The 72,089-nt window shown below is 41.4% G+C and overlaps 1 protein-coding gene across 5 annotated transcripts; it reads left to right on the top strand.

Annotated features, from left to right (window-relative positions):
- The first annotated feature begins 28,821 nt into the window (after positions 1 to 28,821).
- On the top strand, positions 28,822 to 70,365 carry ZNF507 (zinc finger protein 507). Of its 5 annotated transcripts, XM_020873194.2 has the most exons (8): positions 28,822 to 28,990; positions 30,461 to 30,554; positions 33,798 to 33,874; positions 37,324 to 39,458; positions 40,914 to 41,031; positions 44,604 to 44,718; positions 66,260 to 66,394; positions 66,522 to 70,365. In XM_020873194.2, exons 3-8 carry the CDS (start codon positions 33,862 to 33,864, stop codon positions 66,889 to 66,891), a joined length of 2,886 nt encoding a protein of 961 aa, XP_020728853.2. In that variant the 5' UTR covers positions 28,822 to 28,990; positions 30,461 to 30,554; positions 33,798 to 33,861; the 3' UTR covers positions 66,892 to 70,365. The 5 variants fall into 5 exon arrangements, with proteins under 5 accessions (XP_020728853.2, XP_070307114.1, XP_020728854.2 ...); XM_070451013.1 differs by lacking the exon at positions 30,461 to 30,554; XM_020873195.2 differs by lacking the exon at positions 33,798 to 33,874.
- Positions 70,366 to 72,089: the final 1,724 nt, after the last annotated feature.

The raw sequence follows: 72,089 nt of genomic DNA, 5'->3' as shown, positions 1-72,089 counted from the left end.
CTCACTCACACATTCGTCTGGGAGCGGTGCTCTGGCAGCAGCCCATGCCTCAGAGACTGCCAGGAGGACTCCAGTGGCTGGTGGAGGCCTCAGATTCCTTGCAGTCTGAGCCCGAGCGCAGAGACGCGTGATCCCGACCATAAGCGCTGCCTTCACAGGCTGTCGGGGAGTGTGAACCTGGGACAGAAGAGCTGGCAGGCAGCCCTGCAGTAGCCACTTCCTCCTCCACCCGCAGTGATGCAAACACGCAGAAAGATCGATAGCTGTGGCTTCAGAACGTCCCTCTTCTCGACGCTGCGAACACATGCGCAGCCACACATGGTGTACATGGACGTAGACATGTCAACACACACTTCTGTCCGTATGGATCTTCATGGTCAACTCAATATCTTTAAATGATGCAACTCAGCATTCAGGAGAGCCAACCTGGACCTGGCTGAAGACTGATGCCCACTGGTTCTCAAGGGGTCCAGGCTCCAATCAAGGTCGACCAAGGCTTCAGGGACTGTGGTCTGGGGGCCTGACAATCATGCAGGACGTTTGTGCCTTCCTCAAGCCTGAATCACCTGTGAGAGGACATGTGTCCAGGGTCTGAATGCTAGACCTTGTATCAGAAAGCACAAAAGTGGTGTCCAGAGGGGCAGCACCTTGAGGCGTAGACCCCAGAGCTGGCACTAGTCCTCCTGGGGTACCCACGTTTTCTCCCACAATTCATCTTTCAATAAGAGCCACAGTACGACCTCTTAACAGATGGCAGCTCTGAACAGCTTGGTTCCAAATTGTCTGTGTCTGTCTGTTTTTAAAAGAAGAGGAAGAGCTGTCTTTCCTGGGGACTCAGTCACTGAGAGTCACATGAGTTGCTATGGAAAGAGCGCGCCCTCGGCAGCAAGCAGCCTTGGATGCAGTCCTTGGCTCTGTCCTCAGGGGCTGGGTGACCTCCAGCCAGTTTCAGAACCTCTTGCATCTTTGCTTTCTTCATCATTCAAACAGGGATGATAGCATTCACTCCCTGGAGTTCATTGTTGAGGATTAAACATAAGATATAGGAAATGCTTTGCACCCCATGGGAGCGGTGGCATATGGAGGGGAGGTGGGCACTGGGGTTACTTCCTGAGGATGAAAACTCAAACAATTTGTGGTCTTTCCTCTGCTTTGGGGTAACCTTCCCCAGGACCTTCCAGGACACAGAGATCAGACCAGCACCCTCCTATAAAGGGGTCATAGCTGTGGGATTGACCACAGAAAACAAGAGTTGGAGATGTTTGGAGTAGGAGTGGGTGATAAAGTGGCATGTGGGCAGGAAGCAGAGGCCTGGCTTAAGAGAAAAAGGAGGAAAACCTTGTGCTAAGGGGGCCCTTCCACAGCCCTGATAGAACAGAGAAGAGCTGATGGGTGACTGCCGGAGGAGCGCTACTGAAGCACCTAGGAAACTCACCCGAGTCTTCACCAGCAGGTCCCAACCCCGTGATCTTTTACATTTATTTATTTATTTATATATCTATTTATGTGACTGTTTTGGGTCTTATTGTGTGGCACACGGAATCTTCGACCTTCCTTGCAACCTGCGGGATCTTTAGATGTGATGTACGAACACTCAGTTGCGTCCTGTGGGTTCTAGTTCCCTGACCAGGGATTGAACTGGAGTCCCCTGCATTGGGAGCATGGGGACTTAGCCACTGGACCACCAGGGAAGTCCCCCCACCCCATGATCTTACATCTTATCTTTGATATATATTATCTTTAATCCTCAACAGTGAACACCAGGGAGCGAATGCTATCATCCCTATTTTAAAGATGAAGAAAGCAAAGATCATGCCCACATGATGGGCCTTCAGTAGCAGACCCCACGCACATACATAGTCATCCAAAGCAAGGGGACATGCCCTATGCAAGTCACCAGTCAGCCCCACTTAAAGAACAACTCCCTGCAGGATCATCTAAGACTCCTGTAAAGTCAAAAAGGACCCCTTGGGCACCTAGCAGGGTCATAGGGAGGACCCCCTCCCTCCTGTGCATGGGGATGAACTGAGAGGACTTTGGCATCCCACCGTGGGGCAGTCACACCTCGTCACAAAGGAAGTACAGAATGTGGTTCATCCTTCCATCATTCTCGTCCAGGAAGTCAGATACACAACTGGGAGGTTGCCAATAACGTTCCCTGAGCAGCAGAGAGAGACTGAAAGAGGCCCCTGGGAAGCCACTTTAGGAGTCTACACGATGTGCTGAGACTATAGGAGAAGGGGGAAATATTTCATTTCAGACTTCTTCCTGGAGACAAGCTATATCTGTTTGGAGGAAATACCCTGATAAGCTGCCTGTGGTTTGGGGGTAAGACTCCAGGAGAAGTTTCAAGTAATAAAGATGGCAAGCACACTGCCTGCTAAAGAGGGCCCTGTGTAATCATCTATATGTACAGTGAACAAAAAACAAGGTCCTACTTTATAGCACAGAGAACTATATTCAATATCCTATGACAAACCATAATGGGAAAGAGTGTTTTTAAAAAGAATGTATATATATATATATATATATATATATACATACCTATCACTGAATAACTGCTGTGTAGCAGAAATTAACACACTGTAAATCAACTATTCTTCAATAAAAAAAATTGATAAAGAGTATCTTATCCACTGGAGGATGTTTTGTTTCATTGGTTTGGAGTTTGAGTTTGAGGGTAGGACTGAAGAAAGAGCTGAGCAGTTTGGCATAAAGAGGAGAGAGATTTTGGATCCTGATATGATGAAGAGCCAGGTGCTGACAGTTGGGAATGCTCAAGAGTGGTCATCGGTAACCAGAACTTCCTACTGAGGATGCTGTGCTGAGATGCGCTGTGCTTAGTCGCTTAGTCATGTCAGACTCTTTGCGACCCCATGGACTGTAGCCCGCCAGGCTCCTCTGTCCATGGGGATTCTCTAGGCAAGAACACTGGAGTGGGTTGCCACGCCCTCCTTGAAGGGATCTTTCCAACCCAGGGATCAAACCCAGGTCTCCCACATGGCAAGCAGATACTTTACTGCCTGAGCCACCAGGGAAGCCCAGGAATACTGGAGTGGGCAGCCTATCCCTTCTCCAGGGGATCCTCCAGACCCAGGAATTGAACCAGGGTCTCCTGCATTGCAGGCAGATTCTTTACCAGGGAAGCCCACTGAAGACGCTAGAAGGTCATCATGCTGACTCTCTCTGCCATCCCAGGGCTCATGAGTGCCCTCGGGAGTAAGGACTTGCAGAGTGCAAAGGCAATGTCTAAGCCGATACGTGCCACAACACAAGCAGCTTGCCTGGACACAGAGGCCAGGAGATGAGGGCGACTTGGCATCAGGACTGGAGAGAAAACACAGGGTAGGAGAAAGAAGCTTGGGTACAGGCCCAGCTCTACCGTTAATGATTTTTGAGACCCAAGAAAAGCTCCTTTCCCCTCTGGGCTTTATTTACCCAACCCTAAAATGGACTCAGGGCCTTCCGGCCTTAACATTCTACAACTCTGATTTCAGATCAACCCTCTCCACAATACAGCGTGGGATAGTGCTGACTATTAGCAGAGCATTTGTGCATTTATATGGAATGTGTTTGCTGCCACTACAACATAATGAATTTTCTCACAAATTACATGTGCAAAGAACTGCTCAGATTGAACTGTAAGATCACTTCAGATGCACTATTGATTTTCATTATTTTCGTTTTCTCCATCCCTGAATTCCCTGCCACCATCCCCCAATTTGATTTTTACCCAGCAGAAAAATCTCTGCCATCTCTAATAATCAGTTCATGAAGTCACAGAACTTGGGAGTCTGAGGAAGTAGGCTGGTCTGGATAGAATTTTACCCTTCCAGAGGGATGATGGTTTCTGACCTCCTGGGGCCAGAAGGAGTTTCTCTGGCTAGAGCAGTAGGTGTCCTTCACTGGCAATGTGAAGGACCAATCATGCAAGCATACCCAGTCTTCTCATATAATAAAGAAAAGCAACTTATGCTGTGAAAAATTATCCTGCTAAAGCACAAGTGCTTTTTTGCCCCTACCATGCGGGCTCAATCCCTGGGTCAGTAAGATCCCCTAGAGGAGGGCATGGCAACCCGCTCCAGAATTCTTGCCTGGAGAATCCTATGGTCAGAGGAGTCTGGCAGGCAATGGTCCATAGCATCAAAGAGTCGGACACAATTAAAGTGACTTAGCATGCATATGCACGCTGTCCATCTGGGAGTGCCATACAGCTCTCCCCCATGGAAGCTCTTCCAGGGCCCAACTTCCCACACTTTTCACCTTGTTTCTTTGCACTGACTGGGCTTCTAGACAGCATCAGTTTCCCAGAACGACAAGCAAGCTTGTTTCCAGCCTCTCCTAACTGCAAGGGCCATCCAGGGGACTGAGATCCCTTGAGTGTTCATTCCAGTATTTCCCCTCTGATTCACTGTCTTCCCAGGACAGGTTAGGTCTGCATACAAACCCTGGGATACTAACACTGGACACTGCTCTGCTTCTGATATCGAGGAACAGTCATGGATGACTGCTTGGAATGACTGACTTCAATGTCAGAGCAACAAGATCTGCAACTCCAAAGATATTTTTTGTAAAGAATAGAAAGTAAAACTAGAAGGACTGGCTCACCTAAAAACTTCAGGAAAGTGGGAAATAAGTCAAGGGACCGTTATAGAGGAAAACACCACAAAGAAAGAGGACTCATCAGGTGTTTAAAGGCTCAGGCACTGTCCTAGGTGCTGAATTTCTACAGAGCCAAGAACAGTCAACAAGATCCCTGCTCCTTAGGCACTTATATTCTAGTAAGGGAAGACCAACAATTAATTTGTAAACATATCATAGACAATTCAGGAAATGCTATGAGGAAACAAAACAGGATGGAGTGACTGAGAGACACTGGTAAGTCAGAAAGGCCTCTAGTATAGTCTGAGTGTTTAGTGAATGCCTCTCTGTAGAGGTGACATTTAATACAGACCAGCAGGCTGAGACCAAGCCAGCATGCAAAGATCAGAAAAAGAGCATGCTGAGCATCCATAACAGCCCATGTGAAGGTCCATCAGTGACTTTCGGTCCATCAGAAGAGAAGTCTGCATGGCTAAAACACAGGGGGAGAAGGGTACCAGGTGAAATTGGTAAGAGGAAGGAGCCCTGGTGAAAATTTTGGATTTTATTCTAAGGGCATCAGGAAACCCCAAAGGTTTTTAAGCGGAGCAGTTAAACAATCTGCTTTTTGCTCTTTAAAGACGACTCTGGCCACCGTCTGGAAAGACAATTCTAGGGGGCAGGTGTGGTAGCAGGGAGACTAAAGACGAGGGTCTCACAGTACCAGGTAAGTGATGATGGTGACCTGGGATGATGGCAGCGGAGGTGGAAAGAAGCAGTTGGAGTCGGGTTATTTTTTTAAGATGGAGCCAACAAGACCTGCTAATGGGTTAAGCGGGAGGCGTTGTTGTTGTTCAGTTGCTAAGTCATGTCTGAATCTTTGCGACCCCATGGACTGCAGCACACCTTGCTTCCTTGTCCTTCATCATCTCCTGGAGTTTTTTCAAACTCATGTCCATTGAGTCGGTGATGCCATCCAACCATCTCATCCTCTGTTGCCCCCTTCTCCTCCTGCCCTCTAAGTGGGAAGTATAGAAACAAATTCAGGGTGACTTCTGGAGTTTTTTGGCTTAAACAGCTCTTGATGGAAATGAGTTATTTGTGTGTCAGCATCAATGATAAAATCTGTCCCAGGATTCTTGGGAGAGAGGCAAAGGGGTTTTTTGTTTGTTTTTATTATTTTGGGAGTTTAGGAGCCAACTCATAAGAAATATAAGTGCCAGTAGCACTCGACTCTGCAACATGAGATATGCTTTAGCTTTTGTTTGCATATGATGATTTTTCCCCTACTTTTTCAGAAAAACAAATGCTGAGAAGAGGTTAAGAAACAATCTTGGCATACATGTAAACATTTGCTCTGTGGAGACTCATCCAAAGGTAGGTCCTTTCTCTGCCAGAAATGTGTTTGTTTCTAATCTGCAAAGGGCAGGAGAGGCCTTAACTCAATCGTTTGGTGGGGGATTCAGACTTTACAATTATCCTAGGGGGTCTTGAAGCCAACTTCATGGAGTGTCTTTGTTGAGGATTCTAGTGATTTGGTAGATGCGAATGAGCAAAAGCAAACTGAGGGTTCTGGGGAGGAATGAGGTTTTAAAAGAGGCAAAATACCTAAGAAGAGAAACTGTCAACAGATTTGAGGGAATTGATTGGCTGCCCAATAACAAAATCACTTCTGTGATTTCTGTGAAGGAATCATGTGACTATTTTCAAGTGCCTTAGCTTGCTGTGTGGATGGCCTCTAATGAGACACAGTTTCTAGCCAGTTGGATTTCACGTTGCTCAGTGCCAGCCTGGTGATTTGTTTTGCATGAAACATTGCAGGCTGTTAACCTGGTGAGTTACAGGGCTGGGTGGACAGCTCAAATCCCTCACAGCACTTAAATGCTTTTTTCTTAAAATAAAATAAAATAAAAGATGGTCATGGTGATGATGATGATGATGATGATGATGATAAAGAAAATGAGTTCAGTCGGGTTACCATCTTGAAATCTTGAACCCATTCAGCTAAAATGACCCAGATAATGGGTCTTTTTTTTTTTTAATCTTTTCTGGATCATTCCAAGGAAAAGCTCAATCCATTTTTCAACCTTTCTCTGTCCTCTGCTCTTGTTGAGAAAACTAGGCCTGTCCATTTCCTTCCTTTCAGGTTCAAGATAATTTAGAGCCCTGAAAGAAGCAGAACACTTTGGGAGCTTGGCCTGGGGCAGACTGAGCCTGAGCAGGTGGTGTTGGGGGAGGGGGGGGGTAAGAATTTAGAAGCAAAAGCAACAGACTTCATTCATCTCAACTGTAAATGGAAAAGTCCTCCTGTGTATGACACCACCAGGAAAGCAGGTATTTTCTTCTTTAGGGGACTGAAAAAGAAATGTCCCCAGCAGGAGTCTGTGCCTGGACTCTCTTGTTGATTCAAAAGTACTTAAAACCTTGGGCTGAGCGGAGTCTGACCTCTGAGCATGCTCACTGAGCTACAGAGTCTGCCACTGACCTTGAAAAGTCTGTGGTTACCCTCTCCACCTTCTTTCTCCTCTTTGCAGAACAGAAGGGAAAGGGGCATACTAGCTTTGATACCAGGAAGTGTTCAGAAACGCATGCCCCTGCTCCCTTTACAAGGGGACGCTTGATGGGTTAAATAGCTGGCTTCCACACTTCCTTCACACAAGGTCAGGGCAAGACAACGGTGGTGGTTACAGTCTCAGCGGAGGGTGAAGCTTGGTTTGCTGAGTTTTAGCTGCAACTGCCACTTCAATGAGAAAAGCTAATCAGAACACTGGGCTGCTGACAGGAGATGATGAAAGCTACCCTCCATCAATGCATGACACTTAAATGACAATTATAAAAAGGTTTGGGTGGCAATAACATGGTTTTGACTTATGATGGAAATGAAAGTTCTTCTTTGCTTGGAGAAGTCAGGAAGGAATGTGAGGGTATGCATATGCACATGCGTTTGTGAGTATTATGCACATAAGTGCACACGAGTGTGTGTGTGAGTATATTTGTGGATGCAAGAAACATTCCCTCAAAGTATTAGAAGCCAAACTGACCACTGATTTTCTGACAAGCTGTACAGTCCCTTTCAACTACCAGAACCAGAAAGATGACCACAAGCAGACAAATACTGTTAGGAGGTTCAGGACGTACACAGCAGACCACCCCAAGCACCTGATTCAACTCACACTGGCAACTGATCACAAATGGAACTTGTGTGCTCACAGCCCTGTGTCCCTGTGGGCCAGGCCCGGAAGTTGGGGGGCTCATTGGTTTAATGCCAACACGGGCACATTGAACAGTTATGCCCTGGAGAACCACAAATTGCTTTTATGTGTTTTGTGATCTAATCTTTGTGGTTGAATATTTCAAGCAAATACAGTCATGTTCCCCAAAAAGGGTATTTGTCTTGTGCCTCTCTCAAAGAACCCAGTGAAACAAAGCCATGTGGGACTTGTATTTTGTTTGGTGATGTGTTTGTGAGATGGTTCCATAACAAGTATGTGTGTTAGTCACTCAAATGTGTCCGACTCTGCAACCCCATGAACTGTAGCCCGCCAGGCTCCCCTGTCCGTGGAATTCTGCAGGCAAGAATACTGCAGTGGCTAGCCATTCCCTTCTCCAGGGGATCCTCCTGGACCAGGGATCACACCCAGTCTCCTGCTCTGTGGGCAGATTCCTTACCATCTGAGCCACCAGGGAAGCCCCCCATAAAAAGTAAATAAGCTTTATCAAGGCAATATGTGACAAGGTAGACAAGAGTTGTTCTAGAATCCAATACAGAGAGGGCCTGATCAGGGTCAGTCCTCTGGGTTATGCTCAAACTCAGCTCCAAGAGTTTGAAACACATGTCAGCACACAAAGGAGCAGTCAGGAGGCAGGTCCATTCTGAACTACATAAATACATGCAGTTGTTTGTGCAGTTCAAGAACTTGTCTTGTTAGACCATTTTACGCAAGCCTTGCCAAACATATTCAATCAGCCCCCTCAAACTGACACTGTCACCAAAATTCAATCAATACTTCTTGTGAGATGAGAATAAGTATTTTATCTAATAGTCAACTTCTCTGTGATTCACAGTGCTGGTTGCTATTACCAAAAGGCATTTCTAGATTATTTACATTTAACTATACATTACTTTGATCTTTGTATCAGTTGCATTGAGATAAAATATGAGCTCCTAATTTAATTTTGTTTCAGATTTCCTTTGACATGTCTATTGATGCCAACTTCCCAGGAGGAAAAGATCATCAAGAATAAGAACAGTTATGGAAAATACTTATTGAGCACTTTTACCATGCAGACTCTGGGTTCAAACCATCACCAGGATTGTCTAATCTTCAGGCAAGTCTACAAGGAAGTCGTGATCGGTATTCCCATTTTAGGGCTGACAACCCAGGGCTGAGACATTATGTGTCTCATTCCTGGGATTTGACCCAGGCAGTCTGTCTTGAGACAGACTTAGGCCTGCTCCTAACCACTGCATGGCTCTACTTCTTAGTGGGCTGAGTCATTCCAAAAGGAGATGTCCAAGATTCCTTTCTACTGTGAGTAATAGCCAATAATCAGAGAGCCACACAGATGCCACACGGCTAACAGATGACACAGGCCCTGAGTAAGGCCCAAGTCACTTGTTTACTGTTCTCTGTGCTGTGGTTTTCTTCTAAAGTATTTGCCCCTTCCCTAGGAGTGTCATACAAGAGATGGAGCAACAGTCCATTACATTCTTTAGACAAAGGGCATTTTCTGAGTAAGAATAAAAGGGGAGGAAAGGAACATGTGGATATGTACAGCATGTGGATGAAGAGTGCCTGTGCAAAAATCCCAGCCCATCATCTGTTAACTGATAAAGGTCCTGATAAGGGTCAAGTCTCTGTACCTCTGTTTTTAATTTGTAATATGGGGATCAGAATACCAATCACAAAGAACTGACTCATCGGAAAAGACCCTGATGCTGGAAAAGATTGAAGGCAGGAAGAGAAGGGGACGACAGAGGATAAGATGGTTGGATGGCATCACCAACTCAATGGACATGAGTTTGAGCAAGCTTCAGGAGTTGGTGATGGACAGAGAAGGCTGGCGTATTGCAACCCATGGGATCGCAAAGAGTCGAACATGACTGAGTGACTAAACTGAACTGATATACGGGGATGGTCATCATTCCTCTGAAATATGAGGTTAGGGAGAAGGTTATAAGAAACAGTGCATGTTAGGACTTCCCTGGTGGTCCAGTGGCTAAGATTCCACGCTCCCAATGCAGGGGGCCCATGTTCAATCTCTGGTCAGGGAACTAGATCCCACATGCTGCAACTAAAAGTTCACATGCCTAAAAGACCTTGCGTGCCACAATGAAGACCTGGAGCAGACAAATAAATACATAATTTGTTAATAAATATTTTTTTAAAGTGCATGTGAAGCACTTGCCACATGCCTGGTACAGAGTATGTGTTCAGTTCTGTTATATGAGTCATGATCACCTGCCAGGACCCACACCACTACACCCTGCGTGGCACCTGCTCTGAGACTTTGTTTATACACAACTTCCTTCTCCACTGCATGGATTCCCTCATGCTCTGGGTTGTCTTCATTCATCTCAGGACCCCTAGCCTTCAACAGAGTTTCCAGCCCAAGGCTGGCACTCATGGGTGTCTGCTGAGCGAGTGAATGATTGCATACATGCACTTCTTCCAAGGCCAGTTCACTGAAAAGACAAAAGAACCAAACGAAGCTCACAGTTGCCAAGCTACTAACTGAGGCCAGAGAACTGGATGGTGGCAGAGCTGAAAGAGGGATCCACGTTTCCTGACTTCCAGTCCAACATCTGCACACCACAGTAGAGAGTCTTAACTTTGCATTTTCTTAAAAAGACCAGGGCCAGGGACTTCCCTGGTTGGCCAGTGGCTAATGCTCCCAATGAAGGGGGCCTGGATTCAAATCCTGATTGGAGAACTAGACCCCACAAGCTGCAATTAAATATTTTGCATGCCACAATGAAGACTGAAGATCCTGCGTGCCACAATTAAGACTTGGTGCAGCCAAATAAAAAAATTAATGTGCAAATAAATAAATATTTTTTGTTTAAAAGACCAAGATCAAAGTGATCACCAGAACATCATTACTATTATCAAACTAGGGACACGTTCAGAATCTACTTTTCCAACTTCCTATAACTTACATGTCAGCAATCCATCACACAAAATTAAAAAAAAAAAACATTTGTAAAAATATAGGTCTAAACACTTTTTGTATCTTGCATCTTAAGTAATTACACAGCAATACTATGATAATCTAATAGCAATTGACAAGACAAATATGCATAGTAATCATGTATTGTACCTGACACAAGCAATATTACATCACCTAATATCCTGCCTTTTACACAACTATTTCATTACTTGGAAGCTCCCTAGTAATGAATATGCTATTAAGCAGGGTTTTTTAAATTTGCATGTTTCTCTTATAGTGATTCTTCAATAAATTTTTCTGACTTCCTTCATAAATATGTTTCATTATTCCTCATTATAAAAGAAAACAACCACATTCTCCTTTTCTGAAAGGATACCATATATTAGATGACCCTCCTATATAAAATCATAAGTGTAAAAGGGCCAGATAACTTGCCGGAAAATAAGTAATCAGACAATAGGGCACTAAATACAGTTGGGCAGATTATAAGGCATTATGGTATAGTTAAAAGTCTGCAAAAAGAATATTTTACAAAGCAAAGAATCAAAAGAGAATCTAGTTTTACTACAGCGCGAGACAAACGTCAGCTTTTGCACAATTTATCACCAATTTCTTCATTTTGTTGCTTGAAACATGCTTTTAAGACAAACTGGCTAACTAGTAAAAATTGTATACAATGCAAATGACATTTCAGATAAGTTTTATTGACTTAATGCTCTGATAATAAAATTATAACAATCAGTATTATTCTGATTTATTGCAATTTTTACTTTCACTTGGTAATGGACTCGGTGCCTCAATAGAATTGAATGTAATGTTGCTGCCACCTCAAGGTCACTCACTGAAAATGAGATGGCTCACTTCCGTCTAATGCACTAAAGCGCTTGAGTAACTGAGGGCTTCATGGATGAAAATATCACATTTGCGGTCACGTCACAGTCAATCTAAACTTTTACTTGCAGTGAAACAATGGGTTTTATATGCGACTGGCAATGAAAACATACTCCAGTAATGCTAGGACGGCATGGTGAGTGCCAGGTCTGCAAGAAGAAAGGCTCTTATTATCACAGTCCAGGGGAGGAAATGTCAATTCATCAAGCTGAAGAGCCATCTGCGCCTAACTGGCATATTGACAGGGCATAATCCAGATACAGTGGTTTCTTTAGGAGAAGAAATAGCCCTTGAGTTTATTTTTCTTCCATAAAGCTCACTTGGCTCTTTTCCTCCCCTTCTTAAATCTTTCCCAGTTGGTGACCTCTCTGAACCTGACTCTCTTCCAAATGGATTTATCAAAACTACCCTTAACATGAACGAACAGTTTACAGAAGAGGAAATGCCAAGGCGCCGACTCACTCAGAGAGATGCATGTTTTGCCTAACAGATTGTCAAAGATCAACTTTTGATCCCACTGGTTTGGCAAGGTGGTACTGTAAATTAGAAAAGAGGGAAATGTGGTGATATTTTTCAAATTTTAAAATGCATATACCCTCTGACCAACAATCCCATTTCTAAAGATTTGTTTTTCAGATATATACATACATGTGCACCAAGATGTCTGTACAAGGAAATTTATTACAGCCAAAGATTGGAAACAAACTAAATGTCCATCAACAGAAGACTTGTAAAGTAAATTACAGTAAATGCATAAAGTGGAATACTGTGCAGCCTTTGAAATCAACAAGGCAGCTCTCTACGTACCAATATGGCACAATTTTCAAGATCATGTGGGGAAGTAGGAAAAAAAAAAAGCAATGTGCAAAAGAATGTATATAGTATGCTTTGTATGTATGTATTTGCATAGAATCTCTTTGCAAAAAAAAAAAAACACAATAAATTTAACAATGGTTCCTTTGTAGAAGAACTGGGGGACTAGTAACAGATGTGGAGGAGACAGTTTTCCCTGTATACCCTTTTTGTCTTGAATTTTATACTGTATGTATGTGTTAACTACTTGAAGTATATAAATAAAAATAAAACATTAGGCTGTAATTCGAGGTGAAAGCCAAAATTATGAAGAGGAGATAAAGAAGGGCCTGAAGGGAAGAGGGAGCAAGGACAGAGGAAGGAGTAGGGTTAAGGGAAGGTGTGCTGGGGTCAGGGCCTGCTGCAGGTACCGCCTTCCCCTGGACCCTTCCTCTGCTCTGATCCAACCTGAACTGGCATTTCTTTTCTTTGTTGTTTTTGTTGTTTAGTTGCTAAGTCATGTCCCACTCTTTTGTGATCCCATGAACAGTAGCCTGCCAGACTCCTCCATCCATGGGATTTCCCAGGCAAGAATACTGAAGTGGGTTGCCATTTCCTTCTCTAGGGGATCTTCCCAACCCAGGGATCAAAGCTGCATCTCCTGTATTGGCAGGCAGATTCTTCACCACCAGGGAAGCATTTCTTTTCTAGTCTCCCCATTCTTTTCTTTCTCCTCCGATTCTTCTGCCAGCTGTCAACTCTCACTTCAATTTCTCTGCACTTCTTTGTGTTTGGTCTCTCTCGGGCTCCTCACTCCCTATATCCCCAGGATGAGGAGGACAAGAGTCAGCACTCCTGCTCCTTGTGCTAGCATGTGGCCAGGCTGGCCAGCGACATGCCATGTGCACTCTGGACATTCACAACGTGAAGAGGCAGCATGGCCGTGGACAGCTCCATTGGCCATCTGCCCTCAGCTGGAACTCAAAGTACAGCAGAGGCTGTGTGTATTTTGATTCTTCTCTAAGCCCAGACACCACGAGCATGACCACTTTATCTGCCCACTGAACAGCACTGGCCAGGAAGCAGATGAAATCCATCTGGAACAGAATCTAGAAACCTGGGGATGTTTCGCAGTTTAAGAGAAGGCATGGGTAGGGAGTCCACCCACCATTTCTTAAATACAGATCAGGGTCACTGGGCGCTCATTGGCTGTCTGTGAAATACCTCAGTAGAGGTGGTAAAGAGAACCCAGCAGAGAGAAAAGAGAGGTGAAGAAAGGAAGTGAGTGCCTCCACCTGCTCAGCTCCATTCGTTTACTGGATTTCATTTGCCTTTCCCTTTTCCCTTTTATTAAAGCAAATCTTGTGCTATTTCTGTAGCTCCTTTCAATGACACATCATTAACAGTGAAGCTAAAATTCTGTTTGACATTGCTTAATAATTCAAATTCCATCAAATATCTACCAAAATACTAAGCCACTGATATACTGATAGGCAGCATCTTAAAAGCACATACATTTTGAAACTTTTGAAAACTCTAGAACACTCTAGTTTTCAAAGAATCTTTCATTCAATTATAAAAAATTTAAGTAAATAAATAACTAGAAAATAAAAGTCCTTGCATTTCCCACTGAACCCACACTTGGGCTGTGTGATTTTCTTTCAGTTATTAATTTGAAGTGTCACAGTTCAAAAGATTAGGAGTGTTCCTGCACTGACCCATGAAATGTTACAAAATTTGTCCACTTTGAAAACACTGTTATTTTTATTATATTTGAAGGTTACTGAAAAAGTTAGAGGCAAAACAATAGACTGGGACTATTTTATCTTAGAGGGACTACCTCTGTAGATTGTTGGTATAGATAAATTCCTCTCCCTTTTTCTCAGAGCGAGGTGCCAAGGGAAGGTACCATACTAAACTCTGCCTCATCAAGTGAGGGGGATCCCTCAGAAAGGAGGGTAGTGTAGAAACGGGGCCCATGGCAGGACCAGTGAGACCCCACCGCTGCGCTCTGGGTCCCATGGTCACATGACCTCACTACTCGTTCCATCTTGGAGATCCTTCCAGCCCTAAAATCCTATACCATTCTTTCTGAAATTAACAGTGATGGAAGAGAAAGAAAACAGGGACTTCCCTGGTGGTCCAGTGAGTAAGAATCCACCTGCCAAATCAGAGGACACAGGTCTGATCCCTGGTCTGGGAATGGCCCACATGCTATAAAGCAACTAAGCCAGTGCGCTACAACTACTGAAGCCCATGCACCCTAGAGCCGGCGCTCCTCAAGAAGGGAAGTAAATGCAATGAGAAGTCCCTGCACCACAACGAAAGAGCAGCCCCCGCTTGCTGCAACTAGAGAAAGCCTGTGCACAGCAGTGAAGACCCAGCACAGCCAGAAATAAACAAACAAAAAAGAGAAAGAAAGCAAAAATCAGGAACAATGAAAACGGAGCTTTGAACATTTTAAATCAAGACATACTTAAATCTGACTCCAGCCAGAGTCAGAAAATACGTTTCTTTTGTCTTTCCTTTCCCTCACCCAGGGTTTTACACAGATAGGAATTAAGAGAGACTATTTTACTGAGTACTTTTGCCTCCAGGTCCCTTCTTTCACTTTCTGTGCAATCAACAGCAATCATCTGAAACATATAAATAGACACATTTAAAAATACCCCCACCTCATTAGGTGTTCCCAATTCAGTTTTGAGATGGCGCTCCAGAAATCCAAGATCTCCTGAAGACACCAGGAGTGCCATAAGTCAAAGAGGAAAAAGGACCAGATTTGGTCTCTGAAAGTAATGGCAGGAGCTTCAGAAATTCAAGCCCTTAGCCGAACAAGCCAACCCAGGAGGCTGCAGAATAATGGCCCACAGAAACGGAAGGCTCCTGAAGATAGAACCTGAGGCTGGGGGAAGGAATTCTCTAGAAGAGAGGCCCTGAAGACAAAGACTCCATGGTGGGGTGCTGACCTCAACGGCAGGGATGCTGAGGTGAGGGCCTGCCGTGAGTAACACCGGTGATCACAGATCTGATGGGTGGTCTCCCACTAACTACATCCCAGCATTGTACAAAAGTGGGTCGGATGGCATTAATGGCTACAGCTGTTGACGTTATAGGGTTTCGAAGATTTTTATTCTGCATTTAGGAGATTTACAGGAAATCTCCAGGCAGTTAAGGCAAGGGGCTGAGCCTGTCTCTCAGCTGGCCCGAAGCCAATCATTCGGCGGGTAACTTTAATTCCTGGGATATGGAGTCATACAGTCAGGAAGCAGACCTGACCCCTGTAAGGTCAGTGTCATGGCCAACTACCCTGGGCTCAATTTAGAGACATAACTATGGCAACGACTGTGCCCAATCGGTTATTAGAGGAGATTTATTGACGGATATGCTTGAATAGCAGAGCCATTAATTGCAATTACCAGACAAGACACTTTGTTCATCTCAGGGAACTGGATGCCAAAATGCCCTAACAACTTTAAAATCCCATTTGCTCTTGGGCTCCCGGCTGGCGTCGCTGCACCTGCCTCAGCTTCCCAGTACTGGGAGGGAGAGGAGAAAGGGTTCAGATGGACCTGGCACCAGCCGCAGAAAATGGCAAGTGCTGGGCACTGGGGCATGAGCTCTAGGAACCTCAGAGTCCCAACAATGTCCTTCCCAGCAGGCAGGGAGGAATAAGCAGCAGTGCCCTGAGGGAGCCCCTTCTCTGGGTCCCACCAACAGAACACAGAAATGCTTCCTCCTTCACTCTGCCGGTCCAGGCCTATCATTTTCTTCAGGATTGTCTGGGTCTCCTCTTGGCCTTCCCGGGCTTGGTGTAGCTCAGTCCAGGCTCTGTCCACCTTGTGGTCTCCCAAGCCCAAAATAATCAGTTCCCAGATTTCATCCCTCTGGTCATCCTCTAGGCAGCCTCTTCCAAACACCTCATCTGTCTATAAGAGTGACTGAATCTCACCTCCCCTGTCCTTTCTAACTTCTCATTCTGCTCTTATTTCTCCTGAGATTGCAGCCATGCTATGACTGGTCTGCCTGTTTACCTGTGTATTCACTGGAAGGACTGTTGCGGAAACTGAAGCTCCAATACTTTGGCCACCTTATGTGAAGAGCCGACTCACTGGAAAAGACCCTGATGCTGGGAAAGATTAAGGCAGGAGGAGAAGGGGGCGACAGAGGATGAGATGATTAGATAGCATCACTGACTCAATGGACATGAATTCGAGTAAACTCCAGGAGATAGTGCAGGACAGAGGATGCTGGTGTGCTGCAGTCCATGGGGTCACAGAGTCGGACGTGACTTAGAGACTGAACGACACTAGATTATAAGGTCCACAAAGGCAGAGACTTCATCAGTCCTTTCCACTGCCATAATCCTCATGCCTCAAACAACACCCAGCACACAGCAGATGCTCAAGAAATATTTGTGTTTTATTTACTTTTTATTGGCTGTGTGAGATCTTAGTTGAAGTACAGGTGAACTTTGTTGCAGGATCTTTCCTTGTGGAGTCCAGGCTTCCTCTAGTTGTGGCATGCGGGCTCTAGAGTGTGCAGGTTCAGTTATTGCAGCTTGCAGGTTTAGTTGCTCCAGGGCATGCGGGATCTTAGTTCCTTGACCAGGGATCGAACTTGTGTCTCCAGCACTAGAAGGCAGATTCTTAACCACTACACCACTAGGGAAGTCCCAAGAAATATTCGTTGACTGAATAAATGGATTCAGTACATTCTGCAATTGTGCTTACAGGGCCCTTCTCTCTCCAATTAGGTGATAACTTTCCTGAAATAGCATCTTATTTAGCACTATGCATACCTTAGGTGCTTTAAAACAAAACAAGTGGGTGAGAAATTGCAGACCACAAATTCCATTCATGCATTGGAAAAGGTAAAAGCACATCTCCCTCCACTTCTCATACAGAGTAGTAGCTAAGGCTGAAATAGGTTTTCTACAGGGGCATGTTTAAAGCACTCTCCAGGGTATTCAGTCATAAAACCCACATGATATGACTATGAGATCTGGAATGTTGTTCTCTGAATGTTGAGAGCAAGGAATCAGGACACAATGAGTCAATGTGATGTGCCCAAGATTAGAGAGCTAGTGAGTGATGAAACCAGGATATAGACCCAGGCAAGGCCCGAACTCTATGCCCTTAAACTCTATACATGTCATTTTTTCTTGACTTTGAAATCTAGGATAAATACACAAACAATTAGGAAAATACCCTGAGAAAAGTCTTTTGATGCTAACACTATGCCACCTTGAATTTACTCTTATTTTTTCCAAAATAGATAACAAATGACAAATCTCTGCTCCAAATTAAGATGTTACCTGATCATCTTTCCCTTATAGATAAAACATTAAGATGATACCAACCTGAGGTTAGTGAGATTCCAACCTGAGGTTAGTGAGGCCAAAGAATTTTAGAAAATTCTTTCCGAGAGAGAGTGGAAGGAGTTCTTCCCTCAAGATGTGAGAATGCAACTCCCATATTTGGACTCCACCTGGGTTTGGATCACAAGAATTCTCAACTAACATCAATGAGCCTGATGCTGAAGCTAAAGCTTCAGTACTTTGGCCACCTGATAAGAAAGATGGCATCACTGACTCAATGGACACAAATTTGAGCAAACTTCAGGAGACAGTAAAGGCCAGGGAAGTCTGGTGTGCGGCAGTCCACAAGGCTGCAAAAAGTTGGACACATCTTAGTGACTGAACAACAAAACGTTGATGAACTTCATCAAAGCAAAACTAGTTATACCAGGTGCCTCTTTTAAAAAAGATTTTTTTTTTATTTACGGCTGCACTAAGTCTTCATTGCTGCAAGGGCTTTCTCTGGTTGTCGTGAGCAGTGGTTCCTCTCTAGTCGCAGTGTGTAGGCGTCTCACTGTGATGGCTTCTCTGGTTGCAGAGCACGGGCTCTAGAGCACAGGCTCTGTAGCTGCAGCCCTTGGGCTCAGCAGCTGTGGTACACGGGTTTAGTTGCTCCTTGGCATGTGGGTTCTTCCCAGACCACGGATCAAACACGTGTCCCCTGCACTGGCAAGTGGAGTCTTAACCTCCAGACCACCAGGGAAGCCTAGGGTGTCCCCTTTTAATATCTTTTTTTTTTAACGTGGACTATATTATGTCTTTACTGAATTTGTTATAACATTGGTTCTGTTTTACGTTTTCATTTTTTGGCCCAAGGCATGCGGGATCTTAACTCACTGACAAGGGACTGAACCCACTCCCTCTACATTGGAAGGTAAAGTATTAACCCCTGGACCTCCAGGGAAGTCCTCAGTGCCTCTTTATTCTATAGCATCTCACTGATAATATTCAGGAGGACCTTTGATCAATGAGACTACACAAATGACTAGGATTTTCTATATCAACACTGAGACATGGTGAAACAGTCATTCAAATCAAATTTTCCTCAGTGGGTCCTAGAACTCACATACATACAACCCACATTATCTACCATCTAGTTTTCTATTTTGTACAACCAAATGGAGTGCTGTAGACTGAATGTTGTGTTCCCCCAAAATTCACATGTGGAAACCTATCCCCAGTGTGATGGTATTCAGAGGTGGGATTCTTGGGAGGAACTTAGATTATGTGGGTGGGACCCTTGTGGATGGAATTAGTGCCCTTGTAAAAGAGATTCCAGAGAGCATCCTTGCTCCTTCTGCCATGGAAGGACATAGCAAGAAGATAGCTGTCTATAAACCAGGAAGTGGGTCCTCACTGGTCACCAAACCTGCTGGAACCTTGATCTTTGACCTTCCAACTTCCAGAACTGTGAGAAATAAATTTCTGTTGTTTATAATCCCCTAGTCTATAGCTTTCTGTTATAGCAGCCGGAATGGACTAAATCAGAGTGATTTGATATTGGATTGAAGAAACTGAAGCACTATAAGAATCTCAGTCATTTACAACAAACTCCACCATATTCATCATTCATTCATTCACTGTTTATTTCTTCATTAGCATCTACTAGTGCCAGGCACTACACTAACACAACATGTTGGCTGATGCCACAGAATCCAATGTCTATGAAAGGGGATTGACACGGATGCAATAGACATACAGATAAACTACAGCAACATCAAGAGTTTTGTGATCAAAGGAAGGCACAGGCTCTAAGAGAGGGTAAAAGGATTTAACCTGGTTGTGAAAGTTAGGGAAGGCCTCCCTGAGAACATGGCTGTTTGCTGAGACCTAAGGAACAGTAAGAGGTGACCATGTGAAGAGTAGTGGGAAAAGGCTGGAGGATGCCAGGTGTAGCTAGGAAACCAAAAAGTACACCTGAGGATGGGCAGGTGTGAGGGACCATGCCTGCAGCAGTGGCCAGGGGCATCAGGCCAGGCCTCGAAGACAGGAGAAAGGTCTGGATCTCTGTTAGGAGCCACTGGAGATTTTGAGGCACCATCAGAAAGGGAAATATTCAAGGACTCTTGGGAAGGTGAAACTGACAGCCTAACAGTCAGTTCTATACGTTCTGCTGGCTATGGCAGGAAACTGGACAAATAAGCTAAAGAGACAAAAGTTCAACAGCAAAGGTTGGTAAGAAAGGATTTCCCAGCCCATCTTAAGATAATCAGAAAGTTAAAACAATCAGGGTGCGCATTTCCAGGGTGGTACACTTGGGCCAGGTCTCCCAACCCTCAGCTCACCCTGTCCTTGCATGCATTTCAGTCGTGTCTGACTCTTTGAGACCCCATGGACTGCTACCCACCAGTCTCCTCTATCCATGCCAGGCAAGAATACTGGAGCAGGTTGCCATTTCCTACTCAAGATCTTCCTGACCCAAGGACTAAATCCACATTTCTTGTGTCTCCTGCATTGGCAGGCAGATTCTTTACCACTGAGTCACCTGGGAAGCCTCAGTTCACTTTGTACAGGTCTGCAAATCATAAGTGAGCCTCACAGCTTGATAATGATGAAGGTCAGCTCATATTCACCTACAGAGACGGATCCAATTTTGCATTGCTTTCACTAGAACATAAAAAGAAAAATCTATAATTCTTGTGTTGCTACCAACATTATTATGCATCAGTGTAACAGGGTACTAATTTTAATCTGTACAAAATCACAGAATTTTCAGGCTGAGAGGAACTTTAAACATCATCTGAATATTTGTGAATTTTTCCAGTATGTTCATAGATGTTTTCATGTATAATTTATTTCCTATTAACATGTATGCTTAGTGTCCTCTAAACAAACTATGTTTTTCATGGGCTTAATCTAGGAGGATTGCTTTTTGGGCCCCTATCAGTCCCACATGAACCCCATGGGACATACACACACACACACAGGTGTGCACACAGATAAGACCACCCAGAAGGTGCTCAATCAACAGTTAGTTGACCGACTCCCTGACAACAGACCAAAAGCTCACTCTGAGTCTGACAGTCAAAGCCCCAAAGTCAACAGACTGATGCATTAAAAAGAATCTGGTAAAATCATAGGGTAAAAACAGGTGAACAATCAAAGAATGGAAAAAACTGGAAGGAGCTAGAACCTGTGGTCCGAGCCCCTCTCCAAGCAGGGAAAGCAGTTCTGTCACCCGCAGGAAGAGCGGTCAAGTCTCAAGCAGGAGAACTGAGAAGGATGCTATTATATCATTGGTTAGAAGGTCATGGGGGAAATGAGTATTTTCAGTAAGCCGAGAGGTGCTGCAGTTTTAGAAGGAAACTCGTTTTCTTAGATGAAGCAGAAGCCGCTTCTGGCTCTTTCCTCACTGATCCATCAGTGTCGCGCTGGCCACCAACCAAGTTCACACAGTCCAGACATTTTGGATGGAATCAGTGTGTGAGCACCCCTTTTTTTTCAAAATGTAGAGGACATATATCTAAGATTAAACCTGTACAAACCAACCCCTAGATGTCATTGTTACTGCTCAAATATCAAATCTTGAGTCTTTGAAATTCTAAATCTGAAGAGATAGCAGTGTTAATCTGAATAAGCCACTTAAATAATGCAAATTCAATTCACTTTCAATTTTTCAAAGCCAAGTCCAAAGTCTTCTGGACTTCTTAACCATAATGTAACTAAATCTTAGGGTGTCAGCACACATTCTGTTGCCAATAAAATCCGCGTTTAGGAAAACTAGGCTGGAAACCCATGTAGTCGTATGTGACATGACAAACAGGGCTAACGGCTGATGAGTTGATTGTAGAGGAGCTGGGTGATTCTGGCCTCCTCTTTTCTGTGTGTCCTCTGACTTCTGTGCTTGCTTCTGTCACTGGTCTTGGAGCCCAGAGCTGTCTGTCCTTCCCACTCAGGGCACAGTGAAAGAACAGAGGTGATCACCTGCCCACCACTTCATACCCTAGTTGCAACTGACCTCAAATGCTACATGTTCTCTGATCACAGGCCCACCTCCATCTCTTCCGTTCACTTCATATTATTCCAGTCTAAACCTTTGCAATAATAATACTTGTTCATCAATCAAGCACATCAGTGGTTTCTATACATTATGTCCTTTAAAATTTTTCAACAACTTCGCCAGATAGGTGTCCTTATCCTCATTTTACAGATGAAGTAGCAGAGGTAGAGAGAGGTTAAGTTCCTTGCCCCAGATCACACAGCCAGTGAGTGCTAACAGGTTTGGAAGCTCAGGATGATATCCAGTCCACAGCCTGGATTCTTAGAACCTTGCTGAGGCCAACTCCTGGTCCCTCCCAAGCCCCTAGCTCTCAACTGAATGCTTGAGCTCTCCAAACACAGCTTTCAAGTAGCTCCTCAAATAAAGCTCAGGTCTGGGAGCACATCTGCTGAATGAAATCACTTTTTCATTCAATCAACGAGTGTTTACTGAGTATAACTACATTCAGGGTCTTATTCTAGGCCACAAGGAATATTGATACACAAGACTGGCAAGCTCCCTCGGCTCTTGGAACTCATTCCCTGCCAAGGTAGACAGATGCTGCGGCAGAGATTATGTAAGTAATTAATGATCGCTGAGCCAAGTCCACAAAGACGTGTGAAACAAGAGAAGCAGAGCCCCTAACACAGGGCCCTACACCACGAGGTCCCCCGAGCCCTCGACGAGGTCCCCTCGTCTTTGCCTAGGTCAGCCTCAACCCCAGTGTGCCTTTCAGACCAAAGATCTCCCTGCTCCCCACTCCACTCCCTCGAGGTCAGGCAGAGGTGTCTTCTCAATGCAGACAGATGCCTGATGTTCACCCTCATCTCACACTTCCATTCATGTTGGTCTATGTTCTTCCACATACCAAGACCTTAGCTCAAGCTTCTCCTTTCCCATCATCTGGGCACAGGGATCCCCCTCTCTGGGGCCCAGAGTAGAAAGCTGAGGGAGAGATGTTGGTGCAAGAGAGGCGGATGACATGGAAACCTGGCTCATGAAGCTCATCTGTGCCCTGCATGAAGATGACATGAGACTTACTCATGAAACTCACACGTGCCTGCAATCTCACACATGCCTGACCCTGGATATACCCACTCCCATCTCACAATAAACTTCTGGTGGGTCCTCCCAATCTTACAGCTTGCTGGAGCCATTGATGACCAGTTCTGGCCTCACTGCCAGAAAAGGTATGACAGTTAGATTGTAGAACATCTCTGAGTGCTATATGCATTTTCCCTTCCCTTTCTCAGTCATGTCTTTTTCTCAAAAGATCTTCCCAGAAGATCAAATAACATTCCTTATGCCTGGTCTCCCATAGTATATGAAGAGCTCAGACTGGAGGACTGTAGAAGGTCATCTACTTACTGTCTGTGGTTATCCAGTTACTAATGTCTTAAGGAAGCAAGAGGTGGCACTCCCAGCTGGTTTCTCCCAGTCTATCACCTCGAGAGGACCTGTCAAAATAACAAATGACACATCTGGAGGTCATGGGATTATCCTTTAGCAAGGCCCTCTTGGTTTGATTAGCAGCTACTTTTCCTCTTAGTGTCCTTCTTCATCTCCTTCTTTTCATTTTCTTCCTCTACCCCTCTCATCAATAAAGGTCACTGCGTTAAGGAAACCACTTCTGTGAGAAGAATTTAACAGCACCCTATTAAAATCATGCTGTCTCATTCAGAAGCAGGTGGTATTACCTGTCAACAGGGTTGTGGACACAGCAAATAGCTGCCACCCAACTCAGCTGAGGTTCCTGGGCAGATAAAGTGGCCAAAGGAGACAGCCCTCCAGAGGCCTCAAAATCTCATTTTCATTCCCCTGGTGGAAAAGACTTTATTGACAAAGACGACTGAAAATTGCCTGAGCGGTCCAATAACCAGTCTGCACTGAAGCAGAGAGACAGTCTGGCAGAGACCAGCTCCCTGCTCCTCCACACAGCTCCGCCCAGCCCACGGTCCAAGGCGTATGCAGACCAGACTGAAGGGAGCCTCCTGACACCCTCCTGAATAGCCCCACTCCACCTCCACTCTCGGCCTGCCGGTGCCTCTCCTGGACCCCAACCATAAATCAACATGAATGCAGGGCAGCTCCGTCAGAAAGCAAACTCTCAGACTGATTCAGAGCCCCAGGGGTCAGGCCTGGGTGAGCTGGAGAAGGCAAACTGCCTGCTTCCCACTGGAGGGCTCTGTGGCTTGACTGCAACATCCCAGGTAAGCCACTAGAGGTCACCACCATTGATGCCTGTCCTTACTCACAGACGCTGGTATAAGACAGTCCAGGGTTAAGGGAACTCCATACAGAATTCCATCACCATTTGCACTACAGTGCTGCTTCAGATGCTGTGACAGTCTGAGCTCCTCGGGGGCCTCTTCTAAACCAGTTAACAGCTCAGACCCAAAATCGCTGAGTTGAAAGTTAAGCAAGAACAAATCCTCACTCTCACAAACAGATGCCCCCTGCTGCTCCTCAGGTTCTTCCTGGTCATGATCAGCTGTGTATCCTTCTAGTTTAATCCAGTCCTCAATAAGAAATAAATTAATATGTGTGCCTCGTAGCACCAGAGATTTTAGATGTCAGTCTGCTATTGAAATGATGTAGGTCTGTGGCTTTTAGGAGAGAATGAATGACAGATGGATAATTTATGATGATTCTTGAGACCTGAACTATAATTATGAAGTATTTCTAGGTGTACATTCAGGATGCAAAGTGTAAGGAACCTAGTGCTAATGTTAATTTATTACTGACAGCTGTATATATAATAATATATCATGTCTTTTAATCTTACATTCCTTCTGACTTACATCAAGCAATCTTTTCATTCATTAATAAAATCAAGTCTTGCCATTATTCTTAATGATGAAGTCCCATTTTGAACCCAAAGGATTCCTATAATTAAACTCTATGCTTCCATATACCAGACATTTGAAGCGAAAAAAGAGGATAAATTGCACTTCTTCTTTTACAGACAGGATGGAAACGCCAGAAAGACACAGCCCACCTGCTCACAGCCCCACAATGGCTAAATACAAAGTCAATGAAAAATTTTGTGTGTACCTTCTCCACTCACACCATCACATCCTTTTCCCTTCACATTTAGTCCCCTACCATCTCTGACCCTTCCACGATCTTCCCTTTTTTTATTGGAGTATAGTTGATTTACAGCGTCTTGTTAGTTTTAGGTGTACGGTACAGCTATTCAATTAGATATATATGCATATGTATATTAGTTTTTCAGAATCTTTCCCTTATAAGTTATTATAAAATATTCAGTATAGTTCCCTGTGCTATGCAGTTGGTTACCTGTTTTATATATAATAACATGCATATATTAATCCCATCCTCCTAATTTACCAGTCCCCCCGCCTTCCCCTGATCTGGTGACTCAAATGGTAAAGAATCTGCCTGCAGTGCAGGACACCTGGGTTTGATTCCTGGGTTGGGAAGATTCCCCCCAGAGAAGGGAATGGCAATCCACGCCAGTAATCTTGCCTAGAAAATTCCATGGACAGAGGAACCTGGCACAGTCCATGGAGTTGCAAAGAGTCAGACACGATTGAGCGATTTAACACTTTCACTTTTTCACACCCCACCTTTGGGACCCATAAGTTTGTTTTCTATGTCTGTGGGTCTATTAATCTTTCCTTTTTTTGAGGCAGTATATCCAAAGTATTTTTTTAAAGGTCATGATAAAAATGACAACTAAAAGAAACACAGGCTAACATGTCTCCTGTAACTCTCTGTGCTGCGCCAAAGACTTACATAATCGTCCCTTCAAAAGAAACCTAACTTAATCCTATTACACCAAAGACAAGGTGTCCTTCATGAATATCATGGCCGGAAACAAGTTGGTCTTCTCCACAAGTTTCAACTGGTTCCCAGTCTCATTCAGTTTACAACCAGTCATCACCTTGGCAACTCGCTTGCTGCACTGCTGTGAATGTTCCCCAAATTTAAACTGTGCTCTGGCTTACGTTGTCAAGCACACACAATGCATTATCAGACAAACTAGTCACTTTAAAAGACACAGACCAGTGACAATTGTAGAAGTGAAACCTTTAAGCTGATCAGCTAATTAATGACCCCAAAGTAGAATAATGAGATGTGTGGGGATAGGATTCAGTTATCTGGGTCATCTCTCATCTGCAGACAACATAGGATTCCACTGAGAAGGTACTAGATAACCGGGTAAACAACTTTCCTATCTATAACCCTAAATCTTACTAGGATTGGTTAATTAAATCATGACAAATGATATTCTATGGCAAGCAGAAGGTGCCTAGGAGAGATTTCAGTGAGACGTCCACAAGTTCAGTTGAACTACACCTGAATGTCTTTGTGTTCCTCTACCTAAAAATGTTTACTGCAATTTTCTGGAGAGCTTTTGGGTAGGAAAGCAAAAGACTGAATTTTGCTCCACTGAGTTTTTGAAGTTGCCTAGGTTTTTCTATTGGACTCTATGTCTCATATCTTCTCTGCATTCAGGAATTAAGGTCCTAATTCTTTTATTCACATTCCTATCTGCCTGCAATGGTTTCTTCTTACTGATTCTGTTTCTTCCAATTGCTTCAGTGTAGGGAAGAGGAGTGTCAGTCAGCAGTGACCTGTGGTGCTGTAGTAACAAACAGCTCCAAAACCTCAGTGACTTTTTCATTCGACATATACGATGTGGGTCAACTAGAAGCTTAGCTCATCACCACCACTCTAACATGTGGGCTGGCGGGCTTCAATGGCAGTCCCCCCAGTGGTTAAGACACCACATGTCCACTGCAGGGGGCACTGACTCTATCCCTGGTCAGGCAACTAAGATCCTGCATCCTGTGTGGCATGACCAAAAAACATAAAATGTGGGCTGACAGGGTGGCCACCATTTCAAACCATTTCATTATTTGGCTGGTCATAAAGCCAGCAGGGAATGGGCACTCTGGAGGGAACTGCCCCGGCAATAAATGCTCCAGCACAGAAGAGGTGGCCCTCACTTCTGCAACACAATTCATTAGCCAACACTAGTCACAGGCCACTTCCTCCGAGCCCGGAAGTGTACTTTGTGCTGGAAGGGGGAAATTGGGAAATAGCTTGTGAATATGAGAAAAGACAACCACAGGAACTTTACCCTCTCACTTGCTTTAGAATTCCCTTATTTTCCCTTGATTACAGTTTCTCCCCTTTTATTCATACTCTGATAAAATAACTCTGATTTCTGTTCTGTCCAATTTTAGATTTATGGACATCACAGTTAAGACAGTACTGAAGAAAAGCCTCTATTCCAATAGTTACAAACAAGGGTTCCTTGTGTCAGAGCTCTAGAAGGAAAATAAAAAGAAATTTGCCCGTTAATTGTTTGTTCTCACTTTCTTCCTTTTATGCATTCTGGTTTCCCTCAATTATTTTTCTTTTCACACCCTTCCATGCTAGTCTCCTGCTCAATCTGTTTTATTGAAAAAAATTACTCACCCCTTTATCTTTCCATCTTCTTAGCTATTTAGTCCAACTAGCAAAGAATTCTGTGGAATAGAAGAATTCTAACTTTGCTGGTTTCCCAACCTCCCCCCCACCACCTCAATTCAGGTGAATTTGTATCCCCAGATACCTCATCTCAGAATCACTGATCTCTCTAAACAATGATTAGCTTTTTCTGGACTTTTCTCCCACTTGATAATTGAGGGCCCAGCTTGTTGCAAATGTCTCTGTATACACCTGGAAGTCCCCAAGCGATACAGACATAACTCATTTTATTGCACTTGATTTATTTTTTCCTTTCAATGAGCTTTGCAGATACTGCATCTTTTGGTAATTGAAAGTTTATGGCAACCCTGCATCAAGTCAGTCTATCAGTGCCATTTGTTCAACAGCGTTTGCTCCGTCTGCAATGAAGGAGATATGAGTTCCATCCGTTAGTCAGAAAGACTCTCCCTCTCCTGCCAGAAAGAACAAGCAACCCACTCCAGCATTCTTGCCTAGGAAATACTGTGGACAGAGGAACCTGGGGCGGGGCGGGGGTGGGGGTGTCACAAAAGAATCAGACACAACTTAGCGACTAAACAACAACAACAAATAATGTTTTTTAGGTACAGTGCTATTGCACACTTAACAGACCACAGTATAGTATGAATATAACTTCTACATCCTCTGGGAAACCAATTCATGTCAAATTCATGTGACTCACTTTACTGCAATGGTCAAATCCACACTGTCTTCCAGGTACATCTGTATCTCAATGAAAAAGTCCATTACTATGACTGGAATCTTCAGTTTCACTCCCTTCCTACTATTCATGGCCCTCTTTCTCAGTCTGGATCCAAGCAGCCTGCTGTTCAGTTGCTAAGACACTAAACCTGTCCAGCATTCCTGAAGTTGGGTGGAAAGCTTCACTCACACTGCATTTTACCCTGTTAGCCAGGGACAAAACAGGACTGCTTATAAAGCTGGTGGATATGACATAAAACAGATTCAAATGACCAACACCATGTTGTCCACAGAGGACTGCAGCTGTGCTACTGGGTCAAGCAAGCTACCAAGTCTGGTCCTACAACCCTGGGGATTTTCCTGAAAATCTTCAATCTCACCAGCAAATAGATTTCCCAGGGCCAGCTCTGCTCCTCACAGGCACACCTCAAGTCCAGCCATGAACCTAGGTATGACCTCTACATTTTAGCCAAGAACACCACAAAAAAGTATAGCCCAGCCAAAAGCACTAACAAACTCACAAGTATAGGGTTGAAAAGAATGTCAAGGCCCACTGCTGAAAGCCAGTGAGGGAGAGGATGGGCTGAAGCCCATCAGATGGGTTTGGGCGACGTGTGGAGACTCCAAAGTGAAGACTCACTGACTTCAAGAACCAAACACCGCTGACAAGGCCTCGCCATGGGACCTTAGGAGCCCGACAACTCGTGCCTTACACCCACCCAAAAGCCGGGGATGGCAGTGAGTGGGAGTGGCATCGCCTTCGCGCCCGCCCAGCCCCAGGACCCGGGATGCCCATGGGCGGGGCCTGAACATCGCCCCGCCCTCGTCGCCCGCCACTCGGGTCACCTGACCTGCCCGCAGCTCACGTGATCTGTCCCCAGCGCCGCCATTTTGGAGCTCCTGATGAGGATGGGGAAAGCGGGGTAAAAGAGGGAAAAGAACCGTGATAGAGGTGGGCGAGGACGAGGGCGAGGGCACGGCCGGCTTCTGGCCGGCACAGGAGGCTCGCGGAAGCAGCAGCTGCCGCCCGACCGCAGGTACCGCGTCCCGGGGCCGTCCCTCCGCCCGCTGTTAGCGCCGCCGCCGGCCATGTGCGTCCTCCCCTCAGGCCTGTACCGGCGCCGGCTTCCTGCTCAGCCGGTCGACACTCTCCCGGTAGTCGCCACATGCCCCAAGTTCCGTGTCCCTTTTCAATCCTTTGTCCCGTCCACAGCAAGAACGGGGAGACCCCGGGCTTGCCCTGCAGTTGCGGGTGGGGGGGAACCCGCCGCTCCTGGCTTGACTCTCACCAGCCTGGCCCGCAGGCAGGCCCTCCGGCCGTCGCGTCCCTCCCTTTGCGCTGGTGAAACCGCTTCTCCTAGACGGGATGGAGCGAAAACGGTGTCCTCCCCGCGTCTCTTGATTACTTTTTTCAAACCTATCTCCCCTGCCCTTCAGCCACTGCTTGGTGTAGGAAGAGCTAGTAGAAAAGCAATTCTGGTCTCTGCACCTATTTCGAACCACTTCGATGAAGTAAGTGGTCTCCCTAATGATCAGTCACTGAAATCACTGGGAAAAGCTCCCCACCGTTAAGACCTGGGGGCATCCGGAGTGAACGGTTTGTGTGTGGAAGGCCAGGATGATTAATTAGGCCGAGGCCACCATCCCAACCCGCAGGCGATCTTTTTAGTTACCGCAGTGGGCTGTAATTTGCTTTCGGTCTGCATCTCTCTTATCCGGCAATTACTGGATTTATCACATCTTTCAGTCTGTACTTTCTTCTCTGCTGTGACTCAGTGTATGGGTTGCATCATTGATTAAAAGAGAAAGTCTGGCCCTGCGTTCTTTACCCCACTAACTCGTTTAAAATTAATTTCAGGGGAGAGCCAAATATGTGCTTTCTGCTCTGGCAATGAACTGTTTACTTAACCATAGTCGATAAAGTTGCATTATAGGTGAAATGAACACCATTCTTTGATCTTTTAATTTCATTCTCGCTAGTATAAAAAATAGCAAAGAAATGTAGGACTGGAGCAGGAAAGTGCCTTAGATGATATACGTAGGTCAGTTGACTGTGACCAGTTCATGCTGCCTTTCAGTTGTAGAACTGTTGGAAGTTTGCAGAGTCAACCATTTAGACTGTGTTTGTGATTAAGATTAAAATGGCGGTGTACAGCTTATTGCTTTTTATTCATTAGAAAGTTATATCAGTAAAGCCAATAGTATTTTGAGTCAATTAGATAAATTTTGAGCTAAAACATGAAATATACGATTACTGGAGAAATTTCCAGAGCTGTTTTTTCCCAACTTGTGCCAAATCCTGAAGTCTGCTTGTTAGGTAAATTATGTAAATTTGCATCACGTAATTGGGTTCAGTGAACATTCCTCTGAATTTCTTTCGACAGGAATTATTGGGTAATTTTTCACTGTCCTTCCCCCGCCCCCTCCCCCCCCTCCCAAAAATTACTACTTGGTTTCACCAAGGACGAGAAATGTTTGATACTATATACTTTCATTCTTGGCTACAGCTGGATTTTGAAGATTGATCCAAGGGACTGTATTAATTTCAGGAATTGATTTGAAAGACACTGGCTCTGCCACTTAACAGCCATGTAACCTTGGGTAAGTCACTTAAACTGCACTGAGTGTTCCCTTATTTGTACAGTTACGTACAAATAATATGTTACAATTGTGTAACACCCAGGTAGCCTGTCCCAAAGACTTAATGAAGCTCAAACATGCGTTTGATACTGCCTAGCTGTAAGGGGCTATTGCTGTATTCAGTATTTATACTTTATACATTTTTTGTTCACGCGGAGAATTAAGAGGAAAATTGATGTGTTGAGAGGCCTGGCATGCTGCAGTCCATGGGTCACAAAGAGTCGGACACGACTGAGCACTGAACTGAGAAAGGATGGATTTAGAATAAGATAGACCTGTATTCTAATTCTTAAACTAGCTATTACTTTACATCTGTGAGCTTCAGTTTCCTCATCTGCAAATAAAGAGGCCAGTATTACCAGGTTCATTAGCAATACAGGAATCTGTACTGACATTGTTCTCTGGTCTGTGAGCACCTCAAGGGCACAGATTCCCTCTGACTTATTTTGGTAGTCTCCAGCACATTGCTTGGCACGTTAAAGGTGCTCAGAGAATGTTAAATCTCTGGTTAACATTAGTTTCACCTTATGTCGTAATTGCAGCTGCCAACTTCAAATATTCTCTCAGGCTAGATGCCAGCTAAGAAATATTAGACATACTGTAATATTTACACTCATTTTTTTCTTGGTGGACAGTTAATTAAGCTAAGGAGATTTTAACTCAAGTATGTTATAGCTGGCATTAGTAAGTTAAATCTACAAATAACATGTAAGCATTTTCAAAGTAACTTTCAGTTTATATCCCAGAAACATGAAAATTTGTCCAGCACAACTCTGGAGTTTTATAGCTACGGAATGTAAACGCTCAGAAACAATGACTTGCCTAAGGTCACACAACTGAGGTTCCTCTAGCAGAGGAACCCATGAGCTATGCCCCCTGCCACCTTTTAGCTAGAGCAAAATAAATATTTTTCTCTTTCAGGATTACAATGATGTGGAAGAATGAGAAATTGACCATTACTTCTGTAACACAATTTTTTTTTCTAATTGGAAGAACAATCTTAGTCTGAAAGAAAAGATGCTTTATATAACATACTGAACCGTCTTCTTCCACAGAAAATTACAGCTTTTATGCAGTCCCACCCAGGCCCGCATGAATTGTTTAACTTGGTTTTACTTATGATAACCATATTGCTATAAGTGAAAGGAACTAATTAAATGTACAAATAAGCCAAATAGCAAATTGTAAGGAAATAAAGACAGCTGATATAAGTTGGCACTTTTCTTGGGAAAGACTTTAATTACAAGCTTTTGCCTGTGGGCGTCTATTGTCTAGGAAAGTGGAGAAGGTTGTAGAACATTTCTGGTTTGGGATACAACATTTATTTACTTATAGCAATTTGATACATTTGGTTGAATGTTATGTCTAAAGATTTCAAATGAGAAACGCCCTGTTTTGCTGATGTCTGTAGTCTTTCCTCATTTTAATAAACCTTACTGTTCAGCCATACTGGTCTTTTCTCTAATCTCTAGATAGCATGCTTATTCTTATTCTCTCTTCTGAAAATCTATTGATGTTATGGTTGCTTTCTTGTCACCAGATTCCAAGAAAGCAAATGGCAGGCGCACTCAGATTAGGACAATTCAGGGAGGATGTGTTTTAAAAGATACTTACAAAGCTGTAGGACCTATATAGTCAAGCCCCAGGAATCATTCAGTTACAAGGAGCTAGCAGCATCAGGAGAAAGGAAGGTCCTGTAGAACAGCCTGCCTGGAGAGAATGGCCTTCTGTTGAGGATCACAGCTGGTTCAAGGTCACCTCGGGGGAGGGAACCAAGAAAATGAGTGTTTGATCTCCCTTTGCTGCCTCCTCCTGATTTCCTGTTATGGCTCCCGGTTGGTATAACTCAACCAGAGGGCATGGGAGCCTAATGATGTAATTCCTCCTGGAACAGAGAGCAGAGTGGAGAATCAGTCATTGAGCCCACAGGGGCAGATGGATGACATCCAGAAGGCTCTTCTTTCGGAGTGCAGTATGCGTCTTACCTCTTCAGGAAGCCTTTGTTTCCCTTCCTGACCAAAATGAGCTTTTCAGTCTCTTGTTAGGATTTGGTCATTGACTGTTGCCTTCTAACTGTTTCACCTTGGGTGATTGTTGTTCAGTCACTAAGTCATGTCCGACTCTTTGCGACCCCATGGGCTGCAGCACGTCAGGCTCCTCTGTCCTCCACTGTCTCCTGGAGTTTACTCAGATTCATGTCCATTGAGTTGGTGATACTGTCTAACCATCTCATCCTCTGCCACCTCCTTCTCTTTTTGCCTTCAGTCTTTCCCAGCATCAGGGTCTTTTCTAATGAATCGGCTCCTTGCTTAAGGTGGCCAAAGTATTGCAGCTGCAGCTGCAGCTGCAGTCCTTCTAATGAATATTCAGGACTGATTTCCTTTAGGATTGACTGGTTGGATCTCCTTGCAGTCCAAGGGATTCTCAAGAATCTTCTCCAACACCACAGTTCAGAAGCATCAATTCTTCGGCACTCAGCTTTCTTTATGCTTCAACTCTCACATCCGTTCATGACCACTGGAAAGACCATAGCTTTGACTATATGGACCTTTATCAGGAAAATGATGTCTCTGCTTTTTAATATACTGTCTAGGTTTGTCATAGCTTTCCTTTCAAGGAGCAGGTGTCTTTTAACTTCATGGCTGTGGTCACTGTCCATAGTGATTTTGGAGCCCAGGAAAATAAAATCAGTCACTGCTTCCACTTTTCCCCTTCTCTTTACTATGAAGTGATGGGACTGGATACCATGATCTTAGTGTTTTGAATATTAAGTTTCAAGCCAGCTTTGTCACTCTCTTCTTTCTCCCTCATAAAGAGGCTCTTTAATTCCTCTTTACTGTCTGTCATTAGAGTGCTATCATCTGCATATCTGAGGTTTTTGGTATTTTTCCCAGTGGACTTAATTCCAGCTTGTGATTCATCCAGCCCAGTATTTTGCATAATGTACTCTGTATAGAGGTTAAATAAGCAGGGTGACAATATACAGTCTTGTATTGCTTTCCCAATTTTAAACAGTTTTTGCATGTGTAATTGTAAATGTTGCTTATTAACCCACATACAGGTTTCTCAGGAGACAGGTAAGGTGGTCTGGTACTCCCATCTCTAAGAGTTTTTCAGTTGGTCGTGATCCATACAGTCAAAGGCTTTACTGTAATCAGTGAGGCAAAAGTAGATGTTTTTCTGAAATTCTCTTGTTTTCTCCAGATTCAAGGAATGTTGGCAGTTTGATCTCCTGTTCCTCTGCCTTTTCTCAACCCAGCTTGTGCATATGGAAGTTCTCGGTACGCCTACTGCTGAAGCCTATCTTGAAGAATGTTTAACATGGCTTTGCTAACATGTGAAGTGAGCACAGTTGTACAGTAGTTTGAGCTTTCTTTGGGATTGGAATGAAAACTGACCTCACCTTGGGTACTGCTGGGTTATTTAAAAGTGGTTAATTCTTTTTAACTTCTAAGTATGAGTCTTTCCCACTCAACTCAGTTTTAAACTGTGTGAGTAAAATTTTTTTCCATTTTTCTTTATACCTAGCTTGATGCCTTGTACATAACTTTTTTTTTTTTTTAAGCTTTTTAGTTTTAAAATTCTTTAAAGTTTATACAAGTAGAAAGAATACTATAATGAACTCCAAGGTACTCATCATTCCAGTTAGAAAATTTGCTGTTCTTACTTGATTTGTCACCCCCTCTGAGGTCCCCCTGCTCCTCCACCCTTGGTAATGTTTTTTTTTTAAGTTGCATTTACCTTGATCTCTTGGAGGCTGTGGCTAGTATGCGGATTATCTTAATCCAGGTTGTCAGCATTCTTGAGCCACTAGGATTGTATTTGTACTCCTTATTTTTAATCTCCTTTATTATGCAGATTTTACCTCAGGACATGTGATCTCAAATGCACGTGCACATTGGTAGCCTAAGTGAAATTTCTGTGAAAATTTTAAGAGTTGACCAGTATTCAACGTAACTTCCTCTCTTAGTGTACTTTATTATGAGCTCTTTATCTAACCTTTTTTAACCAAGGCTTTTGTTATAATGAGACTTGTGCTTCGACTTTGCCATGTGGACCCAAGCTGGTTTTTCAGGTGTTTCTTGATGTACTTTATGTTGTGATATCTGTTTTATAGGTGCCATTTCTGTACTTATCCCCAAATGTATGCAGTCTCTAAAATGAGATACTTGCATAAATGTTCACAGAAAATTGGAGCATCTGCTGCAAATTTCCATTAGCTCTTAATGCCTGAGCAGACACAGCTTTAAAATCTGAATGTGTTGTCAGATTCTTTTGTATTAGTCTTTTTCTTGCGATGAGATGAGCTCCTCCTCTTCTTCATTTCACTTTCTTTTAAGGTACATGCTGAAATATCCTCAGGGAGCAGTTTGCACTGCTCTGTCTCCCTCCTATTATGTCATTAAATAGTAGAAGGATAATACAAGTCACCTTTGTAACCCTGTGGGTGTGTAGAGTCTGTGAGCAAATATTCACTTGTTAACCTCCAGATTATCAATCAGCCTACATAGCTGTCTCATTTCTTGGGAAGGAGACCTTCCATCTGTAGTAGGGCACCAAATCTTACGTAAGAAATTGAATGTTCAAGGAGTCCTAGTAACTATTATTTAAGAAATTTGCATTAATCAATTGAACTGAAAGAAATAAAGCCTTAAGTGAATGACCCTATAGGGAAATCAGTAATCATTTGAAGAGCCAAAGCTTCCCTTGGCCTACAAATGTGGAATTCTCAGGCAGTGTGGGCTTCCCAGGTGGTGCTAGTGGTAAAGAACCCACCTCCCAATGCAAGAGGCAAGAGATTCGGGTTCGAGCCCTGGGTGGGGAAGATCCCCTGGAGGAGGGCATGGCAACCCACTCCAGTATTCCTGCCTAGAGAATCCCATGGACAGAGGAGCCTGGTGGGCTGCAGTCCATGGGATCACAAAAAAGTTGAACATGACTGAGCGACCAACACTTTGACTTTCACTGTGAAGCCACAAAGGATTTTTCTAAAGAAACAAATTGTTCTCCCCACAGGCCCCTTCTTTAGTGACTTAAGATTGACTGTAGAGATTTAAAAACACTTCTGTTCTTCCTGTTTGAGAGAGATATAAAGGAAATAGTCTTTTGAGAGGTAATGCCCTCAGTTTGTTTAGGGGGGACAGTGACCCAAGGGCCACTGGCCTTGGGGAGCTGGCAGAGCTGTCTTTGCTGTAACGGCTGTGGAATGCATTCCCTGCGGGGAGTGCAGCTAGAAGTAGAAGAGAGAAAAACTGCTTGGCGCAAGGCGGTGTGTCAGGATGGAGGGGAGAAGTGGTACTGAAGAAACCGAGAGTAAAATGCTTGCCTTTTTGCACAATATGGATCTGGCTATGGAAAGTTAGGGTGCCACAAAGAGTAGAAAAGAAGAGCGGGAATGCTGTAACTGCTGTCAGCTGATGGGGGAGAAAAGGGCCTGAAACTGATCAGAGGACTAGGGAGGCCCTACAGGAGTTCAGGTACCATCTTGGCAGCAGCTAATGGGCCCCTAAAAGGCGATTCAGCCACCTGCAGGAAGAGGAGCCTTGCTTCACCTCCTGAAATGAATTCAGAGCCTGTACTGAGGTTTAAGAATATGATCTTTGGCCTATAGCTAGTTCTACTAGTAATTTTGCTGGCATTTACTGAATGTTATGAGTAAGATTCCAGAATACACCTAAAATGTGGAAAAACAAAACTTGGTGCTGGAAAAAAGCCTAAACTTAAAAATGTGTTCCAAGTCAACAAGTTAATCTCACTTTAAGCCAAAGGAAATGCTTGAAAGTTCTGCCAGAAAATAAAGTATTCAAGATTTAGGCTAAAAGATAGAGCATTTCATATTAATGCCTTTCTTGGCCATGACACATTACTTGAACCTACAGATAACCCCTTTTAAGGCCTCTGTGCTTTTTTAGACCTAAAACACAACTAGGATATCAATTTTTACCTTCTCTGCTGCCCCTTTCCCTTTCAGAAAAAAAAACATATGTATGTATATGAGTGTGTGTGTATGAGTAATAGTTGACCACTAATATGACCTCTAAAAAAACCACAGCGTAGTTTGTGGTTTATCGTCAGGAGAATAAATAAAAGGAGGAACTGGATCATTGCTTTTATTTAGTTTCATTTGTATAATACTTCTCAAAATTCTCTATGCCCTTTACATAAAGTTACATGCCCGTATTTTCACAATTCTAAAGATATGGGGAGGAAAAAAAAGTTTATGGTTTTAGTAATAAATCAAAATTTCACTTGGTGCAAGAAATTGTCTCCTGAGAATTGCATCAATCATGTGTTGAATTTACAGAATGGTGTTTTATAATCCTTGAGGTGATTCCAGGTTCCCTAAGAATGATGGTAGCCCTTTAATGATGGAATAGCAGTCTTTTTTTTTTTTTTCTTTCTGGCATTGTACAAAAGAGGAATACTGATTAGGTCCAGCTAGATGTTTAGGGGTAAGTCAAGAAAAAAGGAGGTGTAGTTAACTCATTTCCAAAGAAAGAAATGAAGGATTGAAAGACCTTGATCATCAGTCTCAACAGGGGACAACACTCCAAAGAAAAATTCTAAGCAATTTAAGTCTCTACTGAGGATAGCCAGGTATTTCAATATGGAGCTCCAGGTTAGAAAATACTTAGATCAGCTTAAAGAGTAGTTTAGATTTCCTGAATTATATGCCTATAATGATCCTGTAACCTGGTGTTTCTTTCTGTCATATATTCTGTTTTTTTAGATATGGAAGAAAGCAGCAGTGTCACCATGTTGGTGCCAGATATTGGGGAACAGGAAGCTATGTTGACTGCCAAAACTGTCATCAGTTCATCATTGGAAATTGATGAACAAAGAAAAGCTAAAACGGATCCATTAATCCATGTTATCCAGAAGTTAAGCAAGATAGTGGAACATGAAAAGTCACAAAAATGTCTTTTGATTGGCAAAAAACGGTCACGTTCTAGTACTGCAGCGCACTCTCTTGAAAATCAAGAATCTTGTGAGATTCCAGCTAAAGTAACCCAGTCACCTGCTACTGATATTAGAAGGGCTGAAATGTCTCAAATACATTTTACCCCTAACTCTCCTGCCCAGAGTGATGGGAAGGCTATGTCTTACCAGTGTAGCCTTTGTAAGTTTCTGTCATCGTCTTTTTCTGTGTTAAAAGATCATATCAAGCAGCATGGTCAGCAGAACGAAGTGATATTAATGTGCGCAGAGTGCCATATTACATCAAAAAGCCAAGAGGAACTTGAAGCTCATGTGGTAAATGACCATGAAAATGATGCCAACAGTCACACTCAATCCAAAGGCCAACAGTGCGTAAGCCCCACCAACCCCTTGTGTCACCGAACCTCAGAAAGAAACAGTGAAACCATTCCTGACATCCCAGCAAGTGTGGACAGCCCACAGACTCATACTGTGCAAACAGCGTCCGTGGCAGAAATAGGTAAGAGGAAATGGTATGCCTATGAACAGTATGGCATGTATCGGTGCTTGTTTTGTAGTTACACTTGTGGCCAGCAGAGAATGTTGAAAACACATGCTTGGAAGCATGCTGGGGAGGTCGACTGCTCCTATCCAATCTTTGAAAATGAGAATGAGCCCCTCGGCCTGCTGGACTCTTCCGTGACTGCTGCACCCAGCGGCGTCCATGCAGTAGTTATCGCGATTGGAGACAGTGAACTGAGTATCCACAACGGGCCGTCAGTGCAGGTGCAGATTTGCAGCTCAGAGCCGTTATCAACTTCCTCTCCTTTAGAGCAGAGTGCAGAAGGTGGGGTTCATCTCAGTCAGTCGGTTACCCTTGACCCTAACGAGGAAGAAATGCTCGAGGTGATTTCTGATGCCGAGGAGAACCTGGTTGCTGATAGTCTCCTTTCATCAGCACAGAAAATCATTAGCAGCAGCCCAAATAAAAAAGGTCACGTTAACGTGATAGTGGAGCGTCTGCCAAGTGCTGAAGAAACGCTTTCACAGAAACATTTCCTCATGAATGCCGAGATCGAAGAGGGGAAGAGCCTGAGCCCAACAGAAGCCAAGATTGGGTGCGAAGGAAGAGAGGAAGTCTATCATGCTGATAAATGCACTGTTGATATCGGGGGGCTGATCATAGGCTGGGGCAACTCAGAGAAGAAAGACAGCGACTTAATAAACAAAGGACTGGCTACTGATGAGAATGCCCCACCGGGCCGAAGAAGGACAAATTCTGAGTCTCTTCGACTACACTCACTAGCTGCAGAAGCCCTGGTTACAATGCCCATAAGAGCTGCAGAACTAACACGAACCAACCTTGGGCACTATGGGAACATAAACCTTTTAGACCCGGACACCGGACAAAGGCAAGTAGATGGGACAGTGGCAGCATATTCTAAAATGATGTCCCCACTGAAAAACTCTCCTGAGGGGTTAGCTAGTTTCAACCAAAGCAACTCTACCTTAGTAGCACTCCCAGAGGGTAGGCAGGAGCTGGCAGACGGGCAGGTTAAGACGGGCATCAGCATGTCCCTCCTCACTGTGATTGAAAAGTTACGGGAAAGGACAGACCAAAATGCTTCCGATGATGATATTTTGAAAGAGTTGCAGGATAACGCCCAGTGCCAGCCCAGCAGCGACGCGAGTCTGTCAGGAAGCAGCGTGGTGGAGTACATCGCTGACGCCGAGCGGCCCTACCGCTGCCGGCTGTGCCACTACAGCAGCGGCAACAAGGGCTACATCAAGCAGCACCTGCGCGTCCACCGGCAGAGACAGCCCTACCAGTGCCCCATCTGTGAGCACGTCGCTGACAACAGCAAGGACCTGGAGAGCCACATGATCCACCACTGCAAGACGAGAATATACCAGTGCAAGCAGTGTGAGGACTCCTTCCACTATAAGGTGAGCACGGGCTCACGAAGTCCTCCAGAAAGCTCTAGGGTTTCAGAGCAAAGAGGGAGCTTTCTAGACACAGTCCACCCACCCCATTTTATAGATATGGAAACTGAGGCCCAGAATAGTTTGGTAATGTGCCCAGGGGATCCCTGTTACTTGGTGTTAAAGTTGGGACTGGAATCTGGGTCGTCAGGATGTCTGGCATAGGATTCTTTTTCCCCACGTGCCCCATCTTTAACAGACCCTGTGTTTATTGCTTTAGTGTTTTCATGTGTATATCTTTTTTAAATTGTGTTGATTTTAAAGTGCAAGGAAATTGCAAGGGGGTGTACTGTGGAGGGACATCATGCACGCATCTGACTCACATTTAGTCATATGTCATGAATGCATAAAAATACCTATTTTTAATCTTACGTGGCCCCTAAATGCAAGTCATTCACTCCAGCTGCTACACAGCGAGCCAAGGGTGATTTACACCTTTGCACAGGGAGAAATGGGCTGTATGAGCTATAATGAAAGATAGGGCAGTGGGGACGGAGCCATGTGTGTTATATTTCATGGGAAGCTCGCAGGACTTCCAAGGATTACCTTGACTGATTTTCATTTTGTGTGCTACCTAAAACCAGGAACCCGTATGAAACACTGTTTTTGGAAAGGAAATTTGCATTCATTGAATCACTGGTTTAGAACTTTTCTTCACTGTGCCAGTTGACTGTTGGCGGGGGTGGGGGAGGGAGTGTATCCCTAAACGGGTAACTGAGGTGTAGATTTTTGCTCTTAGATTAGCCGGTGTTGGGGTCCAGGTCCACTGAATAAATAGGTAATCAAGAGTTTTTTAAAAAGCCTCTGAGTCAAAGATTTTCGCTGTCACTTGGATTATTCTCATGTAATTCTGAAACGGCCTCTGGCATTGGACAAGCAGTCTATACGGATGATCTGCAGAGGCAAGTTCCAGGAGTTTCTTCTGCTGATACACTTGATTCATGGGGCTAGGGGTGAGGAGGAAGAGGTCCTTGGAGTCACAGTTCGAGTTAAGTCTCTTTTACACATTTAGTTGATATTTAAAGGCAGAAGTGCAGAAGTTAACTGATTGGATTGATTTTCGTGAAGGTATTGAGTTACTCTGAACACTCTGCTTGTTCCTCCTCTGGGCTCAGCAGTGGTTCAGGAAGCGTACACACACTCTGCACAAGCGCCGCTAAGACAGCAGTGGCTTCCTTTTAGAGAACGTGGAAAGAGGAACTAACTGCCTTTTTGACAAGATTGTGTTTTCTCTAGTGTATTTCTTCCTGTAAGTTGTCAAATGTGTCAAGTTATCTTTTAGCACATTTGGTTTTTAAATACTGGTAATGTGTTCTAGGTACTAGGCCATGAAAGCAGTTCACTCCTTTCTGTAGCCTCCTAGTAACTGTACAAGTGTGTTTATTGAAAACTACACATTAATTTCTCTCAATTTTTTAGAGTCAACTGAGGAACCATGAGAGGGAGCAACACAGTCTTCCAGATACCTTGTCAATAGCAACTTCTAATGAGTCCAGAGTTTCCAGTGATAAAACTGATGGAAAATGTGTTCAGGAAGGTATCTCTGCATTTTTTTAATATATATATAGATGAGATTGACTAGCATGCGAAGTGAAAAAATGCCCTTTGTTGTCATGTGGGTTATTTTCAGAACTAAGGCTGTGTCTCTTCTCTGTTTTTATACTATGTGAGTGAATCTTATCTCTTGAGTACTAAGTGAGTATTGTTGATAAGTACTCAGGTTCAACCATCTAGGTAGATGTGCTCTGAAATTTATGCTGTCCTGTAAGAGCCAGGTTTAGCAGAAGCCCTGAGGTGACACGCCAGCAAGCCAGGGGAGCTGCAGCACGGAAGGAAAGCCTCCCTCTCTTCAGTGCTGGCTGACCCACTGAGAATGGAGCTTTTGCAGATGGTAGGCCCCCACCTCAAACTTTAACTGAGGCTTCCTGCTGTGATCTTATTCTTATCCAAGTGTGACTGCCAGATTTCATCTGCATTATTTAAAAAAAAAAAAGCACAGGCTCTTTTTATGTACCAGTTAGGTGCCAGTCGGCCGAGTTTCTGCTAATAGGAATATTAGAATCAAAAGATTTAATTAGAGTTCCATGAAAAGGCGGATGCCACATCCGGAGAATTAGGGATAAAGTGTAATAAGCTGTGCTTCCTTGCTTCAGCTCACTTAAATTGATATACTTTAAATGTCTCAATTGTGGTACATAGCGTTTATGGGAAATAAAACATATTGGGGTGACTTTCCTTTTTAGATTTCCTCAGAATTAAAGTTAGAAACAACTGCAGAGTAAAATGTTTTGCCATAATGTTTCATTAAATTATACCCCAGAAAGCATAACTGATTCTAGAATGTTTCTGAAAGAACTGATTTTGACACCACTGTAGCACCAAAATTCCCTTGTCAAACAGATGTCATCCCTGTAAAACTATCCAAAACAAAAGGAGTTTATGACATAGCATCTGTTCCTGCGATAGATGGCTGAGCTAAAACTGTTTTGTTTCCTTTATACAAAATAGCCCTAACTGCCTCCTTTTATTTTAATTCATTATGTTTCCATATCCCCTTTAAAGGAGACATTAAAACATTTGATATCTTTGGACCATAAATCCCTAATGAAGGAATAAAGTAAGTACTACTCACTGGTACCACCTGCGGTTACTCCCAGCGGTGGAATATGTCTTTTCTAGCACCATCTCCAAAAGCAATAATTTAAAACTGTCCAAATGGGTTAACAAATTAAAACACACAATTTGAATTAAAAAGATTGAAATGTCAACTCAAAATTAAAATAACCGGTTTGGGCTTCATAGCATGCTACATCTCTCCACCATATTCCGTTTTCAAGCTTCTTTCTTTTGTGGCTCAAACTCTTGTTTCTTAGGGTGACTATAATAGATTTTAAATTGCCTCTCACGCCTACTCCCCCCATTCAACTCTATTTGCTGGTAGAATAACAGTTCAGATGACTGAGAATTCCTGCTTGCTTAATCTACACTGATACTTTATTGATTCAGTATTAGATATTTTAGAATATGGTGGTTGGGCTGAACAAGTTTTTAGCTCACAAAGAAGGTGAAAATGATTCACATTTTAACCATTTAATAAACTTATTAAACAAGAGGGGAGATGTATACTTCTGTGGCTTCGAGTCTCTGTCACGATAGCCCAGGTAACTTGTAGCTCATTTTTGACTCAGAGGCCCAGTGTAATGGCACCACAGACATTTGCTCTGCCAGAAGGTATGGAGTGCCCATCGTGAGCTGGATACTCTGCAGATGCTTGCAATGCAGTAGAGCTGTCAGTGCCCTTGAGGGGCCCAGCCCAGAGGCGAACACATAACAGTATAAACGAGTACATTGGCAAACACCGAAGGTGCTCAGAGAGCTGTGGACAGAGCACTTTCATACGGAGTTTCTTAATGAAACTTAATTAATTGTTCTTTATCGTAAACCTACAATTTGCCAAGCCCTGGGGATTTTATGTAAGCAGAACAAGCAGATCCCTGCCCGCAGGGAGGCTCCAGCTAGTGACGGGTCAGACTTGACACCAGCACACAGGTAACACAGACTGGGGTGAGGTACAGCATGCTCCTGGGCTTACGAACCATGCCGGGAAGTTCCAGTATTTCCATTTTGTAGATGAGGAAACCAGGTCCTCAAGAGGGGAAATAATTTGCCCGTGATCACACTCATATGAAGTGGCAGAGCAGGGACTGAGCCCAGGTTTTTGAAATTTAAATCCAGTATTCTTTCCGTTGGAAACAGTTGCTTGAAGTAGCACAGCCTCTCATTCTGTGCTATATTAAGTTTTCCCATCTGTCATTTTTATTAGTTGTCATTGATCTGTAATATTTCTCACACAGAACCATTATACAATATTTCACACTTCTTTTTTTCAGGGTTTTTTTTTTTAAACTCTTATCTGGAGTAGTGCCACTTATAATCAAGTCCAAGTTTTTAACCCACCAATTAAGAGCAGTACTTAGATTATAATTATGATTAGTGTGTATATTAATGTTACAGATTTATACCAGGAAATTAGGACATTTTGTTCTGCCTGGCAAAAGTAATTATTAGCCAAAGAAAATTGCAGTTTTAGAAAGCTTAAATTTAACCTAAGGATTTTCTTTGTTTTGTTAAAATTCCCATATGGGAGTTCTTTTGTATCACCAGTTTTACTTTCCCACAGCGTGTGCTGGCGTTCTACCTAAGCTTTCTTCCTGCTCTGCCTTGTTCTGCGATTTCTGTGCTCGCTCTGTTTCTGAATATAAAGCATTCAGGCTATGAATGGCCTGTGAACTCTGTGCTGACAGAAGAGTAGATAAACTGTTGAATATCTTCAGGAACAAAAAGTTTTCTATGATCAAGTCATTCTGCTTGTGTTGCCTCAAGCTTACCCCGATTTGAATCCTGCCCACGCCCCACACCTCGCCCCTTGTTGCAGTGTGAGTTTAGTAACAGGGCCTAATTCCATGGGTCTGTGTTTCCTGGATTTCAGAGAGCTGCATGTTCACCTTAGTCCTTGTAAACTGTCAGCTTACGGGGTATACTTATACTGCATTACATAGCACTTAATAATTTGCCTTTGCTTTTCCCTCTGTTGTAAGTTATAAACAAAGGAAACCTACAGAGTGAAAAAGCTTTGGACTTTGTATATTGAGTTTGTTACAGATGCTTTGTAGCTGTACTTTATAGTACTGGATTATAGTATTAAATTACAACTGGTTAGCAAATCAGTGTTTCCTGACGGCTATATCCTATATGGATGAAATCAAACCTTTCAGATTCACAGTTTATTTCTGGTTAAATCAGTTGCAGCTCAGTCAGCAGGGCAGCTGGCATCAGGTTCATTATAGTTTAGAATTTTATACAAGGTTATGTAGAAGCTAACCCAATGTATTTTTACAGGTCAGATGATACTCACTCTATATCCACGGAAAGTGCAGAATGCAGGAGAACCCGTAAAGCTAGATTTGAGCTTGTTGACTTTATTAACCAGTGAGAAAGCCTGCATTGAAATGTGAATACTGTGTGGTATAAATTCTCATTTACAGTGGAATGTAATTGTTGTTTTAATCTAATCCAACCACATCACTAAAACTGAAATGCTTTGTCCAGGGAATAAGTCTTCAGTCCAGAAACAGTATAGATGTGATGTGTGTGATTATACAAGTACAACATACGTTGGTGTCAGAAACCACAGACGAATCCATAACTCTGATAAGCCTTACAGGTAAGTGTGATGATCCTGGCGTTTTAATACTTGTATTGCAATACTGTAAAGAAAAAAATGGAAGTAATTAAAAATTTGTAGTTGTTTAAGCATAGGTTAAGCACTAGGAAACTTTCACTTCCTGGTTTCACGAGTTGTGTAGTTTGTTAAAGAACTTGACTATTAAGCTTTAGTCTCAGGATGATAGGCTTGTTTTTGACTAGATTTTGCCTAGTAGCAACAAAAGAAGATGCCTATATCTGTCAGTTTCATGTGGGTATAAATTAGCATAATAGTTTTCACTGCTTAGAGTACATTTCAATAATTTGGTAGTTAAGTATTCAGTATTCCAGCAGAAGACTCTTAAAACTTAAAAGCAATAAAATTCCCCATGAAAGATTCTATTTTTGAAAATAAATGTTACCATGTGTAGAGTAAGATCATTTAATTTTGTTACTTGATTTTTTACAAAAGCTCATTCTAATGTGTATTCAGAAAATATAGGTGTTCTCAGTTGATTAAGATAGGTTGATAAATAGAAATAATTACTTCTTAAATAAACTTTGCCTCTGGAGAATAAACTCCTTGTTGTTTATGTATGGTAAAGATGCAGATGTTTTTGCAAAGGTTGTCCAGCTGTCACAGGGCAGTGTGTTCTACTGGTAGCCGTCAGGGAACACCGAGTTTCCAGTCAGAGCTAAGCCAGTCACCGTGACTGATCGTGCTCAGCAGTGCCCTGGGCTTTTCTGTCCCCTTGACAAAGCTTGGTTCCTGTTTTAACTCTCTCCCCAGGTTTTATAGGTGTGACACAGGTCACTGTGGGAAGGTTACTATGTTAATATCTAAATGAGAACCTGGCAGACTGTACCTTAAATTGCCATTGCTTGATCCCATACTGTGGCACTCTCTCTCTCACTCTCTTTATATATATATATATAAATGGTTTTAATATAGAGAGTATATATATGTGGTTTTGGATAATTGTATATGGTTTTAAATAATTAATAAATGCAGTGAGAATCTTCTTCCTGTTACATCAGAGAAGTCTTTGTAGGTTTTCTTCCAAACTTGTTCACATAGTACTCTTTCGCTGGGTTTGACCTGAGTGCCTTAGAAAAAATGTTGTCATGCCAACCCCTCCATGTAATTATTACCTTTCATGTAACACTTGTTTTCCAACTTTCAAATCCTGTGACTCTTCTTTTAACCTTCTTTAAATATTTCCCCTTTGTCTTCATGAGATTTGCACTCTACAGAGCATTATGGGTTACCATATTCTTTTCCTAGGACTTTCTATTAGAAAGCATAGTCTTCTTGATATCTAATTTAATATTAAGTTATCATAGTTTTCCTGGCTTATTTCATATATGCTTCATTTGGTTTTGCTGCCTAGCACACTTATGGTCAGAGTTGAGGCTTGCTTTTTTGGAGCGCATACACTGTGCATTTCTGATAGCATGTTACTTGGAGTGCTGAAGGGTCTGGCTTATGAGGTCATCTCAGAAACCCTGTCCTCACTGCAGAAAGAAGAGAGCTATTTTCCATTCCCATGTTAGAGCAGGCAAAGATGAAAAAGGCCTCATCCTGTCCCAGACCTACCAAATGTAGCAAACTTTGTTCTTTTCAGTGCTTTATTAAGGAACATTCTAAGTAAACCACATACCAGTTATGATAATTATAACATTGACCCCAAAATTAGTAAAAGGTGTATTCAGAATTTTCAGATATTAGATTGTCTCTGGCTTAGCTTAATACTGCGGTACTAGAGTTACTGCTGCTCTCCTTCCTCCCACTTTCATGAATGACTGGCTAGAGGTGGAGCAACAAAACACTTTCCTCGTGTCCCCAAGATTCCTCCTGATTGTGGCTTTGAGCCCATTTTCCCTTAGAAACATAATTACATCAGTACTCGGGTTCCAAAACTACATGGCGAGATGGAGAGTAGGAGGAACAACATGACAGAGGGACATACATGGGCTTTGGACTGAAGTGCTCAGCGCACTGCCTGACACATAGTAGATGCTCAGTAAATGACTCATGTGCTTGTGTGCTGAGTCACTTCAGTTGTGTCCAACTCTTTGAGCTGTATAGATTGTAACCTGCCAGACTCCTCTGTCCATGGGATTCTCCAGGCAAGGATACTTGAGTGGGTTGCCATGCTCTCCTCCAGGATATCTCCCTGACTCAGGGATCAAACCCGCATCTCTTAGGTCTCCTGCATTGACAGGTAGGTTTTTTACCACTAGCACCACCCAGGAAGCCCAGTGTTGAGCTCTAATGACTGATAGTTATCTGTATACCTTAGTTTCTCTCATCTATAAAATGGTTCTGGTTCTATATATTTATTATGTTTTGAAAATAAACATGTGGTAATATTCTTCCTTAAGTAGAAGAGTCACCCAGATATATTACTATATGTTGATTTTTTAGTGCCAATCCTATTTTAATACCCAGTCTAAAAATACCCAGTATTGCCTTAAATGTTTCAGAAGTATCTTTTTTTAGAGTTATTTTGTTTATATCAGGAGGTCCAAACATTACATTTGATTGATGTGTTTCTTAAGTCTCTCTCTCTTTTTTTAAAATTTTGATATAGACTTTACAACTTAATGCAGCATATATCCTGAAAATTACATAAATCAAAAGCATACAGCTTGATGAATAGTCACAAATTAAACCCATCATTGTAACTCCTCAGACCAGGAGATAAGCCATTGCTAGTTTCTCAGCAGCACCCTCTCTTGGCCCTTCCCCTCACTACCCCATCCCCCACCAGGTAGCCACCATCTTGACTTCTCACATCATAAATTAGTTTTGCCTGTTTTTGAACTTAATATGAATGAAGTCATACAGCACATATTCTTTTCTGTCTAGCTTCTTTCATTCAGCTAGACATTTCATTCATTGTGTGTAATTCAGTGTAGAAGTAATGTGTTCCTTTTCATTACTGTATAGTATTCCATTTTAAGATTATGCCACAATTTATTTTTTATTTACTTTTGATGGATATTTATATTATTGCCAGACTTTCCCCCGTTATAAATAATGCCAATATTCTTTTACATATTTTTTCATGAAATGGGTTATTTTCCATGGGTGTATACCTAGGAGTGGAATATGGGGGTAATAGAACATGCTACATTGAGGTGTGTGTGGCGGATATTGTCAACAGTTACCCAGAATGGTTATACCAATTTACAGTGGTTGTACCAGTTCACTCCCTCATCAATACTTTGTTTTTATCAGTCTTGAATTTTGATCATTCTGGTAGGTACATATGTTGTGGTGGTTCTCATTTGCATTTCCTGATGATTTATGTAGTTGAGCATCTTTTCATGTGTTAACTGTGCATTTTTTTATTGGTGGTCTGCTTTTTTCTGACAGATTTTGCAGCTATTCTTTATGTGTTCTGAATACAAGTTTTTTGTTTGTTGGGTTTTTTTTTTTTTTTTGGTCTATGTGTATTGCACATATCTTCTATACTTAATGCTACTCTCAGTGGTATCTTTTGAAGAAAAGAACTTTCTAGTTTTACTGTAATGAGATGTATTAATCTTTTTCTTTGTGCTTAGGCCTTATATATCTTTATACTCTGAAACTGATGCCAATTTTTCTAAATAGTCATGCATTTAAGATAGATGATGAAAGGAGAGGTAAAAATGTGTGCTTATAAAATAATGAGCCTGATTTTCAGGGATTCACATTAACTGGGTCAAAAATTCTGTGTGCTTATGTATTAATGACCCTGGTTTTCTGATATGACACAAAAAGTAAAAGAGAAATCTCCAAAAAAAAACCAGAAAGGTTTTAAGCAACAGAAATGACATTTGGAATGACAGAGTTGCCTCCCATGTGTGATCAGTCATTGTAAAAAGTCTAGTCTTTATATAGCTATATTACAAATGGTAATAATAATGGCTGGAGAAGGAAATGGCAACCCACTCCAGTATTTTTGCCTGGAGAATTCCATGGGCAGAGGAGCCTGACAGGCTGCCATCCATGGGGTTACAGAGAGTCGGACACGACTGAGTGACTAACACACAATAATAATAGCTAGCATTTTTTTGTAAAAACATTTTTCATGGGCCAGGCAATGTGCTGAGTACTCAGTCTGTGTCAGCCTACTTGATCCTCATGACAGCCAGTACTTAGGAATGTTAATACTATTAATGTTGTATTGATAGATATGGAAAGGAGGCTGGGTAGATGAAACGATCTCCCACGATCTCCCCAAGTGGCAGAGCCAAGCCTTGAACCGTTGCTCCTCTCAACTGTGCCACTCTGCCTGTATCTGCTTTGCCAGAGAGAACTCTTCATGAGGCGTGCTGCCAAACCACCCCCAACTTAGTGGTGTAAAACAGCAGCTCTTTTATTCAACTCGGGGATTCTGTAGCTCAGGATTTCAGAAAGGGCATTATAAGGGTGGCCTGTCTCTGTTCCATGAGGTCTGGGACTCAAGAGGGAGGACTTAAAGTCTGGAGATAACTGAGATGACAGGGGTTGCAGGCATCTGAGGGCTCCCTCACCAGTTGGACTGTCGACTGGGGCCTCAGCTAGACCTCTCAGCTGGAACACATACATGATTTCTCCGCATGGACTTTTCCAAGTGTGCTGGTTCCACAAGTGAATGCTTAGGTGAGAAGCAGATGAAAGCAATATTACCTTTTATGACATACCCATGGAAGTCACATGTCATCACTTCCACCAACTTAGACTTCTTTTTTTAAAATTTATTTATTTTTAATTGGAGGATAATTGTTTTACAATATTGTGTTCACTTCTGCCATGCATCAACATGAATCAGCCATAGGTATATATTAATATATATCCCATCACTCTTGAACCTCCCTCCCACCTTCCACCCTATGCATGCTATACTTACTCGCTTCAGTTGTGTCCAACTCTGTGTGACCCTATGGACTGTAGCCCACCAGGCTTCTCTCTCCATGGGATTCTCCAGGCGAGAATACTGGAGTAGGTTGCCATGCCCTCCTCTAGGGCATCTTCCCGACCCAGGGATCGAACCCGAGTCTCTTATGTCTCCTGCATTGGCAGACAGGTTCTTTACCACTGGTACCACCTGGGAAGCCCACCTTCCACTCTACAGATTTCTTAAATCTTTGAAATTTCTTAAATCTGAAACCATGTTGAATTGTTAGTCAGTTGTATTAGCTTGGGAAAAATCTCAAGTCTTTCAAAACCCTGAATTTGTTTTAAGGAAAACAGTTTAGCTTATGGTTTAATTTGGAGGGAAAAGAAATCTGTTTGGTTTAGAAGGAATGAACCGAAGGACTTTTGTTTCTTACAGTGACACAAAGAGTTCTTGGGTTCATCACAAAATTTGAAGTGATTCTTCTATGGGCCTTAGTTTATGTATTCCTTTAGAAGCGTAGAAAATTGAATGTGGTAAGACAAATCCTATTGCAAGGTTTCTACTTCAGTCTTTTCACATATGTTCAAGTCATACCTCCAGCAGTGCAGGACATCTGGTTCTGCTTTCCTCTGCCTAACCCCTCAAGACAGTTGTTCCTAATTAAATCAGATTCGGAGTGGTGTCCAAGTAAAGCCCCAGGCCAGGGAAATAGGGTAGTTCAACCACATTCTTAGCTCTGTGGGGATTAAAGTAACTGACCTATTAGCAATGGCAGAAAGCCTGTAGAAAAATTCAGTTCAGGTTTTTAGCCAGATTCAGAAACCTTGGGTTTTCTGATGTCAAATGTTTTCCATACCACCAAGCAACTCAGTTCTCAGCAGCATTGGCTGAGTGTCCTGCAAATTTAATTCAATCTTGACATTGTCCACCCAGAGAAAGCATCAGATCCCACCAGTGAAGGGCTCAGTCCCACAAGACTGCCCTCACTTCAGATGCCAATCACAAGTCTAGGTTGTTACCTGTGCTTCTACTGGCTGGCCATAAATCAGGTATTAAATCAGCTGTAATTAAGATTCTTGTGATTGCCTCCTCAGGTTTGATTAATTGGCTAGAAAGGATGAGGTTGTACAATCAGATGAAGAGATACAGAGGGCAAAGTCCAGGAGAGGTGGAGTTTCCATGCCTTCTCTGGGTGTGCACTCTGCCAGCCCTTCCGTGTGTTCACCAGCCTGGGAACTCTCTGAACCATCCTTCAGGGTTTTATGGAGGCTTCATTACATAAGCACGATTGATTAAATCATTGGCCATTGCTGGTTGACTGAATCTCAGTAGTCTGTCCTCTGAGACTGGACGTTCCAACCCTCTAATCACATGGTTGGTTCCTCTGGCAATCAGCCTCCATCCTTAGGTTACCTAGGGCAGGGATCCCAACCTCTGAGACCCAATGCCTGATGATCTGGTGTAATTATAATAGAAATAAAGTGTACAATAAATGTAATGCGCTTGAATCATCTGGAAACCATCTCCCTCATCCCCTATCCATGGAACAATTGTCTTTCAGGAAACCAGTCCCTGGTGCCAGAAAAGCTGGGGACCATTGACCTAGGAACTTTCCAAAGAATCACCTCATTAACATAGAGAAGACCTTTATTGCTCTATCTCTTGGGGAATTCAAGGGTTATAGGAGCTCTGTGCCAAGAACTGGGACGAAGACCAAATATATAGTTATAAATCATGATATCACAGATTTCTATTGATACATTAACGTTCTGTTCTTTTTCTGACTCAGCAAAATGCATAGTCATGGAATTTACACCTTCATGAAAGAATACAGATAATAAAAACGTAAACTAGAATTTCAGAAAATAAATTCAGTGAAGTGAATAAAACAGACAGTAATTAATAGTGGTTCATTCTAATTTGGAGAATTAGAGAATTTGGTTTGCCCTATGAAATTATACAGTAAAAACAGAGAAGGAATGAAAATAAGAAAATATTTTAGCTGATAGAAATATTTTCTTTAAAAGGGAGTAAAAATAGATTAAAGCCACCTTTACCTAACTTTGAAGTTAAGGTTCTCTTATCATATTCGTCCTCCTCTAATCAGTTAAAAATCCTTTTAGTAAATGCTTACCATTTTCAGATTGTTCCTGCATTTTTTTTTCATACTTAGATCTTTAAATTAATATTCACCATTGTAAGTGTTCCTTCAGAATAACCTTTGTACCAGGCTGAAGTAGGTATTCATAGAATTAGGACTTAGTTGCTCAGCACATTGCTCTTGCGTTCTCTCTCCTCTTCTTAAGAAAGATTTTAAGGACTTCATATTAAGGGATATTGAACAACAGCAAAATTTACAGAAATAAATCTTTATCCAGTAGAATGAAAGAGAAATTTGAAAAGTAAAAAAGGCTTCATCTGTATGCCTTGTTTACATAGGAAAGTTAATGAAAGTGATAGACCCTAGGTTACCTCGTAGATTACACTGAATTGTTAGAAAAGAGCATTTCTGACCATGAACAATATTTCACAGTAAATTTTAGCTTTTCTCCAGCTCTGAGAGATACTCATCCTCAACTGCACAGCAACAACAGTGTAAGGGATATAGATTATATAATCAGGTAAACGTTTAAATAAAGACCACATCGCTTCTCCGCCTTTTGGCTAAGATCAAATGTAAATAAAGACCACATTTGCTGACCAGTTGAGTTAGGACAGAAATTGGCTTCGCAATTTTAACTAAACATCCAAAAGCAGAGACGCTCATTTCAGACAATATAGTGAACTAGGTAAAATTGAACAACTGTCCCAATGAAGATGACCAAAATGCCGGGTAAATATTTAAAACAATGTTTACGTGTATATTTTATCTGTCAGGGAAACTTGGAAACTACAGAGAGAAAAATCAAAGTAAAGCACATAGCCTGTAAGGTAAATGATCCTATCAACATGAATGAATCTCAGAAACATTGAGCTAAGACAAAGAAGCAAGTCACACAAGAATATATAAAGAGTGATTATATGCTCGAAAAATATGTGAATAAACAATATTTTGGGATTGCTATTCATTTGCTGAGTCGTGTCTGACTCTGCGACCCCGTGGACTGTAGCACGCCAGGCTCCTGTCCTCCATTATCTCCTGGAGTTTGCTCAAACTCAGGTCCATTGAGTCAGTGATGCCTTCCAACCATCTCATCCTCTGCTGCCCACTTCTCCTTTTGTCTTCAATCTTTGCCAGCCTCAAGATGTTTTCCAGGGAGATGGCTCTTGGCATCAGGTGGCCGAAGTATTGGAGCTTCAGCATCAGTCCTTCCAATGAATATTCAGGGTTGATTTAAGATTGACTGATTTCTCCAGCACCACAGTTCAAAGGCATCAATTCTTTGGTGCTCAGCCTTCTTTATGGTCCAACTTCACATCTATACATGACTACTAGAAAAACCATAGCTTTGACTCTGAACTTTTGTCAGCAAAGTGGTGTTTCTGCTTCTATACGCTGTCTAGGATTGTCATAGCTTTTCTTCCAAGGAGCGAGCATCTTTTAATTTCATGGCTGCAGTCACCATCCACAGTGATTTTGGAGCCCAGGAAAATGCATCCACATTTTCCTCTTCTATTTGCCATGAAGTGATGGGACTGGATGCCATGATCTTAGCTTTTTTAATGTTGACATTCACGCCAGCTTTTTTACTCTCTTTCATCCCCTTCAAGAGGCTGTTTAGTTCCTCTTGTTTTAAAAAAAAGACTTTATTTTGTATTGGAGTATAGTGGAGTAACAATGTTGTGATAGTTTCAGGTGAACAGGGAAGGGACTCAGCCATACATGTTCATGGATCCATTCTCCCCCCACACGGCCCTTCCATCCAGGATGCCACATAACATTGAGCAGAGTTCCCTGTGCTCGACAGTAGGTCCTTATTGGTTATCCATTTTAAATACAGCAGTCTGTGCTCTCCATCCCAAACTCTGTAACTGTCCCTTCCCTCCGTCCTTCCCCCTGACAACCATAAACTTCTGGAATTCTGTGAGTCTGTTTCTGTTTTGTAAGTTAGTTCATTTGTATCATTTCTTTTTAGATTTTTGGGATACATAAAGGTAAAACTAAGAAAAAGTAAACAAATTATATACAAAATTCAGAGAAGTGATGCCTCTTTCAGGAGGAACAGGTCCTAGATCTTGGAGGAACCCACAAAGAGGTCTTAAGATAGAGGTAGTCTTCTCCTTAAGCAATTATTGTGAACCCAGTGTTTATCATTTTGTAGAATTGCATGGACACTTTATACCACTCTTTTACATTTCACAAACGAAAAAATCATTTTTCCAATTGTATATGCAAAGTATCCCAAATTCTGTGGGAGAAATGGTGATAAGGAAGTGAAGTATGTAGATTTTGTGGCTAATTCAGTTTCTTGTTTGAGGTTTTGATTGGATAATACATACGTGCACAGATGAACTTTAGAATCAGCTTGTCATAGTTTCTTCTTAAAAATAATTCTGTTGCTGTTTGTATTGGGATCATGGTAAGCTTCTAGATTAATTTAGAAAGAATTGACAACTTTATACAAACAAGGTTTGGGCTCTTCCATTTTTTTCAAGTCATCTGTTGTCCCTCTTAAGCATGCAGAGTTTTCTCCATATATATTATTGTGAATATTTCTTGTTTTGTATGTATATATATCCATGCATACATATATGTATGCATTAAGTATACAGATAGTTCTCAGTTTGTGCAATAGTATGGGACCATAAAAATGATTGGCAAGCTGAAATTATGCAAAGCCATCTTAATTAATGGTGAAAACTACAATTGTTCGATTACTTTTTAATTAAAAATTAAAAGCTCTTTTACTGTTAGTTACAGATGTATAAGAAAATGAAAAATACTAAAAGTAATATTAACTTATTACACTGTAGCTTAAAACTTAGAAACACAGAAAATGAGTGTTTTATTTCTTTGCGAGGAACTTCTCAAGAATAGTTTGCACAGTGCTTGTGTTGTCACTGTATGCCTTACAGCACAGGATGAGCAGCTCTTCCGTGCCCTGGCCAGTGGCCGTACTCCTTTCTAAGTAGGGGTCGACTTTGAACATTTTATCCTTTGCTCTTTAAGTGTCATGAAACATCTCCAGGAGTTTCTGTTATATGAAATTTTTCACTGTGTAACTTTCCCTGGGAACAGCTTTCGTTATTTATGTCATGGAGATGCTCTGGCTGCATACCCAGAGCTGCTTCAGCAGTGGCAGCATCAGCTTTCCTCTGGTCAGCCGTTTGTTCTCTAACTGCATTTACATTTGTGTCTAAGTTCACTTCCAGCATTACCACTTTTGGGTTTCTTGCTGTGTGTTCTTCCATTTTGTTGGCCAGTTCTCTTTTTGGATCATCCATTTTTGTAAATTGCTACATGAATTTATCACTGGGATACAAGGAGGCAACATAACTACACACTTTGCTGTCTTTGACTAAATTAATAGAAGTGACTAACTAACCACTGACAGACTTTGAAAGAAATGACTTAAATTAGTCACTGATTATATATTTTTTAACTGTCTTCAGAGTGTACCAAAGAGCTCCTGGTGAAGTTTGTACACTACAGTTACTCACAGTTAATAATATTTCGAAATTTGAGCAGTGCTATTAGAAGTAACTAAAATCCATTCATGTCAGAAATACTACAGGGCAAGGACTGCCTACACACACACACTTGTTGTTAGGCTTATTCCTTTTTTCTTCCCTGTTGCTCTTGTAACTTGGATCCTTTCCTTCCTTTCCTAGTTTTCAGTATTGTTGTGTGGGGAAACTATTGATGTATACAGCATGTTAGCTACACTTACTGAATTATCTTATTACTTGTAAAAGTTTTTAATTCCTGTTGGATTGCCAGGTTCATAATTGTATTATCTGCAAATAATTTTCTCAACCTTGCCTTTATGATATTTACACATATTCTTTCTGTTACCTAATTGTACTGACTAGTAACTGAAAGGAAAGTCAGATGCTATAAAGAACAATATTGCAATATTCCTGGAATGTTAGGTCCATCAACCAAGGTAAACTGGAAGTGGTCAAACGGGAGATGGAAAGAGTGAACATTGACATCTTAGGAATCAGTGAAATAAATTGGACAGGAATGGGCAAATTTAATTCAGATGACCATTTTATCTGTTAGTATGGGCAAGAGTCCCATAGAAAAAATGGAGTAGTCCTCATAGTCAACCAAAGAGTCCGAAATGCAGTACTTGGATGCAGTCTCAAAAAAGACAGAATGATCTCAGTTCATTTCCAAAGCCGACCATTCAGTATCACAGTGATCCAAGTCTATGCCCCAACCACTAATGCCAAAGAAGATGAAGTTGAACGGTTCTGTAAAGACCTACAAGGCCTTCTAGAACTAACACCAAAAAAAGATGTCCTTTGCATCACAGAGGACTGGAATGCAAAAGTAGGAAGTCAAGAAACACCTGGAGTAACAGTCAAGTTTGGCCTTGGAGTACAGAATGAAGCAGGGCAAAGGCTAACAGGGTTTTGCCAAGAGAACACACTGGTTATAGCAAACACCCTCTTCCAACAACACAAGAGACAACCCTACACATGAACGTCCCCAGACGGTCAATACCGAAATCAGACTGATTATATTCTTTGCAGCCGAAGATGGAGAAGCTCTATACAGTCAGCAAAAACAAGACCAGGAGCTGACTGTGGCTCAGATGATAAACTCCTTATTGCCAAATTCACAGTTAAAGAAAGTAGGGAAAACCACTGGACCATTCAGGTATAACCTAAATCATATCCCTTATTATTATACAGTGGAAGTGACAAATAGATTCAAGGGATTAGATCTGATAGAGTGCCTGAAGAACTGTCGACAGAGGTTCAAAACATTGTACAGGAGGTGGTGACTAAAACAATCACCAAGAAAAAGAAATGCAAGAAGGCAAGATGGTTGTCTTACAAATAGCATAGAAGAGAAGCAAAAGGCAAAGGAATAAAGGAAAGATAAACCCATCTATATGCAGAGTTCCAAAGAATATCAAGGAGAGAGAAGAAAGCCTTCTTAAGTGAACAATGCAAAGAAATAGAAGGAAACAATAGAATGGGAAAGACTAGAAATCTCTTCAAGGAAATTATAAATATCAAGGAAACATTTCTTACAAAGATGGACACAATAAAGGACAGAAATGCTATGAACATAAAGAAACAGAAGAGTTAAAGAAGAACTGGCAAGAATACACAGAACTGTACAAAAAAGGTCTTAGTGACCTGGATGACCACGATGATGTGATCACTCACCTAGAGCCAGACATCCTGGAGTGTGAAGTCAAGTGCACCTTAGGAAGCATTACTACAAACAAAGCTAGTGGAGGTGATGGAATTCCAGCTAAGCTGTTTTAAATCGTAAAAGATGATGCTGTTAAAGTGCTGTACTCAATATGTCGGCACTGAGATCTTCCAGATGTACAAGCTGGATTCAGAGAGTCAGGGGAACCAGAGATCAAATTGCCAACATCCATTAAATCATAGAAAAAGCAAGGGAATTCCAGAAAAATATCTACTTCTTCTTCATTGACTATGTAGATCACAACAAGCAGTGGAAAATTCTTCAAGAGATGGGAATACCAGCCCATCTTACCTCCCTCCTGAGAAACCTGTATGCAGGTCAAGAAGCAATGGTTAGAACCGGACGTGAAACAACAGACTGGTTCAAAATTGGGAAAGGAGTACGTCAAGACTGTGTATTGTCGCCCTGCTTATTTAACTTATATGCAGAGTACATCATGTGAAGTGCCCAGCTGGATGAAGCACAGGCTGGAGTCAAGATTTCCAGGAGAAATATCAGTAACCTCAGTTATGCAGATGATACCACACTAATGGCAAAAAACAAAGAGGAACTGAAGAGCTTCTTGATGAAGGTGAAAGAGGAGAGTGAAAAAACTGGCTCAGAATTCAGCTTTTGAAAAACTAAGATCATGGCTTCTGGTCCCATCACTTCATGGCAAATAGAAGGGGAAAAGATGAAAACAGTGACAGACTATTTTCTTGGGCTCCAGAATCACTGAGGATGGGGACTGCAGCCATGAAATTAAAAGACACTTGCTGCTTAGAAGAAAAACTATGACAAACCTAAACAACACATTGAAAAGTAGAGATGTCACTTTGCCGACCAGAGTCCGTATAGGCAAAGCTATGTTTTTTCCAGTAGTCATACACGGATGTGAGAGTTGGAGAGAGTTTGTCACTGAGCGCCAAACAATTGATGCTTTCCAACTGTGGTGCTGGAGAAGACTAAAGGGTTCCTTGAACAGCAAGGAGATCAAACCAGTCAGTCCTAAAGAAAATCAACCCTGAATATTCTGTTGGTAAGACTGATGCTGAAGCTGAATCTCCAATACTTTGACCACCCGATGGGAAGAACTGACTCATTGGAAAAACACCCTGATGCTGGGAAAGATTGAAGGCAAGAGGAGAAGGGGGCAACAGAGGTTGAGATGGTTGTATGGCATCATCAACTCAATGAATGTGAGTTTGAGCAAACTCCTGGAGATTGTGAGGGACAGAGAAGCCTGGCGTGCTGCAGTCCTTGGGGTTGCAGAGTCAGACATCACTGACTGACTGAACAACAAAAACAAAGTACCTCCACAGCTCTAAATAACAGTGGGGACAGCGACCATCCTTATTTTGTTCTTGGGCTTAATGGGAGTGCTTCTGATGTTTCCGCTTTAAGCTTTATGCTAGTTTGGGGGTTTAGGTAAATATATTTTTTCATGTTGAAGCATTAATTTGCCTAGCGTATTTTGGTGAGAAATTTTATTGAGTGTTAGTTGGGTTCAGGTGTTATCAGCCTGATTCAAGTGCCTCCTAAAATGTGGTAGGGAACTCAGCTGTACCCATGAAGTTATGTTTGACAAAGAATAGAAATGGAAAAAACTAACCCTGAATCTGATAACACCTCTGCATCAGTAGTTCCCAGATGAGACGTTTGGCAGTGTCTGGAGATACTGTTAATTGTCACAAGAAGGAGAGAAGATGCTCATAGCACCTACTGGGTAGAAGAAAGTGATGCTGTGAAACCATCCCATGATGCCCAGAGCAGCCCCCGCAATAAAGAATTGTCTAGCCCAAATGCCAAGTGCTAAGGTTTAGAAACTCTTTTCTAGATCTCACACTGCCATTTACAAAAAAAAAAAAAATAAGATGTGGGGAATATAGACTCTTGACAGTAACAGAAAGGAATCGGGACAGCTTGTGAAATATTCTAGAAGGCAGATGACCTGGTTTCTTCAGCATACGAGTGGCGTGAGGGGGATGGGGAAAAGAAAGAATTATCACATGTTAAAAGAGTTCAAGATACTTGCCAACCAAATGCAGTATAGTACTATATATACCATTTCACATGAGCGACTTGAGCATTTCAGATTTCGGTATCTATGGGAGGTCCTAGATCCAGTTCCATGCATATACCCAGGGATGACTGTGTAGATCTTACTTGGATCCTCATTCAAATACTTCTGCAGAAATCAGGGGAATTTGAGGGAATACATGAAACAAGACTAGCAAAATGTCAGTAATTACTGGAGTTGGGAAATGGAGATTCCCATTATACTTTCCTACTTTAGTTTTTGTTTCAGTTGTCCATAATAAAAATTTTTCTTAAGGTCGATATTGAATTTCTTTGGATTAAGTTTCAGTAACATCAGTGAAAATGACTTGTCTCTTTCTGATTCTTTCAAATAATGATTTATAATAATACGTTTATATTATAATATTATGATATTTTATATTAATTATATATAATATATTAAATATTATAATTTATAATTATATATTTCCTAACATTAAATTCTCTGTGTTCCTAAAATAAGCCTCCCATGAAGAACATGGCATTGCCTGCTTCAGTTGTGCCTGACTCTTGAGAGACCCTATGAACTGTAGCCCTCCAGTTTCCTCTGTCCATGGAATTCTCTAGGCAAGAATACTGGAGTGGGTTGCCATGCCCTCCTCCAGAGGATCTTCCCGACCCAGGGATTGAACCTGCATCTCGTATGTCTCCTGCATTGGAAGGCGGGTTCTTTACCACTAGCGCCACCTGAGAAGCCCTTCACCTTTTTTTTTAAGTTTTTTCTTTTTTCTTTAAAGCCTTTATAAAAACGCTTTCAAAGTCTTTTTATAAAATTAGAATAATATTGATACTAAAATTTGGCAAGGGCAACAGAAAGAAAACTACACCAATCTCACTCACGACTATCAGTGCAGGTATAATGAATAAAATGCTGGAAAACGGACTTCTGTAGTAAATTAAAAGAATAATAGTATTATTTTAATAATGCCATGTATATATGTATATTCTTTTTATAAAAGCTTTTTATATTTTAAAAAACTTTGATATAAAGGTCTCTGGAACTTTAAAGGTACAAGCTAAGTTAAATCCATAGAAGCTGGCTAGTCTATTGACTTTAGTCACTGAAATAGTAGACCTTTAGGGAAAAAAAATAATATTCATCATTTCTGCTTCATTGACTATGCCAAAGCCGTTGACTGTGTGGATCACAATAAACTGTGGAAAATTCTGAAAGAGATGGCAATACCAGACTATCCGACCTGACTCTTGAGAAACCTGTAGGCAGGTCAGAAAGCAACAGTTAGAACTCGACATGGAACAACAGACTGGTTCCAAATACGAAAAGGAGTAGTCAAGGCTATATATTGGCACCCTGCTTATTTAACTTATATGCAGAGTACCTCATGAGAAATGCTGGGCTGGAGGAAGCACAAGCTAGAATCAAGATTGCCAGGAGAAATATCAATAACTTCAGATATGCAGATGACACCACCCTTATGACAGAAAGTGAAGAAGAACTAAAGAACCTCTTGATGAAAATGAAAGAGGAGAGTGAAAAAGTTGGCTTAAAGCTCAACATTCAGTAAACTAAGATCATGGCATCTGGTCCTGTCACTTCACGGCACATAGATGGGGAAACTGGAAACAGTGACTGACTGCATTTTTCTGGGCTCCAAAATCACTGCAGATGGTGATTGCAGCCATGAAATTAAAAGACACTTACTCCTTGGAAGGAAAGTTATGACCAACCTAGACAACATATTAAAAAGCATAGACATTACTTTGCCAACAAAGGTCCGTCTAGTCAAGGCTGTGGTTTTTCCAGTGGTCATGTATGGATGTGAGAGTTGGGCTGTGAAAGCTGAGCACTGAAAAATTGATGCTTTTGAACTGTGGTGTTGGAGAAGACTCTTGAGAGTCCCTTGGACTGCAAGGAGATCCAACCAGTCCATCCTAAAGGAGATCAGTCCTGGGTGTTCATTGGAAGGACTGATGTTGAAGCTGAAACTCCAATACTTTGGCCACCTCATGCGAAGAGTTGACTCATTGGAAAAGACCCTGATGCTGGGAGGGATTGCAGGCAGGAGGAGAAGGGGATGACAGAAGATGAGATGGCTGGATGGCATCACTGACTCGATGGACATGGGTTTGGGTGGACTCCAGGAGTAGGTGATGGACAGGGAGGCCTGGCATGCTGCGATTCATGGGGTCTCAAAGAGTCTGATACGACTGAGCGACTGAACCGAACTGATGCCCCCTGCAGTGGAAATGCAGAGTTTTAACCACTGGACCATCAGGGAAGCCCCACTGTCAGCTTATTTTTAATAGGTTAATTTTTAGAGGCAGTTTAGGTTCACAGCAGTATCAAGCAGAAGCACAAAGATTTCCCATATAGTGTCTGCCCCACTCATTCATAGCTTCCCCCATCATCAGCATTCCCCACCAGAGTAGTACATTTGTGAGGATTGATGAGCCAATATTGACGCATCATTGTAATCCTGTCTGTAGTTTATATTTGGGTTCACTCTTGATACTGCACACTCTGTGCATTTGAGCAAATTATAATGACATGTATCTACCATTACAGTATCATACAGAGAAGTTTCACTGCCCTAAAAAAACAGGCTGAATCCCAGCTATTTAGTCCCCCTCAGTGACTCAGACCTTGCTGACTGCTCATCTTTTATGAATTCCATGGATGTGTGGTGTCACACTCCCAACTTTGTCCTTCTCTTTCCATATTGTGTTGGCTCTTCTGGTTCTTTGGCCTTCCATGCAAACTTTAGAGTCAGTTGGTCAATATCCACGAAATAACTTGCTGGGGTTTTTATTGGAATAATATTGAAATCTGTAGATCAAGTTGGAAAGAACTAACATCTTGACAGTATTGAGTCTTCCTATCCATGAGTATAGACACTCTACATTTATAGCTCTTTGATTTATCAGAGTTTTGTAGTTTTCTTCATAAAGACAGACCTTGTACGTATTTTGTTAGTTTTATACCTAAATATTTTGTTTTCAGTACTGCTAAGGTAAGTGGGATTAAATGTTCTTAATTTCAAATACTGCTTGTTTATGGCTGGAATATAGGAAAGCAATTGACTTTTTTTGTATATTAATCTTTTATAATAACCTTCTTTATATATTAACCCTGTTAATTACATATTAACACAAAGTTAATTAGTTCTAGGAGTTATTTGGTATATGCTTTAAGATTTTCTGTGTAGACAATCAGATGGTACATGAACAAACTGTGTATACATGTGTATACACATATGTATCGCATTAACTAGGACTCAGTTATGGTATTGAAAAGGCATGGTGAGACAAGATCTGTGCTTTGTTCTTAAACTTATCAGGAAAGCTTTTAGTTTCCTATTAAGTATGATGTTACCTATAGGTTTGCTCTAGATATTCTTTATCCATTTGATAGGTGTCTATAAAGTGAGTTTCTTAGAGACAACATATAGCTGGGTCTTGCTTTTGATCCAGCCTGACAGTCTGTCCTTTTCTCTGTTTTTAGTTGTGCTGGGTCTTCGTTGGGCTCTGCACTGGGACTGCACTCGGGCTTTCTCTGGTTGCAGCAAGTGGGAGCTGCTTGTCATTGTGCTGTGCGGGCTTCTCAGTGCAGTGGGGTCTCTTCGCAGAACAGGGATTGAACCCTTGTCCTCTGCACTGGCAGGCCACCCTTATCCCCTGAACCACTAGGAAGGTCCCAGTGTCTGTCTTTTAATTGGTGTATTTAGACCATTGATGTTTAAATGATGATTGATAATAGTTGAATTCATAGCTGCATATTTGTTACTGTTTTCTATTTGCTGTGCTTGTTCTATTTTTTTTCTTTTTCTCTTTTTCTGCCTTTTGTGGTTTTCATTGAGCATGTTATATGATTCCATTTTCTCTCCTTTTTTAGCATATCAGTTGTACTTCATTTTTTTTTTACTTTTCATTAATGGATTCCTAGGGTTTGGCATACACATGTACAGCCAATCCAAATCCACCTTCAAGTAACATTACTGGCTTCATGGGTATCCCAGGTACCTTGTAATAAAATAACCTAATTCTTCTCTTCCATTATCTGCATTACTGCTTTCATTTCACTTACACATAGAGTGTGTGTGTGCATGCACGTGCACACCTGTGTGCACACACACATAAGCATACATAATCGAATATGTTGTTGCTATTATTATTTTAAACAAACTGTGATCTCTCAGAGGAATTAAAATTAAAAACTTTTATTTTACCCTCTCTTACACCTTATCTGGGACTTCCCTGGTGGCTCAGGGAATCCTCCTGCCTATGCAGGAAACACTGGTTTGATCCCTGGGTCAGGAAGATCCCCACGAGGGAGCAATGGGCACGCCTGCCAGTATTCTTGCCTGGGGAATTTTGTGGACAGAGGAGCCTGTCTACAGCTCCTCCTACAGAGGAACGGGCTACAGTTCACGGCGTGGCTTAAACAACAGCAGCAACATAACTTATCTGATGTTTTACCTTTCTTTGTATAGATCCACATTTCTGAACTTTACCATTTTCCTTCTTTCTAACGAACTTCTTTAACCTTTCTTGCAAGACAGATTTACCACCAACAACTTTGTTTGTTGGAGAAAGTCTTTAAATCTACTCACTTTTGAAGAGTAAGTTTGCTGGTACAGAACTCTGCGTTGGTTGATTTTTCTCTCAACACTTTGAATAGTTCACTCTACTTCTTGCATTGTTTCTGAGAAGTTTGATTTAATTCTTCTTTGCTTATCTTTCCCTCTGGCTCCTTTTTTCTTTTTCTTTAATTTTCTATAGTTCAAACCTGATAGGCTTAAGTGTAGTCTTTCTGCCATTTATCCTGTTTGGTGTTCTCTGAGAGGCTTATATCTATGGTTTGACATCTGGTGTTAATTTAGGGAACTTCTCAGTCATTACTGTTTAAAATAAATTTCTTCTGTTCCTTTCTCTCTTCTAGTATTCCCGTTACATAGATTACACCTTTTATAGTTGTATATTCTGTTGTGTTTTTTCCAGTCCTTTCTTTTATTTATTTATTTTGCTTTTTGGTTTGGAGGTTTCTATCTGTTGTGATATCCTCAGGCTCAGAGATTCTTTCCTCAGGTGTATCCAGTCCACTAATAAGCCCCTTATAGGACTCCTCATTTCTGTTACCTATTTTTCTATCTCATTTTATAGGGTTCTGATCTCTTTGATTTCTCTTTGGTTCTTTTTTGGCATTTCCATTTCTCTGCTTTGTTACTCATCTGTTTTCCCATGCCATGTATTTTATTCATTGGCGCTGTTAGAATTATTAATCATAGTTATTTTAAATCAGCAGTCTAATAATTCCAACATCCTACTATATCCGACTCTTGTTCCTGTGCTTGCTCTGTCTCTTCAACTTTGGTTTTTGCCTTTTAGTGTGTCTTACAGTTTTTTCTTGGCAATCAGGCATGATGTACTGGGTAAAAGCTCTGCTGTCAGTAGGACTTCAGAAATGTGATGGTTAAAAGTACAGGGAAGGAAAATGTTCTGTAGTCCAAACTAGGTCTCAGTTTTTAGTGAGCCTGTGCCTCTGAGCTGTGAGCTGTACTTCTCAGGCCCCTCCCTCCCCAGCCCTTGGTGGACAAGACAGCTGGAGCTGGAGTGGCCTGGAGTTGGGTGTTTCTTTCCCCCAGGTCAGTTATGCTCTGATAAAACTCCAGTAGGTTAGACTCTGGTTAAATAACTTCTCCTGAGAGCAGACCTTGTTAAGAACAGAATGTTCTGGCATGTCTCAAAGTGGTTCTTTTACCCCTCTACTGACTGTCTTGTTGTGGTGAAGAGTTCAGATAAGTTACCTGATTTGTTAGATTGGTAATTAAGTATTTAATAAAAATGACTTTTTAAAAGTATGTTTGCAGTTTCCTAAAAAGATAAACATTCTGCTGTTAAGTATTTACACAAATGATGAAAACTTATATTCACAGAAAACCCTGCACATGAATGTTTAATAGAAGCTTTATTCATAATTGACAAAATTAGGGAGCAACTAGATGCCTTTATTTTATCATAATGTACCTGAGCTATCCATGAAGCCAGTATAATGTTACTTGAAGGTGGGTTTGGATTAGCTGTAAATGTATTTGCCAAACACTAGGAAAACCAATAATATAAAGTAAAAAAATAAGTATAACTGACATGCTAAGAAAGGAGAAAATTGAATCATATAGTATGCTCAGTGAAAACCACAAAAGGCAGCAAAAGAGTAGAAGAAAACAATAGAACAAGAACAACAAATAGAAAACAGTAACAAATATGGTAGCTTGGTGGAATATTATTCAGCGATGGAGAGAGGGGCCTCTCAAGCTCTGAAAAGACATGGAAGAACTTACATGCAAATGGCTAAGGGAGAGAAAGCAGTCTGAAGAGGCTGAATACAGTATGATTCCAGATATGCAACATTCTAGCAAAGGCAGAACTGTGGAGACAATAAAAGGATTGGTGACTGCCGGTGGTTAGGGCTTGGGAGGGGTAAGTAGGTGTAGTGCCAGAGGACGTTTCAGGCTGGGAAATTATTTAGCATGTTATTATGATGGGTTCATGGCATTATGCATTTATCAGAATACATAGAACTGTACAACATAGTGAACACTAATATAAACTGTAGACACTAGTTAATAATAATGTATCAATATTGGTTCATCAGTTGTAACAAATATTCCATACTGATGCAAGATGTTAATGATAGGAGGAATTGGGTACAGAGGGAAAAGAGGATAAACATAAGCATGCTCTAAAAATAATCTGTTAATTTTTTTAAAGTAGTTTATTTGTTCAGATTTTACTGAATATGCCCAGTTATGTCAAATAATTGTTACTTGGACTAGAAACTTTAAGATAAGTATCTGTTTTACTTATGAAATCTACATTGTTGAAGCATTTCAGGACTGCTACTTATATTTTCTGTGAATTTATAAGTAAGCATGGAGTTAATGTTGAACATTGTTTAATTCCTTTTTGCTTTCTTAAGAAATAGGTAGTATAGAGAATTGATTTTGTATATTTGTGTATCTGTGTGGTTAAATAATTTAGTGCAAAGATTTTGCATGTTAGTATATTAGAAATCTTCCCAAATACTGTGATAGCTAAAGTAATATGGGATGTTTGTCCTGACTCTTATAATTTCTTTATAATGTAAAATACTTTTATTTCATTGATTCTGAGAGATCCGCACTAGGACATGTTAGCCTCTGATAGCAGTATGTCTCTTACAATCAGTGGCATCTTAGATTCAGTGAAATGTGGTAGCTAATGTCCTCAGGAGAACAGATTTAACAGTTGTCACAGAACCGCGGGATCACCTGACTGCCTTCGTCTGGGTTTTTCAGATGCTCGTTGTGTGGGTATGTGTGCAGCCACCCCCCTTCTCTGAAGTCTCACATGTGGAAACACGCCAGTGACCAGAATTACAACTACGAGCAAGTGAACAAGGCCATTAATGACGCGATCTCACAGAGTGGCAGGTATTTGATCTTACTGTTATATACAAGTAAATTATGGCTACGTATATATACATTTTCTGTAAAGGTAGAGTTAAGTCTACTAGTCTGCATTATAACCAACTCAAGATTTGATGTGTTTTGTTTTAAGGATTCGGGGGAAATCCTCTGGAAAGACAGTATTAAACAGCAGTGAAGAAAGAGCCAATTCTCTCGCTTCTGCAAGTTCAGAAAATTTGGTGTCATCCTCAGAGCTGATTCCCCAGACTCCCAGTGAAGTCAAAGGTCCCAATGAGAATGAGAAGCTAAGCCCTGCAAGTAATACCTCATGCAGTTTAGAAAAAAACTCCAGTCTAGCCCCTCCTGGCGTGGAGTATTGCGTTTTACTCTTCTGTTGTTGTATATGTGGTTTTGAATCTACCAGCAAAGAGAATCTCTTGGATCATATGAAAGAGCATGAGGGTGAAATTGTAAACATCATCCTAAATAAGGACCACAACACAACTCTAAACACAAATTAGATGGAATTGTTATCCAAAGAGGAAACCAGCGAAGAAGAATCCTTTAAACTGCAGTTTGCCCTTTGTGCTGTCCAGTAACTTACTAGACACAGAAGAAATAGTTGGTGTGATTCTTGAGGAAATGAGAGATGGGACTTTGGAACCAAATTTGTAATGTAATAAAAGAAATTCCAAATAGATAAGGGGTAATAATATTTAAGCATTTTGAGTGAGGGAAAGTGGTTTGAGGAGGCAGCCAAGATATAACCTTACAATAACCTTCTGTTACCTCTTAGTTTGGGTGTATTTATTATTAAAAGCTTATTATAGTGTAGAAATGCAAGCAAGAGAGTTAAGAAGGGGCTTTTCAGGAACTATTCCAAAACATCCTGTTACTAAAGTGTCACAGTCTTGAGCAGATGTTAGTTTTCTTCATTCTCAATTTTGACATGAATGACAGGCCTCTTATGAGAAATGGGAGGCAAGTGTCTAAGGGTTTTTTGGTATCAACAAGAAAAATAAGATTATTACAGGGCTTTGAGATGATCAATTGAAATCTTTTGCCAGATTGATAGGAATAAATCTATACCCAACCTGAGATATATTATTAATACTTTACTCTTTAGAAAGAAAAGAGATCTCTAGATCCAAATCTAGATTATAAGTAACCATTTACAAAGTAAATTATTGTCTTAAATTTACAGTGAATGTCTTGTGAGCAAAAGAGGAGAAAGGTGAATTCCGACCAACCTCAAATCAAAACTCAAGATTCGTAAAAATGGTGACTGGTTGAGCACAGTGCACTTCTCAGAGATTCTTTTCAGAGTGTTGATAGAAACACCAGTTTTCTCAGTAGTTACGTAGGCCTTCTAATCCACTCTTCTAAACTAGACCATGCTTGTTATCTTAAAAAGTCTGTTAAAACAACAAAGTAGGAAACTGCATCTAGCCATGAGACCTTGGAAATAGTTTAAACTGTTAAATAAAAATCATTTAGGGGAGGTGGGATGAAATTCAGAAGCCCCTTCTAATGAGTACTACTATTGAGATTTTATTTCCTTTAGTTTTTTATCTAGTTATATTTAGCATACGAAGTATAACCAAATGTGGCTAAAATATAGTAAAAATTCAGAGTGTTTCCAAAACTTTTAATAACAAAAAACATTTGGGTTTCTCCTATCCAGGAAATTGCATTTTTTTTTGGTGTGCAATAGGACACATGGGAAGCCAGTGAAAACTCGCCATCAGATAGATGAAATCTTCTCGTTAATTATACATTTTGTATTACAGCATATTTCAAAGGGTAAAGAGAACAGAGTTTTTGGTTTTGCTTTTGTAATCCTGATCATTTATGTATGCATTGTTCTGTTAATGTCAGTTCTGCCTACAAATCAAAAAGCGGCCGGTGCACCATGCATTGCGCCACCTTCATGGTGCTCTTTCTGAACTTGACTTTTCATCCTCTAGAGCTAAGTCTGTGACTCTCATAAGCTTAGAAAACATCGAAAAGAGAACTTTTTGAATAGGATACTCTGTAGACACATTTTAGGAAAGAATTCTCTTCCCAAAGTCCAGGTATGAATTGAATGAATTTACATTTTTCAGATAGCATTAGGAACTATTTAAGTGGGGCCAGGCACTAGAAATATTGTCTGATTTTTTTTTTAATCTCATTTGATGGTGATATTTGAACAAACAGAATTCATTGTAACTTTGCAGATCTTTAATTTAGGTAGCTTTAATTTATTTGTGAAAGTTAATCCATTTCTGATATCTGGTTTTAAGAGAGATGAATTCATATATACTAAACTGTATTACCCAAGACCCCATACAATGGGTTTTCTCATTTTCTCCTGTTTTCAGGATTAAGACACAATGAAATTTTATTTCAAATTCAAATGAAATATTTTAAATGGTTCCATCATTACTATATTGTTTTCACTCAGTTTTTTCATTACTGGTGGCTCTGGCTGAGTGTTTCTTTATAAAAATCTATTATTCTGAAAACTGACAACCTTAGAAGAATTTTTTTGTTTCATAAATTTTCCTTGGCTTTAGTTTTATATAATCATTTGGAAAATACTAATAACTAAAAAACATGCCCAAAATTTCAACAATGAATTTTTGAATTAACTTTCTTCATTTCCTTAAACCACTTCCATTGGTTGTTACTTAAATTCTCCATTTGGAATCACAAATGTAAATTTCCCTAGCTCATGGGAAAAAAAATTAACCCAGAAGTTCAAAAGTCTTTAAATATTCATCTGACTCTAGCCTAAAATATCTGTAAAAGCTTTCTCCTGGCCTGTAGGAGGAACCATATACCAAAAATGTTCTGTACTTTCCCATTACAGTTTTGTGACAAGCCTTAAGTTAACTGTCTCAACCAAGAACAATTGAGTATTTCTAAAAGTACTGATGAAGACTAAATATGCAATTTTAATTCTAGAAGAGATAGGTATTAAAATAATCAGCAGGAATTCTCTTTATATAGGAATAACATTTACTGGTACTCGATCTTTTATTATACAAAACTCAGTATTTGTTTTCCACGCTCAACACTTAACTTCTAAGATTTGATAGTGACCATAGTTTTTAAAACAAGCTTACTGGATAAGGCAGAGGTGGGGAGGGGGAAGATGATGCATTCTGATCATTATAAATAATACTTTATCAGGGCTCTATCATTTTCTCTCTTTCTCTAGTAACCCAGTATATGGTTGGTATCCCCAGCATTCTAACAGTACCATGCCTATATTCCAGTTGACCTGTAGACTTCAAGTTCTGAGTCCAGCCAGCACAGTGTAGTGACACTGACAGAAGCCTTTATTCTAGATCTTTCATCTATTTGAGGTAGCTATCAGTGGCTTTGCTACTATTTTTTTTTTGGTCTCTTCTCACAAATCTGAGCGGTGGGCACCTATGTTTACATTGTATCTTCCTGCAATGTACTTGGCTTGACAGAAACAAGCAGGCTTCTCTATTGAGACTTACTATATTTTTAGTTTTCATAGACACTTATTTAATCTTTTTTTTATTGTACAGCAAGGTGCTCTAAGTAATATTCTATAAAATATATTTAATAGAAATTTGAGTTTGATATTCATGGACATGAATACATGTATTTTTTTAAGAAATAAGTATTGTGTAACACTACGGCATTGCTTCTATAGCCAAAGTCTGAAAATTTCCGAAACACTGACATGTAAAGACTACAGTTAATTCTGACACTGTATCTTATTAAAATAGGATGATTTGCATTTTGTAAAATTGTCCTGCACATCAAGCTGCATGCCTTAACGCCTAAAACTCTAGGATTGTGTTCATGGTAGAACAGTTTATCTGTTCAGTAAACAGCGAAGCAAGGTCTTAGCGCTTCTTTAACTACCTTTGGAAATACTGTACAATGTTAGAATAATTTATTTTGCTTTACAGGAGTTTGTCATGTATTGACTTTAATATTGTATTTTGGTAATAAATTTTTTGTTAAAAACACTTGCCTCTAAGTTTTATTAACAAAAAGTTATGTCCATTCTTAATTTGGAAATGCTGATTTAATCACTTAGAAATTTGGGTTTAAATACTGAAGAACTTCCCCAGGCTTAAAATAAGGATTATGATTACCTTTTAGTAACATGTTAAAAACATGTTAACATGCTATTGGTGACTAGCATTATACTGTGTTAGACAGAGGTAATTGAAAAAGCATTTAGACTGTTTAAATCTTTTGAAAAATTCAATTTAATTTTTGAAGTTTTTTTTTCCTTGCTACACAGGTATCTTCCACATCCGTATATGGTTTAAATTCTGATACAGTCTAAGTGCTAAAGACTCGCTCTCTTAATGGCAGTTAGCATTTTGCATGTGTGTTCATTCATTGCATTGGCAAGTTAACCTAGTCTGACTATATCACTGGTCTAGTTACATTGCCCTAGAATCATGGGCTACCTCAACTGCTAGTGTCTGAGGCCACATATTTCTTCCCAAAAGCTTTAATCCCTCGTCCTGTCTCCCAGAGGCAGCATAATTATATCCCCAGCTTTTCAAGAGCCAAATCCCAGCACTGTTGCCAACCTCCAGATAGCTGTAGAAATCCCAGCACAGAAGATCCAGAACGTATGGTGCAGTTTGGTAGCCACCAGCCACATGCGGCTGCTGAGCACTGGTAATGACTGGGATGCTTAGTGTACAAAATACAACAGGTCTGAAGACATATTTTTTAAAATGTATCTCATTGATAGCTTTTTATATTGATTACTTGTTGAAATGATATTTGCGATATTTTGGATTAAATAAAATATTAAAATGAATTTCACCTGCTTATTTTTTTGTGTAGCTGCTATAAAATTTTAAATTGCATATGTGGCTCACATTGTATTTCTGTGGTGATTTAGAAGGGGAATTAGTAAACTCAGCTCTTCCTTGAAATCTGGCCTGACACCCTTATTTGTAAATAAAGTTTTATTGGAACACAGCCACACCCAGTCATTTGCATATTTTATATGGCTAATTTTGAGGTACAACAGCAGCATTAAATAGTTGTTAACAAAATATATATACCATGAAACCCAACTTATTTACAATCCGTTTTAATAGTAAATCATTTGGTAGAGTTTGCTGACCTCTGATGTAGAACTGTGGTATGATCTGTGCTTTAAAGGTCTGAAAAAGAAAAAAGCCTTCTTATAAAGAAAACTCTTATTATATAGCACTGTTTTATAACTATATTATCTCTCCCTCTGTAATTTTTATAGTCTTCCTGTTCTTCTACAGCCCTACCCATAATTTACAACTTCAACCTGTTTCACTGTCTCTACTTAAAGCCAAACATGATTTGTTTAAAATAACATAATTAAATAATAATGCCAATTTAAATTTTTCCTCCTGGCAACCTTACAGGTGCTGATGTACCCTCCCTCCTTCACCCCTTCAGTGATGTAGCTGTGGTGGGAGGTCACTGTGGCAGCTAGTCCACTCAACTGTGGCAACCAGTTGACTTGCATAATCCAGGATGTAAGGAAGAGCCTCAGATACACCTCTTTATAATGAATAGCTTCTCTGAGCCTCAAGCCAGATTAAGGTTGGGTGCGGTTGTGGTTGACTTTGATGTAGAACTGTTGATTACACTGGCAGATCTAAGAAAAAGTCACAGTATTCACCTATATAGATTCATCTATATCAAGCAGCAAAGATGTAAAATAAACATTCTTGGCCCTGTA

Source organism: Odocoileus virginianus, chromosome 20 (assembly GCF_023699985.2).
Source record: "Odocoileus virginianus isolate 20LAN1187 ecotype Illinois chromosome 20, Ovbor_1.2, whole genome shotgun sequence".
In the NCBI taxonomy this organism is placed as follows: Eukaryota; Metazoa; Chordata; class Mammalia; order Artiodactyla; family Cervidae; genus Odocoileus; species Odocoileus virginianus.
Note: the sequence above shows the minus strand (reverse complement) of the source record. Positions and strands in the feature narration are given on the sequence as shown.

Bases quoted from the DNA above. Each gene is read 5' to 3' on its own strand.
- ZNF507 (XM_070451013.1), top strand. The intron at 39,459-40,913 runs GTGAGCACGGGC...TCAATTTTTTAG, and splicing joins AGGACTCCTTCCACTATAAG to AGTCAACTGAGGAACCATGA. The intron at 41,032-44,603 runs GTATCTCTGCAT...TGCTTTGTCCAG, and splicing joins TGGAAAATGTGTTCAGGAAG to GGAATAAGTCTTCAGTCCAG.